Source organism: Copidosoma floridanum, unplaced genomic scaffold, assembly GCF_036245765.1.
Source record: "Copidosoma floridanum isolate Cflo_tuat_1 unplaced genomic scaffold, Cflo_Japanese_pri ptg000026l, whole genome shotgun sequence".
Taxonomy (NCBI): Eukaryota; Metazoa; Arthropoda; class Insecta; order Hymenoptera; family Encyrtidae; genus Copidosoma; species Copidosoma floridanum.
In genome coordinates, this window is record NW_028321903.1 from 3401121 (window position 1) to 3462068 (window position 60948).

The 60948-nt window shown below is 35.5% G+C and overlaps 1 protein-coding gene and 1 long non-coding RNA gene across 5 annotated transcripts; one reads left to right on the top strand and one right to left on the bottom strand.

The window, feature by feature from the left end:
• Positions 1–20056: 20056 nt before the first annotated feature.
• On the bottom strand, positions 20057–24003 carry LOC149373826 (uncharacterized). Its single transcript, XR_016293294.1, has 3 exons — positions 23926–24003; positions 20443–20605; positions 20057–20366 (listed from the first exon to the last, which is right to left on the bottom strand). It is a non-coding gene; the product is annotated as an uncharacterized LOC149373826 (long non-coding RNA).
• Positions 24004–29540: 5537 nt separating this feature from the next.
• LOC106641887 (inactive double-stranded RNA-specific editase B2) lies at positions 29541–59349 on the top strand. Of its 4 annotated transcripts, none has more exons than XM_014356462.2 (6): positions 29541–29771; positions 30567–30616; positions 57274–57694; positions 57953–58122; positions 58222–58762; positions 58838–59349. In XM_014356462.2, the coding sequence occupies exons 1-6, from the start codon at positions 29732–29734 to the stop codon at positions 58948–58950; spliced, it is 1335 nt and encodes a 444-aa protein (XP_014211948.2). In that variant the 5' UTR covers positions 29541–29731; the 3' UTR covers positions 58951–59349. The 4 variants fall into 4 exon arrangements, with proteins under 4 accessions (XP_014211948.2, XP_023246715.2, XP_089451707.1 ...); XM_023390947.2 differs by having other exon boundaries at positions 57298–57694; XM_089595581.1 differs by having other exon boundaries at positions 57331–57694.
• Positions 59350–60948: the final 1599 nt, after the last annotated feature.

Consider the following 60948-nt stretch of genomic DNA (forward strand, 5'->3'; position numbering starts at 1 on the left):
GACGAGGGGCTTGTTTGAAATGCCCGTTTTTTGATGTTGGTGGCTTCATAGTCGAAAGAAAACTGAGTGCGGAGCTTTAGTGCTAACTATTTTATCTGTTAATTCAACTCATATGATCGAATGCGCTCGTAGCATATTTTGGTACGTACACGTACTGATACTCGTCGTCAGGAAATATACTTGCACGGAATCTTAACTCGTCCACAGTATTTTGCTTGCAATCGATCATAAGATAACCATGACCTTTAACCGTTGCATCTTGATAGGCCTCTTGCACAAATTTCGGATCTTCAGGATGTATCTGTCTCGCTAAATGTTGTATTTGCGCGCGATCGTGAGGGTTTTTAAATATGACAATATACGACGCGTTTAGACTTATGTCTCACGAATGAGTTGACTTGTAAAAAATGTTTTGTGTTATAAACATTACACTACTATTTTTGTGGTGACTCCCTTTTGTAAAAAGATCTACCACAACAAGATTCGACGACTCATGCATCAGATCGACGATGATTAAAAGTTTTTTTAGATGAGGATCGTTTGAATAATCCGAAGGTTTTGGTAACCCCTCGTGAAATTCAATTTGCTGCCCATTTCTTAAAAAAATTTTCACTTTTATAACCACCCTGCCACTCTGTATAATAAAATAAAATGCGGTCAAACGTAACGTTTGCCATTTGCTCTATATTATTTTAATATCTTTTAACGAAAACTGTTTTTCCACACCCAGTTGGACCGCAAATCATGCTTGTCCATGAGTGTTGCCATTGGGTATCCATTATGACAATATTTTTTATACTGATTATATTTTGAAAAGCTTGTACGTTAAATACCAGACGATGGTGATTGTTACGGTACGGTGACGTCACTAATATTTACGCGTATACAGGGCGTTCTGATTTTGAGCCCGGAAAACTATATCACGAGATAAAGCTCATAAAAAGCTCTTGAAAAGCTCTTTACAAAATTTGGATTCGATGGATAATTAACGAGATATTGTTGATTTAATAATCGATCAATTACTCCAATCACAGAGCAGTTAGCCTCAGGAGGCGGGGTTTAAGCATTGTAGAGGGGTGACTACGCATAAACTCTTTAACAGGGATGGTGGTAATAGGTATGCCAGGAGACAAGGTTACCGACTGCAGAGATTTGAACAGTTACCGTACCAGCGCAAAATTCCAATAGCAAGGCCAAAGTATCTTAACCGGAGATCTGATTTTTAAAGAATGATTACGCACGTCCTAGCTTATACAGTGCATATTTTTTTCTTAGTAAATTTCACAGAATAAATATTCAATTGAATTTTATTTGAACATGCATCGCCTGATAAAAAAAACCATAATGTGAAAGGGTCTCATGCGTGAGGCTCGAATACTCAGTAAAACTCTTGATCTTTTAACGTTAAACTACTTGGAAATGAAATTTTAATTTTTTAAATACTGTAAAAGAAGCTCATTTCACGCATTTACTTGGTCAAATTTTTTTATTTCATCAAACTTTTTAATCTGATTTACGAAAATGAAAAAATTAAAAATAACAAATAAAATTACGATTAAACGCGTCAAGTGCGTTTATGCGGTAAACCTCTCTAACGTGTAAGATTTCACTAAAAAAGGATCAGCATTTCATCGATACAAAGCTCTATCAATCCAAAAATTAAAAGTATTTTAAAAAAGCAAGAAAATCTCACACGTTGAGCGCGATGGCTCAGCGCGGATGATTATGCTTGTTTTTCAATCAGCGTTTCGATAGGTCTTGAACCTCTTGGTCACTGTAGTACCACATGACGAATGAATGGAAAAAAAATTAAAAATACCGTTCATCGAGCTTGTTTATTCATCGCAAAGCTCTTACGTTGATCGCATTATTATCTAAGATGACAACGTAATTATTCTAAATCCCTCCAAAGTCCACAACAGTAAAAGTTAAAGTAGGCGGTAAGGTTTAGCATAGTAAGCGTGTTTGATAGGCAGAAGCCCCAATTTTTATTTTTTTGTACCTTTTTTTTTTAATCTTTAAAGCAACATCTACTAAATTTTGATACTGCTTTAAGATAAAAATAAAATTTTTAGAAAAGAGAAGCGCATCCCATGCATTTACTTGGTCTAACTTATTTATCTCCTCAAACAATATAGTTTTATTAACTTCAATCAATAAAAATTAACCAATAAAAACAAGATTAATCGCTTCAAGTGCGTTTATGCGGCACACCTCTTTATCGTGTAACATTTTACTAAAAAAGGATCAGTATTTCATTCATACAAAGCTCTATCAATCTAAAAATTAAAAGTATTTTAAAAAAGCAAGAAAATCTCACGCGTTGAGCGCGATGGCTCAGCGCGGATGATTATGCTTGTTTTTCAATCAGCGTTTCGATAGGTCTTGAACCTCTTGGTCACTGTAGTACCACATGACGAATGAATGGAAAAAAAATTAAAAATACCGTGCATCGAGCTTGTTTATTCATCGCAAAGCTCTTACGTTGATCTCATTATTATCTAAGATGACAACGTAATTATTCTAAATTCCTCCAACGTCCTCAGCATTAAAAAATAAAGTAGGCGGTAAGGTTCAGTACGGTAAGCGTGTTAGATAAGCAAAAACCTTCATTTTTTTTTTTTTACTTTGAAAAAAAAAAGATTTTTTATTATCTAAAAAAGAGGAGGTTTTAAATCAATTATTACATCAAATTTGTTATTAGGAAGTTAGTTACGGTTGTATTTTGTAGAATTGAATGAAGACCATGGTTTAGCTACATTGGTAAGACGAAAACTCTGGATTTCTATATCTCATGTTCGAATCCGTCGGATATCAATTTTTTTTATTCGGTACACGAAGTGCCTGCATTCGAATTATCCTCTAAGCGGGTGTTCATGTTCGTGCAGGTCAGACTGACTTGCTTACAAAAAATAATTTTCTTAAGAATCCGCTAGATTTATTAGGATATTGTTTTTTGTAAAAAAACGATCGTCCTCTTATTTATAATTCCGCGCGAAAAGGTTGCCGTGGTCTGTTGTGTTTGTTTGTGAGTGTCGTGATGAATCGTAACGCTGATTGAAAAACAAGCATAATCATCCGCGCTGAGCCATCGCGTTCAACGCGTGAGATTTTCTTGCTTTTACAAAATACTTATAATTTTTGGATTGATAGAGCTTTGTATGGATTAAATGCTGATCCTTTTTTAGTAAAATGTTACACGATAAAGAGGTGTGCCGCATAAACGCACTTGACGCGATTAACCTTGTTTTTATTGGTTAAGTTTTATTGATTGAAGTTAATAAAACTATAGCGTTTGAGGAGATAAATAAATAAGACCAAGTAAATGCATGAGATGCGCTTCTCTTTTCTAAAAATTTTATTTTTATCTTAAAGCAGTATTAAAATTCAGTAAATGTTGCTTTAAAGATTAAAAAAAAAAAGGTGAATAAAAATAAAAATTAGGGCTTCTGCCTATCTAACACGCTTACCATGCTAAACCTTACCGCCTACTTTAACTTTTACTGTTGTGGACGTTGGAGGGATTTAGAATAATTACATTGTCATCTAAGATAATAATGCGATCAACGTAAGAGCTTTGCGATGAATAAACAAGCTCGATGCACGGTATTTTTAATTTTTTTTTCATTCATCCGTTATGTGGTACTACAGTGACCAAGAGGTTCAAGACCTATCGAAACGCTGATTGAAAAACAAGCATAATCATCCGCGCTGAGCCATCGCGCTCAACGCGTGAGATTGTCTTGCTTTTTTAAAATCCTTTTAATTTTTGGATTGATAGAGCTTTGTATGGATCAAATGCTGATCCTTTTTCAGTTAAATCTTACACGTTAGAGAGGTTTGCCGCATAAACGCACTTGACGCGTTTAATTGTAATTTTATTTATTATTTTTTATTTTTTTACTTTCGTAAATCAGACTAAAAAGTTTGATGAAATAAAAAAAATTGACCAAGTAAATGCGTGAAATGAGCTTCTTTTACAGTATTTAAAAAATTAAAATTTCATTTCCAAGTAGTTTAACGTTAAAAGATCAAGAGTTTTACTGAGTATTCGAGCCTCACGCATGAGACCCTTTCACATTATGGTTTTTTTTATCAGGCAATGCATGTTCAAATAAATTTCAATTGAATATTTATTCTGTGAAATTTACTGAGAAAAAAATATGCACTGTATAAGCTAGGACGTGCGTAATCATTCTTTAAAAATCAGATCTCCGGTTAAGATACTTTGGCCTTGCTATTGGAATTTTGCGCTGGTACGGTAACTGATCAAATCTCTCCAGTCGGTAACCTTGTCTCCTGGCATACCTATTACCATCTTCCCTGTTAAAGAGTTTATGCGTAGTCGCCCCTCCACAATGCTTAGGCCCCGCCTTCTGAGGCTAACTGCTCTGTGATTGGAGGAATTGATCGATTATTAAATCAACAATATCTCGTTAATTATCCATGGAATCCAAATTTTGTAAAGAGCTTTTCGAGAGCTTTTTATGAGCTTTATCTCGTGATATAGTTTTCCGGGCTCAAATTTAGAACGCCCTGTATATGTATACTCACATCTATGGATGTACATCTACACATGGGTTTGTTCGATGTATGTGCATCAGCTGATTTGTCTCTACGTAAACATCATATGCCACTCACTCCTTTTCTTAACTACTCCCTAGGGTAAATGGAACGAGCATACAGCAAAAACCAATATTTATCTTGGTTACTAACGGGGCGTATGATTGACTAATATATTTTTATTACTAGTATCTCATTTGAATTTTCAAAGATGCAAGTCCTGAATGGCTCAGTTGGTTAATGATTTTATTGGTATGAAACGTTGATTCAATTAGAGTTTTTCAGGACTTGCATATTAAATTTTTTTTTTAATTATTTATATTTGTTACTATTTCTAAAAATCAAAAATATTTGTTAAACGATTTTATTTTGCAATGAATTTTTCAAAAACGTACAGTAAACATAATTGTTTCATTTTTTTTATTATCACTGATGCTATCCACAACGTCTTGACATCCGGGGAATGACGGTAGCGGGCTTTGGCGTTTAAGATTCTGGAAGGTGTTATAATATGCATCACTTTCTTGCGATGATGCTTTTTTTAGGGATCAAGTCTTGATGATCCATTCTTTTAACATGCACGCTCTATACAATGCACAAAATGACTGTTTGTCTTCGAAATGTTTTGGCGCATACGTTAGACAAATTGACAAACAAATTTTCTTATTTTTCTTGCATTTTGAATGAGGTATGAATTTGCGAAAGGTCATAAACCTCGCGTGCTAGTATTTAACTTATGAATTTGGCTCCACCATTACCATACATGTAGATTCTCTTAAGATTTTTGGTAAGTGTAATAAGACAACATTTCAAATAATTTATTTAATTTATTGTGAAATCTCCGTCATGCCACTCTATACCGTGAACTTCTAGCGTGTGCTGATTATTATACTTTCTTACATCGTAAGGTAAATTGTTAAATGGGTAAGGTGGTTTAATTAACCAATGACCTATGACATTTGCTTGTATCGATACCACTGCCACTTTCGGTATAAAATTTCAGTCAAAGTCCTAAAAACCTTGGATATCTATAGCAAAATCCATGATGGTGAATCACTACACTCTTTTGTTATATTTATTTTCTGGACAAGATTTTTGATTACTGGAGAATCGATCGGTCGTTAATTTTTTCATCGATAAAAATGGCGATTTTTTTTTCTCTTTGTCCTCCCTGTTAAGGAGTGGGGTCTTCTCTTCTATAGTACCCTATTCCTTCTTACTACTTGTCAGCTTCATGAAATGCTAAGTAAAAAATAGGTTGTAAAATGCATTTATAATATCTTTTTTACAGAATGTATATCTTCCTCACATGTTTGAGAAAACCATCAATAATATAAATATAAGATTAACAGTGTTAGAATAATGTGGAGGAAAACTTTTTTTGTAACAGTTTTATCTCTCTTCTTTATCTTAACAAGCCCCTTTTCAGAAATATCATAAAAAATGATTATGTTATGAGTAAAAAAGATAAACAAAGCAAGTGACTCACCTTTTTAAAAACTATAACCATCGTTGTTTTTTCTTTTTCTTCTACAGCGTTGGTATATAGTATATATTTAGTATCAAAGTTTATAAGAAAATATAAAAGTAGGAAAAAATAAAAGGTTTTACATTCATGTTGGAGAAAAACTTTATTTATCAAAAAATTTTTTTTAATTATCATTACAATGTGTTTTTTGTCTTAATCTTTTACAAGTGCATACCAACAGACGCACACCAGGTATTCTGACAATTATCATCCTGTATTGCTATCACACAAATATCTGTTATTATATTTGTGTTAATTATAAATAAAATTTCCGTCACAGTAATATTCTCAAATTCTTGAATATTATCGTTATATTCCACTGAACCATGATAATTTATATTATACTTGAACTTTTAAAATAATCTATAAATTTTACATGGAACATTATATTTGAAAGTTGTTTCATCATGTACATTTTTTCATACAATTGACGGTAGGCGGGTATCTGCTTTTTATTTTTCAATTCTATTAATGTATGAAACAATTAATGCCACGATAAGCCTTGCAACGTCTGGCGAAAACTTGGAAAGCGTACACATTCGGAAAATTTACAAACTTTTTCAAAACATGAACATTTTGATGAAGAACAGTAGTATGTTTTAATCGTGCTCAAGAAATATATAACAAATAAATTAAGGTATCGAATTAGTTTAATCAAGTAATTGTCAAATATATATATAAATTTTTTAGAAATTATTTTCCAATAATCTTAGTCTACGTCTATGTTTATAGCTACATCAATCCATCAGTTATAGTACGCTCTTTATATCAAATGACCGTCTCGACATTTATAGATTACGCCGTCATCATGCTGCTCTTCATCCAATCGTCGAATTTTGTGAAAATGAATTTTTATAATACGATTTGTATCGATTAAATGCAAGAGTTCCGATGTTCTAATATTTAAAAAAATATGTGCATCTAACAGCTTATTATACGGTACAACGTTTAACTAATCGTTGAGTTAAAAATTGTCAACGGGTTTTTGAAGTCTCCATATGACGTTTGACTCGTTAAAATACCCCAACACTCTTACATATTCGAAAGACATCTCAATAAAATCAAGCTTAAATAGATTTTTATACATTTCGTGATACGCTTTAACTTCTCCATCTGCTTTCAGTTTAACAAGCACATATGAAAGGGAGTGCCATGCAAATCCTTTTAAAGAGGATTTATAGGGTGGATAATACTTGCACGTTGGCACACGACAACAGTACCGATAGCAATCACAATTTCCGTCAGCACAGACTTTTTTGATTGCACGTACTGTATCTATAACAAAAATAATTTATTTATTTTTATTTATTTTTGTAACCGAAAAGATATGGTAAAGTTTCCGAGAAAAATCGTCGCTTTTTTAAAACTATTGCACACGTTTTTTCTTCATTACGTGTTACCACATCATGTAGGTTGGTCTTTCTAATCATCGTATTTTTAATTTTTATTGTGTTATCTAATTCTACATTATTTTCATTTCATTGTTCGACCATAGTTGCAATAGAATCGAAGTTTTTTTTAATGAATTTTCGTAATTTTATTTAATACCCTTAACTTTGCATACATCATGGAAGACCCCAGTAGCTGTACGCACGCGGTATGCATAAAATTTAGGACCTCCTGAAACAAAGGTCTCTATATATGATCCTTCACCATACACCTCTAATCCATCTGTTAACTGTCCTAATAATGTACCGGTAGGTGGTTGATATTCACTGGAATTTTTTTCATTATTACATGTAAATATTACTGAATCTGAGTAATAATACAAAACTCTTCTATCGAGTTTTTCCAAGTATGAGTACAGTTGTGAACGTGCTTGAGCTGTCGTATATGCAGCTACAGCAACGTTTGTACACGGTGAAGAAAGCGCCACTTCTTCTTTATATCGCCACGTTACATACATAACGCTATCGTTCGCTGGTAGACAATTTTCTATGTACTTTTCACCATCGCATAACACCTTCAGTAATTTTTTATAATCATTGACTAAACTAGTTTGAGGTAAATTTCCCCTTTGACCGAATTTTCCCCAAAACGAATTTAAACATAGTTTTGCCACAGAACGCAGACCCGGATTTTTTTTAATGTTTCTGATATCTAAGTTAATACCTTCTTTATACTCGTAATTATTAATGTATTCTGATTTATCTTCTTCCGTCTTAACTGTACTGGGCCACCCACTCGCTTCTTGTTTAATTTTTAAAAAAAGTGTCTATGTACTCTGTGAATAAACCACTACTTTGAGAAATAGGATCGTACTAAGCTACTTCATATTGCCAAATGACATCAATTTTTAATAATTTATATTCTAGTTCTAAAGCTTTCTTAATTTCGACGGATACCCATGCCATGTACCTAATAAAGCCCTATTTGACACTAATTCGTGAACACATTCATCCTGAGAGGATGTTACCACACACATGCGACACAATCCAAAAAGTAAACGACTACTCATTTTTGTTGAAAGTACAGGATGAAATAAATTTCGTGGCGGTAAAATTGTGCATTTTACTAAGCCCTCAACTTTTTCTTTAAAATTTTCAAAGTTTTTTCCTGATAATATTAAACAGTCATTACCGGTATAAATTTTTGGATGTCTAAGTAGAAATGTACCTGTCTTACAAATGTAAGGATATAGTGAGCAAACGTCCAAATATTTTATCCTTTCATTATTTTTAACTGTATAATGTGTAACAATATTACTCGTAGGGCCACCGTAAAAGGCATCTCGAGGGTTTTAAGTACAGATTTTCGCAATTGGATGATTTTTTATATAGTCTAAATACTCGCTATTATTTTTTGTGAAATCGTCAAAATCGTGCTCCCATATCTCAATCATTTCGTAGCCGTACTCTTTCATTTTAAAACTTATTTTCATAGTATTTTCATATCGTTCTGTGAATGTTTCATTTTTATTTAATTTTTGATACCGATCGTTGGGAAAACAACGAATACAACCATGAAAATAACACCCATGAAACTGAAACAGGGTTCTTTTCGAATTTGTTGTTTCTATTTGAGGTTTTAAATAACCATCAACGAGAGGACCTTCTATTGAACGATATTCTCGCGATCTACCATCATGGATGATTTCTACATTCCTTACTTTTTCTTCCCACAAAAGCCAGTGGATGCATTTTTTAGAAAATCCTCCTGCGTATCTATACGCAGTTGCAGGAATAATCCCGATTGTATCTTTCTTTAAAAAGTTTTTCCGGTATAGTACGGAACACGCACTTGCTATTGTCATGCTTTCAACAAACGGATTTACTTTCCCGACTTGCATTAAAATTTTTCGAAAAGCTGTGCAAGCTTCACGTAATATTTTAACATCTTGGACACAATACTTAACAAGCTCTTTTTTAAAGTCAAATTGTGTTTTTACGTCTGAAGTTACTTTATCGTACCATTCTAAAAAATTTGCACGATCGCGGGTACTCATAGAATCTAGCGCGTAGAAACGAGAATCTGGATATGGACCTTTATAATTTTTATCACTCATGACAAATAAATGTGGAAAATACCCTCATTTAATATTTCTTGCGAGGTTAAACTATTTGGGTATATCAGCCAATTTCATAGTTAAGTAATTTAAACTATCTATGAATTTAGTTTTTCCTAACGACATACGAATAATATTGCGTCCATTAAGAATAACTTCGGGGTTAACTTTTTTGTTATCTACAATATATTTTAAGATAAATTGACCATCAAAAGCCTTAGAGTTGTACGCTATGCAGATAAATGAAGTAAAAGTTTTACTTTCGAATCTCACCCCAAAATCAACATATTTTTTAAGCACTCCTCACCCTCGAAAATGAGTTGTTTAACACCACAGAAGGGACAACTCTCATGGGGATTTTCTTCAATCTCGTCTATACATGCATCGCATCGTATTTGCACCACGCAAAGGATTGGTATGTGTACACACGTATTAGCAGTATCATGTAATTCTATATCTTGACGCGTTTCAAAGTCATAAAAAATGAAACAATTTTTGTAGTATTTAAATTATGTTTTAACGTAATAGGTTGTATACTACAAAGCGTGTTAATTTTATGAACGCTTTTACACTCTTTGCAATATTTTTTCCCGCAATCATGCTTACCTTTAGCTAAATTTATAAGCTTGTCGCATAAATTACAAATTTTAACTACATCGCATATGCTACTTGTCGCTCTTTTGTGATTTTTTGTACGCACTAATGACCCTTTTATCTTATGATTATTATAACATTGACTTCCGTAAAATTCTCTCCTACAATCAGTACAAGATTTTTTTTTTAAAGTATCTGGTGTTATTAGAATTTGGTGACCTGTTGCATGCAAGGCAAACCGATTTACAAACATGCTCACCTACGCGCTTGTAATTTTTATTGCACGTTGCACCAAAAAAAATTGATCTTACGGTTAATAAATTTTTAATTAAATTATAATGCCCCACGTCATCATAGTACATGATGCTTATAAATGATGTGCAATATACTGCTCCGTCATTAGCACCGTCGTATATAGAAGCTGTATCATCATCAAAAAACTCATATTCAAATATCCGAATACATATGTTATGTTGTTCAAAATATCGGTGAAATTTAGAAAATTAGATTATCTGCATTGTTTGTCACCAAAATGCCTTTTTTACTTAAATCATTCAATACATCTTCCAGCGCACCCCACCCTTCAGGGAGTTTGACACATGTAACTTCAACTACTAAGGTTTTCACGATGTCAATGATTCGCTTGCTCTGTTCGATTTTTCACACAAACCCCAGATATCGTCGTAATTTATTTGATTAATAAGTTTATAGTAAATACCTGCCGATCCTTCGGTTAACGCGTCTGAGTGCAAAAGTCTATCCCCACAAGATAGTTACTAGAAGAGTAATTCTTTTTAATAACAGTTATAAGTTCACGAAAGGCATTCTTAACCCACTCAAATGCGTTTACCGTTTCAGTAGGGTTAGTCATTTTAAATTTTATAACGCGACAGATTGTTTTAAATAATTTTATAAATTTTTTTTTATCGCTTACTAAAATTATTTATTTTGTACCTCTTGACGTGTCTGGTTCCTCCTCGGTCTGTACGGCGACGCTCGCAACGCCTCTTCCATCTTGATGACTGCAATGAAAAGGGGGGATGCTCCTGAGGTTAATCGATAGGTGCACTCTTAATTCTATTGACTCTGTCTGTAAGATAAAAAATGGTTTTAATTGAAATGTGATACATCGTCTTTTGAGAAATATAAATATAAATAAAAAATTTATTAGTTACCTGTATTGGTGTCATGTATATCATAGTTACACCCGATGGACCTGGTGTCGGTTCGGCTATCTCTTCCAGCGAGCAGTCAGGCTGGTTTTCTACGCAATATTTTAAAATAAATATAATTTGAAAGTTAAAATGAATGATAGAAAAAAGACATGTACGTAAAGATTTTAATTTACCTGAAGATATTTTTATCTTGCAAGAGAGGCCCACCCCTGACGGTCCAGGCATACCATCATCCAAGGGGTCCTCCTGCTTTCTCTTAAGTGCACCATCAACGTTTGAAAGATTTTCGGAATCTTAAAACATATGTTGGCAACTAAAACAGGATTTCATTTAATTTTACCGATCATACAAAATTTTGTAAGTATAAAAAACTTTAAAATGATACAATACAATACATTATTCACCAAGTTTATGGTACGCCTTATATGTTTCCTGTAACATCTTGATGTTCCTAGCGTTAGACGGTAGACACTACCACCGCTTGGATGGCTATGGGACTACGAATTAGATACAGTGGGTACAACGCGACCGCGTGCACCCCCGCCATGTAAATGGTAAAAAGCTCCTGTAATACTCCTATTATTTCGTTAACGAAGTATGTAAGTAGCACGTCACTAAGCCACTTGTCAGTGTACACCTTACGCGCATCTTCCGACACGATGCACAGTGGTCCAGAAAGCCCAAAAAGCGGTCAAAATTCTTGCTTCCCCTGGATTTTCACTCTATCCTCCTAATTTTGGTCCCATTTAGTTCGTTAGATGATAGGCTTCAAGAATCCGTTTTCCTCAGAGGTTGGAAAATTTGATATATATATATATATATGTTGAATTTCAGTAGTCCGATTACTCAGGGTACATAAAAACGTGGTAAAAATGAATGAATTTGCACCAAATTTTGTATTCAGGAGTTGTGTGGGTCGCTGATCACGAATACGGCGTTCAATTAGCCAAATTCAAGATGGAAAATCCAAGACGGCGGCCAAAATTATCAAAAATCAACCGATTTGTGTCAAGTTTGGTTAACAAGATGACTATGGATCGCTGATTATAAATCCGGGGTCCAATGAGCCAAATTCGAAACGTTGGATCCAAGATGGCGGCGAATATCATAAAAAATCAACCAATTTGTACAAATTGCAGAAAGATTCAATTCACTTTATTCCAGAAAGCCCAAAAACGGCTAAAATTCCTACGTTTAATGAATTCTCCCTCCATTCACCTAATTTTGGGCTTACTTTGTTCCTTAGATAATAGGTTACAAGGATCCAACTCTCAGGGTCAAAGAAATCGGTTCAGTACATGCGAATGAGGTGTATGTGTGGCGCCTTCGACCATCGTCAAGGCACACACAGGCGGTCGACGCAAGCAGCAGCTGAAGCCACGCGAGGTCTTCGCGCTGTCCACGCCGAGCGGCGCTGCCGCCGCCTTCTCTAGCCACCAAGCAGCTACCTAGTGTGGCGCGAGCCCAGTCCGAGCTTGACCCTCGCATGAGCCGCATTCGCGCACGCTCACGCTCGCAGCCTCCGCTGCCGTCACAGCTCTCGACACTTCGCCGTACCATTTCACCTGTTATTATTTGTATGCTAATAAAGCGCCATTTTTACCATACACGTGAGTGAGCATCATTAAGCGCCTTCCCTCGCCTTCAACTTCCTCGAGCGCCGGGACACGCTCAGCTGATCCCAACAGTGGTGACCCCGCCTGAAAAAGTTTCGAGGTGAGCTAAACAATCGCGTTTTTTTTCTTCGCCATCTTTTCTTTTTTCGGCGAGCAAGGCGACTCATCTCGCTCACGCCTTGCAGTGCGCGTGCTTTGTCCGGCCCGCCGCCATTTTTTTCTTTAGCAAAAGCCCGCGCGCTCGCTTGCGTTCGTGGAACACGGCCATCGTCAACTCGGGCGACGCTACGAGCCACGCGCTAACGTGCCCGCACTCTCTCTTTCTCGCTCTCGTGGACCGTTTTAAAAAAAAAAAGACAATTACAAAGGCAGAGTGAGAGGTTGTGTGACAGTGCTGTGTAGTGCAGTTTTTTTTTACACTCGTCTCGCCGTCGGCACTTGCCATGGTCAACAACGACAATGGTGTAATTCCCCCCGGCGACAATCCTACTGGAGGCGCGAGCCCCACGAGTGATGACACTAACCCCGTGATGTCGGTCGCACCTCTTCGCCTCCCGCCTTTCTGGAAGGCCAACCCGACCGCGTGGTTTATCCGAATCGAGGCGGCCTTCAACAACCACAGGATCCGCGCGGACTCAAGCAAATTCGACTACGTCGTCGCTGCCTTGGATGACGCCACGGTGCAGGAAATCGCCGACGTCCTCATGGCACCTCCAGCTGAGGGCAAGTACGATTTCCTTAAGGCCGAAATTCTGAAGCGCGTGACAGACACGGCCGATCAGCGTCTCCGCAAGCTGCTCACGCAGCTCGAGCTAGGCGACCAGAAGCCGTCACAGCTCCTGCGTCGCATGAAAGCTCTCGCGGGCACCGCGGTCACCGACGATGCCATCAGGATCCGATGGTTCGACCTCCTGCCGCCGTCCGTGGCACGCTCCCTCCGGGTCGTCAAATCAACCCCGCTGGAGGAGCTGGCGTCTCTGGCTGACGAGCTAATCCAAGACTACCCGCACGTCGCCGCGGTTCACCTTCAAGCGACCAAGCTTCAGACGGCTGGTCAGTCTTCTGCGCCGACCGTGGAGTCCCTGGCCAAGGAGATGGCGTCGCTGCGTCAGTCCATCGCGCAGCTCCTCAACATCGCTAAGCGACAACCGGAAGGCCAGCAACGTGGCCGTTCAACCACGCAGTCGCAAGGCGGCCCCCGAAGCAGGTCAAACACGCCAAACCGAGACCCCAACGACCCGTGGTGCTGGTACCATCGCACCCTGGGGAACAACGCTAGCAACTGCAGGCCACCCTGCAACTTCACCCCGTCGAACCAGGGAAACGAGTAGTGCCGCCTTCGTATCAGGCGGCGGAAGTCGGCGCTACTCCCCCTGCAGAAAATCGCCTCCATGTGTCCGACAAAACTTCAACAATAAGGTTTCTCGTCGACTCCGGATCAGTCGTTTCTCTGCTCCCAGCTTCCCTGTTCAAGAAGCCACCAGCTGCTAACGCCTCGGTGATCTCCACGTATGGCACACACCGTGCCGAGGTCAACCTAGGCCTGCGCCGAGCCTTCGTCTGGTCCTTCATCGTCGCCGACGTCCAGACGGCCATTCTGGGAGCGGACTTCCTCACGCACTTCAGCCTGCTGATCGACCTCAAAGGAAAGCAGCTCCTCGACGCCACGACCGGGCTTTCCAACAAGGGTTTTGTGGCCCTCACAACCGGCCACAGCGTCTCCGTCGTCCAGCAGGTCGAGATTCCGACAGGACTCCTCTGTCAACGCTACCAAGACCTCGTGCGGGAGTTCAACGACCTAACGCTGGTTGACGGATCGGCAGCAGACCTGCCCGATCTCCCAGTGCTTCACCGCATTCACATGAACGGCCCCCCGGTCTTCGAGCGCCCTCGGAGACTCATCGGCCCTCGTCTCGACGCCGCCAAGGACGAGTTCAGCCGTCTCATGGCCCAGGGCATCATCCGGCCCTCTTCCAGCCAGTGGGCAAGCCCGATCCACCTGGTTCCGAAGCCCGACGGTTCCTGGCGCGTCACCGGCGATTACAGGCGACTGAACAGCTGCACGACGCCCGACCGCTACCCACTCCCGATCGTCGAGGACCTTCTCCAGGAGCTGCAGGGATCGGTATTCTCAGTAATTGACTTAAAAAAAGCCTTTTACCAGATCTCCATCGCCGAAGAAGACATCCCGAAGACCGCAGTGACGACTCCCTTTGGACTCTTCGAGTTCACTCGTTCTTCTCTTGGTCAACGCAACGCCGCCCAGTCTCTCCAGAGGACGATGGACCATCTTCTCCGGGACCTGCCCTTTGCTAGGGCCTACCTAGACGATATCATTGTCGCCTCCAAGGACAACGAGTCACACCTGGTGCACCTCCGTCGCCTCTTCGAGTCCCTGCGCTCCGCTGGGCTCCGCATCAACCCAGACAAGTGTGTCTTGGGGCAGACCGAGGTCACCTATCTCGGCTGGACGGTATCCAGCCATGGCTTCAAACCTCCGCCACTCAAGGTCGAGGCCATCAAAGAGTTTCCGCGCCCGCAGACCTCCACCGAGCTGCGTCGGTACATGGGACTCTTCAACTATTACCGCCGCTGTGTCCCTGGGGCAGCCAACATCTTAGCGCCACTTAACGACCTTCTCCAGGGCCTGCCGCCCAGGAAAAAGAAGGTTGAGTTGACCTGGACGCTGGATGCAGAAGCTGCGTTTGCTCGCAGTAAGCAAGCCATCGCTGATGCCACGACAACGACGTTCCTGCGACCCGACGCTCCGCTGGCCCTTCGCACGGACGCTTCCGACACGGCAATCGGAGCGGTCCTCGAGCAGCAGGACTCCAAGGGCACATGGGCTCCCCTTGCTTTCTTTTCTAGAAAGCTCGACAACACCGAGAAACGCTACAGCACCTACGATCGAGAGCTTGTAGCCATCTGCGCAGCCCTGAAAAACCTGCAGCGAATCCTCGAAGGCAGGTCCTTTACGATCTTCACCGACCATAAGCCCTTGGTCTTCGCAGCGACGCAGCGCTCGGACAAGGCCTCGCCCAGGCAAGCCCGTCAGCTGGATTTCATACTCCAGTTCAACACGAGTCTAGTCCACGTGAAGGGCGATGATAACGTGGTGGCCGACGCTCTCTCACGCGTCGCCACCATCTCCATGCCTGCCCAACTCAGCGCGAAGATCATCGCCGAAGCTCAGGCCGAGGACCAGGAAGCCGAACATGTCTCTACTCCCTCGAGTCTCAACCTGCAGACCCTCTCGATCGACGACTGCTCCGTCCTCTGCGACACGTCCATGGGAGTCGTCCGGCCTTATCTCCCACGGGCTCTTCGACGCACAGCATTCGAGCTTCTCCATGGTCTCGCTCACCCGAGCGTAAAGGCCACGACCCGTCTTGTCGCTTCCAAGTATGTCTGGCCAGGCATGCGTAAGGAAGTTAGCCGTTGGGCGCGCACATGCGAGCCCTGCCAGCGGTCCAAGATCCACCGGCACAACAGGTCCGCCCTAGGCTCCTTTGAGGTCCCCGAGGAGCGCTTCCAGCATCTCCACATCGACATCATCAAGCTGCCTCCGTGTCAGGGTTATACCTACTGCCTGACCATCATCGACCGGTTCACCCGATGGCCAGAAGCCATCCCCCTGCCCGACCAACAGGCATCAACCATCGCCAAGGCTCTCGTCGACAGGTGGGTTAGCCTCTACGGCACGCCACTCACGATAACAACGGACCAAGGCGCCCAGTTCGAGTCCGCCCTGTTCTCGGAGCTCACAAAGCTCCTCGGCGCCAAAAGGGTGCACACCACGCCATACCACCCTCAGTCCAACGGCATGGTGGAACGGACCCACCGCACCATCAAGGCCGCCCTCATGTGCGACCCCGGGACCCCATGGCCTGACCGACTACCGTTGGTCCTTCTGGGGCTCCGAACCGCCTACAAGGAGGACCTGCAAGCCTCTCCGGCCGAGATGCTCTACGGCACTACGCTCAGAGTGCCCGGGGACTTCTTCGCTACGGAGAACCAGCCCGTCGCAAGCCCTGCCACCTTCGTAGAAGGTCTCCGCCGACTCGCCCAGTCCATCAAGGCTGCGCCGGCTTCGAGACACGCAGCTGAGAACACCCCGTTCTTCTTCAAGGACTTGCGGACGTGCTCCCACGTTTTTAAGAGGGTTGACGCCATCCGCAAGCCCCTCCAGCCTCCGTACACGGGCCCTCACCGGGTCATTCGCCGGGTCGATGACAAGACCTACGTCATTAATATGTCAACGGCTCTCATCGCACGGTCTCCACGGACGCCCTAAAGCCGGCCTACGTCGAGGCCACTGACTCTTCCTCCTTAGAGAGCCAGTCGACCAACCCTCCCAACGCGCCTCCTGCGGACTCCTCGCCGACACCAAAGCCCCCCGCGGCGACTCCTGGGACAGCCCCCAAAGACGCCCCCCCTAAGAAGCAGGTATCATTCGGCCCGTTACCCACGGACCTCTCTGGGGAGGGAGTGGTTGTGGCGCCTTCGACCATCGTCAAGGCACACACAGGCGGTCGACGCAAGCAGCAGCTGAAGCCACGCGAGGTCTTCGCGCTGTCCACGCCGAGCGGCGCTGCCGCCGCCTTCTCTAGCCACCAAGCAGCTACCTAGTGTGGCGCGAGCCCAGTCCGAGCTTGACCCTCGCATGAGCCGCATTCGCGCACGCTCACGCTCGCAGCCTCCGCTGCCGTCACAGCTCTCGACACTTCGCCGTACCATTTCACCTGTTATTATTTGTATGCTAATAAAGCGCTATTTTTACCATACACGTGAGTGAGCATCATTAAGCGCCTTCCCTCGCCTTCAACTTCCTCGAGCGCCGGGACACGCTCAGCTGATCCCAACATATGTACATATATATACATAAATATGGTGAATTCGGAAAATCTACTGGCTTTCTATCGATAAAGACAGAATGTAATTTGAGTACATCCATATCTTGGCTTTTTTCTGTTGAATCTTACTTATAAAAGCACTTCTTATTTTTTTGGCTGTCAAAAACCTGAAAAAACATTGTATTCCGGTATTTGGAGCATTCCTCTCCATTTATCAGACAGAAAATAAAATTTAATAAAATCTATAGTCTATTTGATTATAAGAAAAACGTACCAGACTAAAGTAGATATCTTATATTTCCTTTCGTTAAATCGATGAATAATTTTTGTTTAGTATCTTACAGATCGCCCTTCCTCTCCCTTTAGAACGTTTTAATTGTTTTTTGGACGGATGAATTTGAAAAACTTTTTAGATCTTGTTTCTATAGCCTTTAACATTAAAAGCACGATACATCTAATTGAATGACAAATTTATACTTTTCCATATATTGATGCAAACCTTTATATGCACATACATTTGGCATTACACAGTAACTGTAATGGGCAACAAGTTATTTTTAACTGTACGGGAATTGCTATTGAGATGAGGTTCATTGATGTAATACAAAATTTTGCTATTTTTAAAAATGTAAATCGATAAATTAATTCTATCTAGCTCAGATTTTAGAACTTCTGATTTTTGATAATTTTGGCCGCCGTCTTGGATTTGCCATCTTGAATTTGGCTAACTTGACCCCAAATTCGTGATGAGCGACCTGAAAAAACCCTGAGTACCAAATTTGATACAAATTGGTTGATTTTTGATAATTTGCGCCACCATCTTGGATCCGCCATCTTAAATTTGGCTAATTGAACGCCGTATTCGTGATCAGCGACCCACACAACTCCTGAATACAAAATTTGGTGCAAATTCATTAATTTTTACCACGTTTTTATGTACCCTGAGTAATCGGACTACTGAAATTCAACACATATATATATCAAATTTTCCAACCTCTAAAGAAAACGGATTGTTGAAGCCTATCATCTAACGAACTAAATGGGACCAAAATTAGGAGGATAGAGTGAAAATCCAGGGGAAGCAAGAATTGTGACCGCTTTTTGGGCTTTCTGGACCACTGTCCCAGCAGGCGTTATTTATTCTAAATGAATTCATTTTGAATTCAGAATATTTTAATGAATTTTACAAGTTGTCATAATATGAGCCAAATGAATTCTTAATGAATTTATAATCTCATCAGGTTATGTCATGTGTCTTGAGATTGCAAAGAATTCTTAAAGAATTCTTTTAAAAAAACTTTTTATTACTTTTGTGGGGAGAGCTGCTGAAAGACCATTAAAAAGAATTCATTCAAAGTTCATTAGGAATACATTGATCATTCTTCAGTACATGTAATGAATTCATTTACTGTCCCTAAGGAATTCATTTTAAAAAATTTTGGTACATACTTTTTATCAATTCGCTATACAGTAACAACAAAAAAAATAATTTTTGCATCATATTTATTTTCTAATATTTTTTCAACATGTAACAAATGTTAGAATCACAATGTTTAGAATACAATTATATGGTATGTCTACGAATAATAGTGTAACTTTAAACAAATCATAAATTTATCAAATAGCACTAATCGTTTCACTTATTAAATATGTTGTAAACATAAATCACATAAATTAGTTACAGCATTGACGGATGTTTAAACTACAAACTACTCATCAATAAGCAAATAATCACTACTTTCTTATAATGTAGAGTATACAAACCTCTGATAAACGGTTGTTTGTTCGCTTGTACCTAATTCAGTGTGAGATCTAGCAAATCATTGCATACAAAAAAAAATTTTTCTAAATGATTATGAAACACATGTTAGTAACAACGCAATCTCTTAAATCAATTAACCCAGTAATAATTTTTAGGATGCTTAGGTACGTCTCAAGAAAATACGATGGTCTAGGCTCTGACAATAATGACTACAAAAAAGTTGCATCGTATTTTACATATTGATATTAATTACTCTTAGCATCGACTGACTATTTAAAATAGACTAGCTCTGATCTTTTGTATTCAAACAAGCAGTGACTGACAATAAGTAATGAATTTATTATCGAAATGTTAAATTTTAAAACTATTTTAATGTACTTCAATTAACATTTTTTAAGTACTTCTTGATTAAGTAAAAAATAATAATAAATATTATATAGTTTTTCATAATTATACTCAGTTAAATGTGAGGTTTCAAAAATCTGTATAATAATTTAAAGAACAGATTTGAAATATATGTAAAAAAAGTTTGAAATATGTGTAAGAAACGGGCTTCGTTTTAGGACGATAGTAAAACTTTCAAGTAACTACAATGAATATACTTTTAGAAAGCATGTTCTCAACTTAAAATAACAGGTTCAGAGCCAGCTCTGCGGCAGTAGTCTTCTTAGCTTTTTGTTTAAGCCTGTCAGAGGTATGTTGAAGCCAAGTCTTCACATGATGACTACATTTTTTTTTTGTATACTCTTTTGATGATGTTAGGATTCCATCTGAAATTCAATGATTTTATTAGTCACAATACAACTTATAGGAAGAATGTACAATAATTATTATAATTAAAATTACCAAGGAAATGTTTACAAACACTTGTTGTTTTAAATTTATTTTTTGTGCTACGCTGCCCTGACCAAGAGTACAAATTAGCCACGTCATCGCTCATTACTTCTCGAAGAGCACACCGAGTAGCGTCTCCGTCGTTTTCACCACCTACTGACTTAATGAATTTTACCTGCAAATCATATTAAGTATTTATATCGTTTTCCTGAAACAAATAGCAAATTTTTGGACTTCTCATGCAATCTGTTGTTTTATTTGACAAATGACACCTATACAAAAATAAGGATGTGAAAAACTATTTGTCTATGAGTGTCAGACCAGTTAGAATAGTGTATCAGAGATTAGAAGAGAGATTGCTGACTGCAAAGCTACGGCGCGAGTTCACTTTTGGCCACTGTTTCGAGCGCCCCGTCGCGGCCAAGCGGTCGAACCAGGCACACATATTTTTTTTTTATTTGAGAAGCGTGGAGGGGGTATACCGAGTGTGTGCCTACGGATTCCCGTGGAAATGGGCATGTAGGCACATACTTTGGAGACGCGTGGAAGGGGTATACTGAATATGTGCCTACGGAGAGAGGAGTGGTGTGTGGTGCATGGAAATGCCGACTACAGCTATATAACTATATATACCCGCGTAAATCATAGCGAAAGAAAGCGACGAGTCTTTCTCGCTATATACTTACCAACTTCTTAAATAAGGTCTTAGAAATTAAGGGGAAATAGAGAAGAAAAAAAGATTTCACATCTAATATTTGTAAAATAAAAAAACCTGTTTAAATTTACAATTCTCTATAACATATGAAAGTATAAGAGAGGCTAGCCATATTATTTTTCGAAAATTAAATCATACAAATAAAAGTTTACGCAATTGGAAGCTCAGACTTTCAAGGCATTTATTTTTTAGTTCTTCTTATATACTTTGGATTTTCGTTTAGTACTGCGTATCAAAGTACGTTGAAAAAATATTTAGCTTGAAATATTTTTTGAGGTTGATAGTATGGCTATAAGCACCTTAAATATAAATTATTATTTTTACTTATCATAATCGCTATGAACTGTAGGCCAAGCTCCGGAGGGTATCAATGAACATATGTGACTTTAGGTTATATAAGGTCCGAAGCTTGAATAGCTGAGATGGCTAGGGCTTATGCCTTCGACGGCATATTTTGGCGATTTGGGGTTCAATTCTGATTGCCTTTGGATTTTTTTTTTTTTTAATACTATTCAGTATTCTATTTAAATTTCTTATTGCAACTTTCATTTTAATTTATGAATATTGTCAACACTTTTTTTTCGGACACGTTGAAAAAACTTTATTTTTAATACTGTGTCACGTACATAGAATCCTACGCAACAACTGACTATTAAATAATTTATTTCGTTAATAGTTATAGCTGGCAAGGCTAATTCATAATTTTAAAGGTAATAATTTGAATGATAGTTACATTGATAACTAACTAAATACTTGGTAGATTATATAAATCTTTATGTGCGTATTCGTATGCTTGCATGTGTTTGATCTCAGACTTTTTGACCGATGTCAATGATTCAGGACTCAGAAGGATTACTTTTTCATATTGTTACGATGGCTTGGGAAAAACAATCGTCATAGCTTTTTAAGGTTGTCATACCTCTTGACGATTTCTTGATTTTTTAAAGCAGATTGTTGTATTATTCAGGTGAAAAAAATATTCTTATACATATTTTAGTTTTACTTTGGGAAAATTCAAACAATTACATTTTTTTTCATCTCTCCATACGTTATACAGTTTCATTTTGAACAATAAAACAATTTTTTTTCTTTCGATTCATGCATTAAGATTAGTATTTCAATAAGATTAATAGAACAATTCCCTAATTTGTAATTTTAATTACATTCTTAAGAAGATCTTATTTCATACAGTACGAAAAAACCACATTTTCTATTTTCGCACACTCCATAAGAGTTTTTTTTATAGGATAATTTTACTTTGATGTGATAAATATTATGATTTCATTGACAGGTTTTACACATCTGAGCTTGTAATTTATATATGTACATTTTAATACTTACTGTAGCTAAAAAAAATAAATGTAGTTTGGTTTGTTCTTAAATATCTTGTACGATTGTTTTATTACAAAAAACTTTAGATTGCAATAAATGACTAAAACTTTTAATTTGCTACTCAACATAATTTAATATTGTTAAACAAATTTCTACCTGCAGAGAAAATACCGAAATATTTAACGATAGTAATAATTTTATAATACCAAACAAATGATTTTTAAGGTTATGAATAAAATTTAAATGGTTTCAAACTTCCCAAAAATTATAAACATCCAGTTTACAAGAGAAAATAGCCAAAGGCCCAAAAAATTTACTTTCGTTTTTATAATTTCCTCAAAGGAGGAGGATTCTATGTACGTGACACAGTATTAAAAATAAAGTTTTTTCAACGTGTCCGAAAAAAAAGTGTTGACAATATTCATAAATTAAAATGAAAGTTGCAATAAGAAATTTAAATAGAATACTGAATAGTATTAAAAAAAAAAAAAATCCAAAGGCAATCAGAATTGAACCCCAAATCGCCAAAATATGCCGTCGAAGGCATAAGCCCTAGCCATCTCAGCTATTCAAGCTTCGGACCTTATATAACCTAAAGTCACATATGTTCATTGATACCCTCCGGAGCTTGGCCTACAGTTCATAGCGATTATGATAAGTAAAAATAATAATTTATATTTAAGGTGCTTATAGCCATACTATCAACCTCAAAAAATATTTCAAGCTAAATATTTTTTCAACGTACTTTGATACGCAGTACTAAACGAAAATCCAAAGTATATAAGAAGAACTAAAAAATAAATGCCTTGAAAGTCTGAGCTTCCAATTGCGTAAACTTTTATTTGTATGATTTAATTTTCGAAAAATAATATGGCTAGCCTCTCTTATACTTTCATATGTTATAGAGAATTGTAAATTTAAACAGGTTTTTTTATTTTACAAATATTAGATGTGAAATCTTTTTTTCTTCTCTATTTCCCCTTAATTTCTAAGACCTTATTTAAGAAGTTGGTAAGTATATAGCGAGAAAGACTCGTCGCTTTCTTTCGCTATGATTTACGCGGGTATATATAGTTATATAGCTGTAGTCGGCATTTCCATGCACCACACACCACTCCTCTCTCCGTAGGCACATATTCAGTATACCCCTTCCACGCGTCTCCAAAGTATGTGCCTACATGCCCATTTCCACGGGAATCCGTAGGCACACACTCGGTATACCCCCTCCACGCTTCTCAAATAAAAAAAAAATATGTGTGCCTGGTTCGACCGCTTGGCCGCGACGGGGCGCTCGAAACAGTGGCCAAAAGTGAACTCGCGCCATAGCATTGCAGTCAGCAATCTTTCTACTAATCTCTGAGTGTATTACTCACCTAAAGAGATATAATGTAGCATGCATGAGAAGCAAATTACTGCATGTCGATACAATAAAATAAATATGCAATTACCTTTCAACAGTGATGACTATGTTTACAGAGCTAAGGTATAAAATTCTGTGCAACTCAAATATCTCTGACCTTAAAGATATTCTTTTACTTATGAAGTAAAGTAAAGTAGACGTTAAAATAAAAAGTATTTTCGTAGAGACTAAGGCAATGACGTTGAGCCGAATCGGACAATAAGCCGAATAGCCAGAGTGTGGCAAATACTCGGTGCCAAGGGGGGAGTCACGAAAAATGTAGGTACAATTCCTTGTCATGAGTCAGCTTCTAAGTGAGTCAGTTCTTAAGGAATCGGACCGACCGACCACAGAAAAAATAACCCAGTTTGTGTAGTAATACCACATACATAAACTGCGTTCACTTTCACTAACAGATACTTTACAACATAATATCTCCAATAGGTGGCGCATCAGTCTCGATGCTTTGATGGCATTCCACTACAAACTGCTAATAACGACGTCCCGGTGATCGGAACCTATAGTTTTCAAAATTTGCCTAGTTATTTGACACTAATATACTAGGATGCCGATGACGATCTCTTGTGGATCAGCACCGGGAGTTGATATATATATATATATATAAACATTTGAATAGAATTACAAACAAGTCTAGGTATACGAGGGTCCCGATGACAATGTCCTGGTGATCGACAACTGGAGTTTTTAATTATAAACAGTTGAATATACTTATAAACGAGTCCAGGTATACAAGGGTACCGATGACGATGTCCTGGTGATAGGCACCTGGAGGTTTTATTTATAAAAATTTAATTAGACCCTAACGAGAGTCTAGGTATATAGGGGTGCCGGTGACGATGTCCTGGTGATCGGCACCGAGAGTTTTTAGTTATAAACTCTTAAATACAGCCAGAAACGAGTCTAGGTATACGAGGGTGCCGATAACGATGTTCTGGTGATAGGCACCTGGAGGTTTTATTTATAAAAATTTAATTAGACCCTAACGAGAGTCTAGGTATATGGGGGTGCCGGTGACGATGTCCTGGTGATCGGCACCAAGAGTTTTTAGTTATAAACTCTTAAATACAGCCAGAAACGAGTCTAGGTATACGAGGGTGCTGATAACGATGTCCTAGTGATAGGCACCTGGAGGTTTTATTTATAAAAATTTAATTAAACTCTAACGAGAGTCTAGGTATATGGGGGTGCCGATGATGATGTCCTGGTGATCGGCACCAAGAGCTTTTAGTTATAAATATTTAAATATACTCATAAACAAGTATACCTACCGACCGACTACTTAAAAAAACGCACCCAATGTACATACATACATATATTAGCCCGTTTCCCGCAAAATTCAAACTCTTTTTATTAATTACAATAAAATACGAGTAATAATTATTACCATATCGTAGTTGTAGATAAATGAAAGTTGTGTCAGGATTAACCTCGTAATAAAGTGACATCAATTTATTTTGACGTTCAGGTTATTATTTGTAATTAAATGAATTAATTATTTGAATTTCGCTAGGAACGAATTAAGATATCAGGCTGATATATATATATATATATATATATATGTGTGCGATAATTTCAGGCAGTCGATAAAGAAGATTTTTTACATGAAGACTAATGAATTCTTTAAGAACTTTTTTTGGGCCCATCTCACATGACATAACTTGATGAATTTATGAATTCTTGACGTGTACTTAACGACGTAAAATTATATTTAAAAAGAATTCATTAGGAACTCTTTTGAATACATATGATCACATACTAAATACATATTGAATTCATTCTAATGAATCCTTTAAGAACTAAAAAAAAAAGAATTAAATTACAATTCATATTGTGTTTCCGTGCCTGCTGGGTACTGGTCGCTTACTTAATTTACTATGAATAAAGTTATGATGCAAGCGCCTATCCCCACACAATCAGGGGAGCTTACTGGTTGCTTTAATTATTTATGATTAATAAAATAATAACGCAAGCACCTATATGTACAAAACCAGAGGCACTTACTGGTCGCTTACTCAAATTACTATAAATAAAATAATAACGCAAGCACCTATCCCCACACAACCACGGGCACTTACTGGTCGCTTACTTAAATTACTATAAATGAAATAATAACGCAAGCACCTATCCCCACACAACCAGGGGCACTTACTGGTCGCTTACTTAAATTTCTACAAATGAAATAATAATGCAAGCGCCTATCCCCACACAACCAGGGGTGGTTACTGGTCACTACAATTATTTAAAATCAATTGAATAATGCAAGCCTCTCTGGTCATGTGGGGATTAGCGTTCACATTGTTTTATTTATTGTAAATAATTAAAGCAACTAGTAGGCGCCCGGAGTCATGCGGGAATAGGCGCTTGCATCACAATTTTATTCATAGTAAATTAAGTAAGCGACCAGTAAGCCGACCCGGTTGTGTGGGGATAGGTGCTTGCGTTATTATTTTATTAATCATAATTAATTAATGCAACCTGTAGGCGCCCCAGGTCATGTGGAAATTAGCGCTTGCATCATAATGTTATTCATAGTAAATTAAGTAAGCGACTAGTAAGTGCCCCTGGTTGTGTGGGGATAGGCGCTTGCATTATTATTTTATTAATCATAAATCATTAAAGTAACCAGTAAGTGCCCCTGGTTGTGCGGGGATAGGTGCTTGCGTTATTATTTTATTTATAGTAATTTTAATAAGCGACCAGTATTCTCCCCCGGTAGTGTGGGGATATGCGCTTGCGGTATTATTTCATTAATCACAAATACTTAAAGCAACCAGTAAGTGCCTTGGGTCGTGTGGGGACTGGCGCTTGCTTTGTTAATGAATAAATTTTATTATTGATCCAAACTTATGAGGCTGCTTATTTGCTCATTGGGTTTTTGGGGTCAAATAGCTTGGGATTATTTTATTTAGTTATTGTGCATGTAATTGTGTCGAGTTATCTGGGTATTTGCGTCTTGCTTGCACCACATTGCCAATTTGAATTTCCCACAAGTTTGCCAGTCACATTTGGGGAGAACCACCGGCCTCCTCCCCCCTCTTATCCTGCTTTTGCATTTTTCTCACTAGGATCTGTAGCTATATAAGGGTCCTAGTGATAAAAATGCAAAATCATATCCTCCTCACCCAACACTGTATACATACTACCGTAGCACCAGAGATCTCTCCGTGCACCTATAGGCAACTCACATAGGCCCCAGCTAGCTAGCTTGGGAGCCCTGCTAACTTTCCGATCGGGCTATAGGCATAGTACGGAAGCTCCTATCCGCCATCTATAGGCAAGCTGCTTGCTTTTCTCAAAATAGGCAATGCAACTACTTGCGTTGCCCAAAAAGCATAATCAAAACAAAGCGTCATAACCTGTTTTCGGATCTTTCAGCAAATATTTTTAGTGTTTATTAATTTTGAAAGTACATACACAAATTTTAGTAAACGGGTAACTATTATGATCATCCATTTATAATTGAAAAAGTAAGCCTGTGGTTCTAACTACGCAAGTAGTTGCATTGCCTATTTTGAGAAATGAAAGCAAGCAGCTTGCTTTATAGATGGCGGATAGGAGCTTCCGTACTAGGCAATGCAACTACTTGCGTAGTTAGAACCACAGGCTTACTTTTTCAGTGATAAATGGATGATCATAATAGTTACCCGTTTACTAAAATTTGTGTATGTACTTTCAAAATTAATAAACACTAAAAATATTTGCTGAAAGATCCGAAAACAGGTTATGACGCTTTGTTTTGATTATGCTTTTTGGGCAACGCAAGTAGTTGCATTGCCTATTATGAGGAAAGCAAGCAGCTTGCCTATAGATGGCGGATAGGAGCTTCCGTAGCATAGAGATATTATAGATATCTATAATATCTCTATGGCTATAGGGCCTTTGCAGATGATAGTCAGCTAGCGCAAGTAGTGCTAGTGAGCTTTGAGCGAGTGAGGAGATAATGTCCGCCATTTGAGGCTCATGGGGAAAGTTGTGAGCTTGAAAACACAGCATTATGCATATACATACGTCACGATGTACATACCCACCTGAAAAAAAATGTCGGAATTCTATGTAGAATTACTTCTGCAATACTTTTAGGAAAGCCATATGGCATTACACATGGTTTTACATATGGCATTACATAAAAGGTTTTAGCTTGTTGATGCCATATGTAATGCCATATGGAAAAACACATGGAATGACTAATAGGAAAAAGAAAAAATTTTCATCATCTAAAAATAACTGCAAAATACCATAATAAGTTATTTGCAGTCTGCAATTTGTCGTACCATCGGATGATAACTCTAAAACAAGGGGGTTCAGCTGATTTTACTTCTATATAAAAAAATTTAGTTTTTTAATTTTTTTTTCTATTCCTGAAATATAACTTGAATCCCCTTGTTTTGGAGTTATCATCCTGATGGGTACACTAATTGTTCACAGTAAATGACGCTTTACAGTATTCTGCAGTTATTTCTAGATGACAAAATTTTTTTCCTTCCTCCAATTTGTAATTCTATGTGTTTTTTTAAATGGAATTACATATGGCATTACCAAGCTAAAACCCCTTATGTAATGCCATACGTAAAACCGTATGTAATGCCACATGGCTTTCCTGAAGGTATTACAGAAGTGATCACACATCGAATTCCGTCTTTGTTTTTCAGGTGGGTACATCTGTATGGATGTATACATACATACAAGGATACAAGTATTTGACTAAACTCCCTAGGAGTCTTAAATGGTGGCTGACTAATCAGCGGCGGTCCCAGCGGTGTCTTCTCACTCCTTCGAAGCTCACTACTAGTGTAGTGCTAGAAGCTAGAATGCCAAGAGCTGTGGGCTGAGGGCTGAGGGGCTGTGCCGAGGCCTTAGAGCTAAAAGGTAGTCAAAAATCTAAACCGGCCGCTACTTTCACTAAATTTGGGGAATATAATGATTCGTAAGGGTCCAAAATATTTTTGTCATGTTCCATTCAAGTAAGGAGTTATGTGGCAATTATAGTTGTGATATTTAGTTTATATAAGCCAGCCGCATCTATAAACAATCCCAGAAATTATCTAACTGTCAGTGGAAAGTGCATAGTGCGACAAGATTACAATTTATTTTCTACCTGAAAATCAACTTCTAAAAATATAGATATTCTATATAATTGTATCCTGCATAATGTTAAATCTAATTTCTTATTTACGATCTTAGATAAATATTATAGATAAGATCAGTGTTAGATGAGCGTTATATGATTGGTCATATTATTCAGCCTCTTTTAAATTCGAAAATGTCATAACTTTGATTTTCGATACAAATTATTGTAAAAAAACTAACTGGCAAAGTTTTGGATTAGTTTAACATTTTTACAGGAGGTCTATTATCTGAAGATCGATTTTTTGGGTAGAAGATAAATTATAACAGTGCCGCAAATGGTTCTCTGAGGCAATAACTTATTATTTTCTATCCATTGGTTAAAATTGCGGCTAGTTTATAAAATAGGTTATACTGCACTTCTATAATTACCACGTAACTTCTTACCAGAATAAAACATGACAAAAATAATCAGGATATTTACAAATTTTCAGGTTACTTGATTCTGGTGAGAGAGGCGGCTGGTTTAAATTTTTGACCACTTTTGGGCTAAAAATCTTGGTCTACAGTAGTACAGTTTTAGACTGCAGCCGTGTAATGAGTCACAAGCCTCCGCCATTTCTGGGTGTTCTTTGGCTCCAATTGCATACTTGTTGAAACAATTTTACCTTATCTGAGGGTTAAAAAATTTAAAAACACTGAAGCCTATTAATTCTCTGACGTAGAACGAGGGAAGCATCGTTCAGTTTTAAACTGTTCTGGCTACAACAATGTCCACCCGAAGTAGACAAAATCAAAATTTCATTGGCGGTAAGTCGTTACTAGTAATCGCTGTAGAAGTTGATAGAACCACATCATTTGCCGCAACTTTGGTTTATTTGTTGTGTTCGTTTAGTTTATGTGTTAAGACATCAATTGCCACAATAGTTTTTTGCTATAACTTATCACAAAGTGAGGGTCGTACGTGATGCGTCGAAATTTGCGTTTTGAAACTGCAGTCTCTCCGAAATCAATACTTGCGCTGCGGCAAAATGGCGTCGCGTCCCCTTTCTGCTTTCGTCATAAGACTTCGGCCATACTTTAACACTTAATACTTACACATCGTTAAAGGTGCACAACATTCCCTTCCTCACCCAAGTTCAGCTGCAAAGATGGGTGCCTTGTAAACAATTATTAGTCGAGGCTTTATGTTACTTTGGAAGTATTCGAAGTTCTTGATTTGTTCTCTATGTTGTTAAGTAATGTTAGCTTGCGGTTTACCTTGTGTGTTGCTTAATTCATCAAATACGTCTCGTGCTTTGATTATATTCTGGTAAGAAGTACTAAACTATTTAATTACTTTAAAATGTTAGGTGTAAGTACTCAAGGAGTATCATATTCAAGAACGGACTGTACAGTGACACACTTGTATTGTACTCTGGCACCTTTGATGCTTAAGTTTGCTCCTGAACACAATGTTTTACCTGTATATCATATAAAACATTAATCTTATTACAATTATCAATATCTAACATAATTTTCTATCAGAACTTCTAATAAACCAATGTAAAACTTTTTTTCGTTAATGCTTTAAGTATGAAATAATTTTTTTGTGTAATTATGCAGGTACTCCTCAACGCAATCAGTTTGGTGGTCAACAATATCAGGGACCAAATGTAAGTTTTTTTTAGTGATAGTGTAATAATTCCCATTATTTTCGATACAATAATTAGTTAATGTCGTTTGAATAATTTGTATTTATTAGGTTTTCAATAAATTATTTATAAATAACTGGTATTGTTGCTAAGGGTGTGTTGAGTTGTCCGGAATCAATATTAAAATGTAACTTCATTCTATAATTTAAAATTAAACATATTATACTTGTATGTATACTACATTTTACACTGTACAGACTTTCTCTTGAGTAATTTGCTAGTGAAGAGGTGAAGTTTTACATTTCGTAGAAGAAACCTAAAAAATGAAATGTATACTATTCTTATCAGCAGAATTGTACATAACTTATCTACTAAGCCAAAGTGTAAAATAGTTCATATCTCATATCTTTTAGGCTCTACCATCCAATGCAAGAAAGTTTAACTGATGGCAATGCCCTATTAATTAAATTAAATTAATTGTCCAACACTATACATAAGGACGATGTATCATAATTTTTACTCGTTCAAAACTATCAATAGCATGATAAATTAATTCTTTCTGAATCCAACACACTTTCCCTTGACAATATGGTGTAATAAACTAAGAGTTGAGCCTTAGGTATGTTAGAAAAAAAATTACTGCCGCCACTCACGGAAGTTGAGAATTGTCATAATTTGAGGAGATCTAAAGTATTTTCGTGATCTCTTCTCTTGAACGATATTACTGCTGAAACCTAGTCTAATGGATAGAGAATAACCAGTGGACAGTAAGTGCTTGGGTACCCAAGTATGAAGTTATATTTCTATGACAGACAATATATTAATGAAAATATACCTTCTATCAAACGATATTTCAAGTAACCCACTTTGATGTGTTGAAGGTAATGCAATTACCATTTCAATTACGATATTCCGTAATTATCTGTAGTTTTAACAAATGTTAATTGTTCGGTTGTATATTAAAATTAAAAAACGAAACAGAAAAATATTCGTAAATGTAAATTAAATCGAACAACACAATTAAATTGCTCTTAGCGCGTCTAACATACCTAATAACACTAAAAAAAAACTAAACAATATATCTGCCGTCCCGGGGGAGAATGTCGTTTACTGACATTTTGCTAAAAAATGGGTTTTTTTTTATATCAATCAAGTTGTACAGTGATATCCCATCTAACTGTGTTTGTAAAAATCATGGACGATTTTTCAATTATTTGTAATAATATATTGAATGTTACTAAAGTCAGAAAAAATTTGTTCTGACACCGAAAAAAGAGTGTAAGTGACATAAAATTAAGAATTCGCATCGGCAAGAAAGCGTTAGTGTACCTAATGCCTTTTAAGGTGGATCTTTCATGAAATGATTATGAACAGAATGGTATGAAATCTTGAGGGATCATTTATTGAGTTACAATACACTGTCCCTCAAAATTTCAGAGTAGGATGACGAACATAAACGCAAGAAAATGAAAAGTGAAAATTTAACTCTAAACATGTGCTCTTATGGCAACTACTGATTTTTTTACTGAAAGTTGTAGTCTAGTAATTTATTCACTGAACGTAATCAAGTAAAAAACTGACAATAAAGCTTATGCAATCCCAAATATACTGCTATCTCAAAATATATGTGATCACGGACTTGACCAAAGGATATTAAAAGAAACACAGGCATACATTTTCGTTTCCTATGTTGAAAGCATAGGTAAACATCCACTGCTGGTATTTTGAGGATAAGCGCGAATTTTAGATAATCATTCCTACGAAATTTTATATCGTATATTATGATCTAAGATTTTAAATCAGAACTTAATTTGCGTCAATAAACTGTATTAACTAATAGTCGTTTAAAATTTAAGCAGTGTTAATAAATATCAACTAGACAGTCGCACCTTTGACTCGAGAGTCATGAAAGAACCACCTTAACTCTGTGAAGTCAACGAGAAAGCGCATAGATTCCAAAATAAAAAGTCGTTACGTACTTAAGGAGATTTTTGCTCTGTAAAGTAACATATGCTCGGGCTTCGCTTACCAAAAAAGACTGGAAGTGCAGAGCAAATGACGACTAGGAGTGTGATTGTACTTAATGATTTTCTTGCATTGTAAACGCACCAGCTTCTGATGGATCTTTGCAGCCAAAAAAGTCATCAATTGCACTTAACGCCTGTATTCCAAAATAAATTACGCCGAGCAACAGGCGTAACTATGATTTTTTCAAATGTCCCGTTGGAAAATCGACTTTTTTTGTGAATAATGTAGAGATAGTGCCATATTCACCCTCAAATCATCGTTTTTGCGGTTAAAATATTCCATTTTCAGCAGACTTTGAAAACAATGAGTTTTTTTCTATTTTATCAATTCTTAATAAACTGCACTTAACGACTTTCTTTCTTGGGACGGCAAATATGTTGTAAATAAAAAAATAAAGCCACGGCATGATGTGCTGCTAGGCTGGCGAGTAAACGACTGTGGGCTATCATTAAATGCTCCGATTATTTTAAAACGACTTCTTACTGCCTACGCTAATTACATCTCTATCACGCTTGCATCTACTGCCATGTACCCACACACACTCGTTACTAGTCGTGTATATAATACAAACAATATATATCTAAAAGGCTGAGAACAAAAGTCCTGTAGTACGGCTTTATATCTTCAATAGGGTAGTGTTACAATTTAGCTGAACTCTAATTAAACAACAACAATAACTGAAAAAAACTTTTTCTTCTTCTATTTTTCCACGATATGTCGTTTTAGGTTCATTCATTAATTCTTATACTTCTCATATATTTTGTAGAGGACTCAATTATTTACCAAATAAGACTTGTTCATCTGTAGATAGCGTTTTAAATTGAAAAATATTTTTTTTTTTTTCAACATTTAATACTTCAAAAATGAAAGTATGTACAGACTTCATATTCAATTTAAAAAAAAATGCAATTAAGATTATGTTGCATCAGCTCAGAAAACCAAACTTTCAGCAGGTGTTAGCCAAAAAAATTTTTTTAACAAGTAATTTTTTCTATTCAGCTGCTCGAACTGTAAGATAAAACAACTATTTTATCTTTAATGTAAAGTAACCCTTTCCTTGTCGAGTTATCTTTGTTGTTAAAGTAGAATAGTCCGATGGTTAAAGCATGAAGAAGTGATGGGAAAGGAAATTTCTGTCATCTGCAAGAAATTTTTTTAAATTGGTTACAAATATAGCCTCATTATTGGGAAAATTGTATTGCCAAACCAAGGTGTAAGCTTCAATTGTTATCAAACAAATATTAAAAATTAATCCAATTTTTTTTGCATTTCAGCTTGTAACTCTTTTCCTCTTAGCCTGATTAAAAAAAAAGATAGAAGCAAAATTTTTCGTAATAAAGATGCTCTTAACAATCGTTTTAAACAAATAAGTGTCTTTTACGATTTTTACGTAGGTACTTATAAACTACTAATACATTAAAATTGCTATTAAAAAAAATAATTTCTTGTCTTTAAGCAACATAACATCACAAACAAAATTTTGAATAATTGGAAGGACCTAAATTGATAGAAAATTTTAGTGTAAGCAATTTTGCTTTCATAATTTATTCAATCAGACCAATAAGAAAAGCCAGAATGTAAAAGAAAAATTCTATAAATTCTCACAATTTGCTTATATTAACAATTAAAGCTGATATTTTAGTTAGACAAAAAATTTTTCCCAATACTATACTATATTTGTAAACGATTAAAACGGTTTTCTTGCAGGTCGTGAAAATTTCCTTATTTATTATGTAGGTCAACCAACGGACTAAGAAAAAATAATCATACTATGATCTTTGATCACGTGCATTGAAGTGCATATGGGTTGTTCTATAAAAATAAAATATTTTGAAGACTTGATTGGACTAAGACAAAGGGGTTTGTATTCTTTGAACATTTTAGTATTACTTGTGATCTAAACATTTTCCGATTTTTTGGTCTCGCTGAAAATAGTACATTACTTACCTAGCAAGGAAAAATAAAAAAGTCTCAGATCACAGACGTTTGACACTAAATCGAAGTCGAGAGTGTCAAGAATCTTAGCCTTTCTGTGTTTCCTCTTGTGGGTTGTGTACGACCCAAGGGAGAAAACAAAAAAAGCCTTAAGATGCGTTTCATGCAGTCTTACGTTTGTGAGAGTGCTTTATTATGTTCGTCAGACACGTCATGTTATGACCGTTTGGCAAAACGTGAAATCTAAATGTTAATAGAATAAAACCTTAATACTTCATTTTAATGAAATGTAATCTATTAAAATATTTAATGCACAAATAATAAAAAAAATATTTAATTACCTTACTAGCTTTTGAAGCAAACAAAAACTCTTTTATCATTTAGAATCTTTAATTTTTATGTTACAGATAAAAAAAGCCATGCATTTTTTCATTTGCAGAAGATTTTTATGATGATGGATTTAGAACATAAATATTCATTTAAGTTTGATTTGTGTCTCTCATTCATTACCAATGAGCAGTTATTTCCATTTTTTTTTAGATAAGGACTAGGTGTGCAACATTTTTAGACATTATTTTGTTTTTGTGCTGCATGTATTGATTTTTTTAATATTACTCGATTGAAAATTTAATTTAGAAGTTTTATAGTATTTTATGTCATGAAACTTTTACATTTGACCTAAAACATTATTTGTTTTTCCTTTTTAGGTTTGTACTATACTATTGTTATTGCTAAGTCATGATAAGTGTTATGTTTAATTATAATGATAATTGTCCCTTACGTTATGCGCTTGCACCATTTAATAGATGTATGTTTTATTAGGAAGATGTGAGAAACAGAGCAGGTATTGTACGAGCATAAAAAATGACTTATTTTGTTTATTAGTTTTACATCAATACAAAATTAATAATTGTTTTTGGCAATGCAATCGTGCATTCAAGGAGTGAGTACAAACACACTATCAGCGGTAGTTGCATAGTGCCTAGACTTAGAAGTTTTTATTTTGAAAAAATTGAGTTAACGTATTCGAGATCCTGTAGCATGGCTAGTCGTGATAAAAAAAATCGTAAAAATTCTTGCAACATACTTAACGTGTGCAAAATACAGTGCTAATTAAAACACAGAAGATGAACGATATGATCGTGTAGAAGCATTTTTCGCAGAAATGTTAATTTGTCAGTCCCCTATCCTAAATACCATCTAAGTGAGTATATTTTTTGTATTCTCTCATATATGCATGAAATAGTTCGTAACATAAATTGCTGTAAGATTCTATTCCATAGAAAAAGTACAATGTCTATTTGTAGCTTCCAAGCGTCTTTAAAACTGTTGCTATCTATTTTAAGCTAACTGTCCCCGAATTATATACGATTAATAGCTGTGATTTTACAGGGTTAAGAGTTTAAAGGCTCTAATATTACAAAGTTTTGGGGTTGAAAACCCTAAGTTAAAAAGACAGTGGTTTATAATAACTAGAGCTCAATATCATCTACCACTTTTGAGAGTTCTAACTATAGCTCAGATACGAATGTGTGACATCTGTATTCTTGATTTTCGATCTCACCGTTCTAACTAAAAGCATCACGGTCACAGTAGCGTAGTTGTAGAGTTGCAACTTGATTTGCAACCCCAAACCTTTTTACTTTGTAGTACTTGCCGTACCCTCTGACGTTTTTTGTATCCCCCCTTGCCCAACTTAAAAAAGACAATTCTCTTTATTTTTCGCCCGTTTCCTCGCCCCCCTCAGCCCTTCCTCGAAACAAAGAAAGATTTCTTACACTTCTCTGTAAAATTAACTCAATTAATTGTTCAAGCCCCCCTAAATGAGGTAACTCTCCTTTGCTCTCCTAATTTTTCACTTAACAAATACAATAATTCGCTCCTTATCTTAGAAAGTTGACATAGGACACTATCTCGCGTTTTACTGTACCATATGTATTCTTAAATGACGCATTTAGAAATGAATTAAAATAAAGTTGGATTGCCTAACTAACGTTTCGAATATCTGTCAACTTCAATCACGATGAGACGTACGGAACCTTAAAAAAATAACATATTAATTTCTGCTTTCTGCAATCTCTTATTTTCCTGGATTGGTTAATAAAAGCCTTATTTTAATACTCTTCAATTGCCTAATGTTAAACTAAACCATGGATTGACATTGCAGTATATCGTATCAAAATGCTATGTAATCTCGTAAAATAGTTGTTTAAGGTTTCTGGTGTAACATTAATCACAAAACACGATTATTTGCAGTGCTAGAAAATCTTTTTTTGTTCATAATTTTTGAATTCGCATTTGCTCTTTTGCATTATGATAAAAAAATTGTATGGTTTCGAATGTACTCTCAGCCCACTTAAAAAGAGACTAATGTTAAAATCGCATCATTAGGTTTAGCTTGTAGACTACTAAAGTGCCGGAAAATGATGTTCGTGAAAATTATTAGATATTTTTATAGCTTAGTATGTTTATAAAGATTTCGTAACTTGGTAAAGATTTTCTCCTACTACAGCTCGTCGCTAGACGGACTCTCGAGAGCCATCAGTGGGGACGCCAAGGCTCTAAGTTTAGCACTCCAGAAGCAAAACTGCTAGTTGTATCGTGCCGTACACGCTTGGCACTCGACAGTCCGTATGGTGTTCAACTGCGGTAGTACAGATTTTGGGCCGAGAGCTGTGAATGTTCGGCCTTTCATATGCTCGTGTAGTTTAAACGTGCGTTAGTACAAAATTCGGATTACGCCAAGTCAAAATCAGTACTACATTAGTTCGGAGACATTTGAACTCCTGCAGTCGTAATACGTACGAGCTGCAGGGGGCTAAAATCTTTTTCCGTGTACCTACAGCAGTTCAAGAGGTAAAAAGAAAGATTATTTCGTACTTTTCATCTGATTTTCTATTAGTTAAAGAAAATAACCTTATGTTTTCATGAATGCAATGAACTCTTCATGAAAAAATAGGTAAATAGCAATTTCAGTTTTCAAGATTTATCATGTATCTCCGAAGTTATAGTGACGATTCCCATAAAACCCATAAAAAGGTTCACCATAGTATTTTTTGTCGTGAATAAATTCGGCCTAATGTATTTCTAAAATACCTAAATTTCAGAGATTTTCGTCATTATACTAAAAAATTTCCTTTCCACGTTAATTATTTGCTGCTTATTCTTAAAATGCTGTTAAGTAACATCACTCACGTAAATAGGCTTTTTTATTTTTCTTTTCTTTTTTTGAAGTAATACTTCTGTAGGCGCGGTAGGCGCTAAAGTAAATCAACGATTTCAGAATTCTGACCTTGAGAACATATATGACGAAAGTCGATTTTTAATTTTTACTCTTGCCCTTATGTTATGTTATGTGGTTTGAATTGTAAATTATATTGGTTAATGTATTATTCGTATAATGAGCTAATTTTTTTTTCCATGATTTTCTTCAAAATTTAGGAAAAAAAATTTTTAGCCGCTTACCTGTAAATTAATAAATACTTGTTTATTCATCATTATTTTGTTAATTTTATAGAAAACAATTAATTTTTCCTACAATTTTTTTTATAAAATTTAAGAAAATTTTTCAAGGTGTTTTACATTTTTTTTATATTCTATGAAAACATTTTTATTGCGTTTTATTCTTTCACAATTTTTTTATTCGTGTCTAATGTGAGTTTTTGACTTAATGACGTTAATCACAAATCTTACTCACACATAAGTTCTTACGCATACTTGATCCCTTCTTTCCTGTTTCATTAAAAAAAGCAGCTTGTTAATCTATTTGAAAATATAATAGGTTTCTCCAAAAGTAATCTTTCATACAAAAAATTAGGAGATTTCTATGGATCATATAAAAGCAGTTTTACGTGATTCTTCCATAATGCTACACGTACAAGTGAGATTTTTAAAAGTAAATATAAAAAAAGGTACAGTAAACAGATCTGCAATTTTTTGTAAGTATTTTTGATGCTATATTGATTATTCGTTCGATGTTTGAATGATATCTAGTGAGAGGTCCGAAATAACGACAGTTCACTTCAATTTTGCAGTAAAACTATGAATGTTCATTTCAGCGACGTGCATTTCGACGATAACGATAGCTCAGTGCAGCGACTGTTCAGTATTTTGACAGCCAATCATAAGGCAGTTTACTTTGACTTTCTTCTTATACTGCTTCGTGATTGGCTGTCAAAATAATGAACAGTCGTTTCACTGAGCTATCGCTGTCGTCGAAATACACGTCGCTGGAATGAACATTCATAGTTTTACTACAATATTAAAGTGAACTGTCGTTATTTCGGACCCCCTCCCCCTCCCAAGTAATAAAAGCCCTGAAGTGGCATTGACTGGAGTATAATAATATCTGATGAAAGATAAAGCGGCACTACAGAATGCATTTTCTTAGCTTTTAAGATACAAATATATTGTGGCTATTAAATATAAACTAGGAATGAGTGCGTGAGTCTATGTGACAGATGTGGGCGTGACGTTAGAGAAGTAATTAGCGTAGGTGGCGTGAAGTTGTTTTGGAAGATTTGATAAAGACGCACAGCATCGTGCTGTCTCGCCTGGTATCACATCATGCTATGACTTGGATTTGAACTTTTCTTACCAACATAATATATTATTTATAAATGTTTGTTTATTGAATATAAAAGTATTCATTGAAGTCACATCCAATTAACGTAGATACACTTACTCCAACGAAAATTGCACAACCTTCGTATAAGATATCGTTTCATAAAATGTATACTTATATTCATACATTGTCTACTATAAAATGTCGTAGAAGTATAACTTCATACTTGGGTACCCAAGCACCCACTGTCTACTGTTTTTTTTTTACTAGCTACACAGCAGGTGTACACGGTAAACAACAGAATTATCATGATAATTACTGTTACAATAGAAAAAAAACTTTCGTAATCAAATACCTCATTACTTATGCTGCACAAAACAACAAGATAGACTGTACACTGTTGGTTGTTGTAATGGAAAGTTTGTGCTGCATCTTGTGCAAGGAAAGCAAAATCTTTACCACACATACCTAAGACTTCATCCATTTTTTAATTACCTTTATTTTTAAAACTTTATTGTAAAGTATCCGAATCTCAGAACAATATAAACATTCGCGTTAGAAAAGTACAGAAAGCCTCTGATAAAACAGTTTTGATAGGTTTTATTGATGTTTGTGCCCTTGTTTTTCCATCATAAGACCTTAAGACGATTTAAAGTTGCTTGTTAAATCACTCCTAAAGTATTAACGGGCTCCTCTTGGTTTGACATAAATCTTAGTCCAACAATGTCTCCAACTCAGTGTCTTCAAACTTTACTGGTCTCCCTTCACGTTCTTTGTAACCGGTGTTAAAACGCTACTTTTGAAACGTTGAAATCAATACTTGAATTTTTTTTTTATACGCACGTTCCACATAGTAATCGATGCCCTTCAGCTGCATTTTTCTTTAAGTTAAAGCAAAAAATCAGCGCTTCCCAAGAGTATTGTATGGTTGACACTTGCGTTAACATATTTAATACTATTTTTGTAACTGTATAATTATGTAGAACAACTTATTTCAATTCAAACTTCAGACATAAAAAAATTTGCAATTTGTAACATTGAAAAATAAAATTTTTGGTGCCAAAACGTCAAAATTTACAAAAACTAATTTTTTCTTATTTGTTATCATCATTCACATGAAATAAAATGTTTTTACTGATGCGAAATGTGTTGACATGACACAAACCGACCGTAAAGTTTGTAGTAACACTTCCAAGTTTCATTTTAAAAAATTCAGTATGAAAAAACTTACAATTATTTTAAAATTTTACAAATAGCTATTTGTTGTGCAACTTAATATTTATATTTTTTCACGGTTATATTCAAATTAACATAAAAGTTTTTTTATACGTCAATCAAACGTTTTTTAGTATGAAAAATTATTTTCCGCTCTTTCTTGCTATTAACGTGTTATTAACAATAAATAATGGATTTGCAAAAGTGTCTATTTTATGGGAATTTTATGACTAAGAGATTGGTGGTCAAAAAATTTCTCTCAATAGATGCAATAAGCAAAAAACTAAATAAAAAATTAGCATTTTTTTTATAGATTGTTGAATGAATGAATCCGACTCTTGATTTGGACTAAACTATTTTTTCCGTATTCCTGAAAAAATTATGTGTAAAAATAACTAATTTCTTCTCTACTAGAAAAAATAAGATAAAAGCGTATTTTTTTATCTTCTAGCAATCGACTATGTTTGTAATCGTATCCCTAGTGAGATCAGCAGAATCTTGCGATCGATTAAAAATGAACTTAAAATAAATTGATCCCAAGATTTTGTTAAACTTATCAATGACTAGCGGCCCCCCGTCTCGGCTTCGCCCGAGACTTACTAAATGGAACACCGTGTGTGTTGATATGTAATGTGAAACGTTTTCAATTAAAAATTTTACATCTGTTCCTGACATTTCTCAGACCAAAAATCTTAATATTAAAAACATATTTGTTCGCAATCTATACAGTTTATTTAGTCAAATAATAAGCTGTAAAAAGTAAAAAAATATAACTACGCTGAAAACTATTGTGCATTCCTTGACGCCTAGAATTGTATTCATTAGATGTATTTGAAGTTTTCCTTCCGATTCGACTTCTTGCGACTTTTGGCATAGTTAAGACTTTTGTGAGCCCTAAAGACTATTTTTTTCAACTTTACAAGGTTGTAATATATTTGTTGGCAAGGTAGTTCGACGTCTGAATGACTGACTTGGTTCAATAGTAGCCGGCTTTACATGGTCTCTTAGTCGACGAATCGTTTTCGGAAATTGTAGTAAAAATGTATTCGTTGGCAAGGTAGTTTAAATTTAGGTGGCCCTTAAAACAACCGATGAGATTGATGGTTAAGTAGGGAACTTAAATACTTATATTGGCCCTGAAAAGGGCCAGTGGTAAAACTTCCAGCTATTCCTTATCATTATTCTTGATGATAGAGAGCTGTTTGCGGGTAGATTGAGTCTTACTCTCAAAGTCTCCGTGTACGGAGACCGTGTTGGAGGGAGGTACGCCGCTTACCAAAGAATATCTTGTCTTCAGGTCGTTCTACGGATAACCAATCGCTCATCGTTAGTTGGGAGAGTGGGCCTGGAGAATACCTTCCTTGTAAGGTGTCCCTTCGGGATGACCACTGAGAAGGAAGCTGTTGTGGCTGCCCGTACTCTTCAGGGCTGTCTTTCCAGGCTTGCATTAAAAGTAGAAAATTCTCTGACGGTACCAGGCCAAATGGTTGAACGGCTACAGAGCTCTGAAGTTTTGGAGCAGGTTGTGCTCTAGCTAGACCTGTCTCTTGGCATTCCGCTGGAGACGTTGACGTTCCAAACGCCTATTTTTCCATGGCACTTGGTTATCTGGGCCTTCCGGGGTAAGAACCGATTTATCCTGCTTACCTATAAAAAAAGAGTGTCATCGGTAGCTGAGATGCCCAGCTGCACGACTGCTGCCTCTGGGCTTGGTGTACTGCCGATGAACTTCTGCGACAGTCGGCAATTCGATGGGGAATGTTATAACCACTTTTCACTATCTTCGATTGCGGGTGGCTTTAATGTTACCTCGATGCCACTTAGCGGATCCTACTGAACTAAAGCGCAAAGCTAGCTTATTTTAACCAAACTTTGAGCTTGTTTATCGCGATTGTTATTAACTTTTTCAAGAAAAAAGAAAAAACTATGCGAAAACCATCTCAGAATCATCAAGTATCAGTATGCAAAATTTCAGCATAATCGGTTCAGTAGTTTTCGCGGTTAGCGATTACAACGGTTTTAGTGACTTTACTTTATATATTAGTAAGATGACAGTAAAACATTATGCTTAGGCAATGCTAAACATCATACAAACAAAACGTTATGTATCGATAATTAGGAATTAAAAAAATATGTGGTTATTTCATAAAATCGGCGCTCTTAGCGGCCATCGGCAAAAAAGGAAGGAACATATATTTTTCTCGCTTAAGCAGGTCGAAACTCGTATACATTTTTCTTTAATAGTTACTTGTTTAGGGCATTCTACGTAAACCCCTACCAGCCCTACAAAATAAAAAAAAATTGGATGAATCAACTCGATGATTCAATCCAATAAAATAATGTTTATGTAAGAGTGCGTTGATGGCGTCGTCTGCATGCTTCTGCACCTAAGTTGCACTAAACTCTCACCATAGGCACTTGTATCGTTTCGGCTATCCCCTCTAACCGCCTGCACCCAACGAATAACTTACGTATATTTTTTGTTTCTTTTAACTTTTTAATGACTTCTTTTTTTGTAGATGATTTACTTTTTTGTTTCTTAAAAAAGTTTCTGTCTAACATACATTTCATTTTTGCTCTTTCCATTTTATTTTGTTTTTTTTTTTTTTTTTTTTTTTTTTTTCGAACACTAAAATTAAATCATCCACCACGTAAGCGGACGCGGTTTCACTTTTTTCACTGTATTTCCGGTTTAAACGCAAGGATTAGTAAATTTTTTTTTTATTTGTATTGACCAACCATTATCTATAAAAATTTAACAAGTGGTTGTATCTGAATATTAAGTTTTACAAGTACCTCATATTTAAAGAAAAAAGGATTTTACTTGTATACTAAGTTTTCATATATGTTTTTTGAAGTAGCTGATATTGTATGCCATTAGTACTTCTTAACGAATCAAAAATTTCATCTAAAATTAATATAATGAGCAAAAAATCCAATTAAAAATCTTTTACTAAGAAAAAATGTACCTAACAAGCAAACCATTTTTTGGATGAAAAAAATGTTCGTGGAAAATATGTGGTTTACCGGTTGCTGTTGGAAAATAAGTCTCAAAGATGAAAGCTTCCTGGCTAATTTATCAGTCTTTAAATAATGTTGATCCTGACAGGCTAGATATCTGCGACTGGAGCTGCAGCAGGTCATGTACTCTGTTCAGCAAGATCACTCTCTTGTTGAATGCCAACCTAAGTGGACATCGGTGTTGACGATTTGCCTATTATGATGAATTTAACTATCGATGTGTGTTGGCAAGTAAGAGTTAAACTTTTGATATCTCTTGTTGATTGTGCTGGCTCTATTAGGCGTTGATATTTGCATCATCAAAAAGTAAGTCTATAACTGTACCTGCTGTTTCACGCAAACATTCATCGACTACTTTATGCTAGAATTTTTTTCTTAAGTACTAATTCTTGTCAAAAAGTTATTGCTAATAAACTCTGAGCCAATTTTATCTGTTATTTTGATTCATTAATTATTTTCGATAAGAGGCGTTTCACAAGTACCTTCAACGTCTTCGTAAAAAGCAGAATCCTTAACGACATTGATATCATCTAAACTGTAATTTTTCGCTAACCTATTTTTTCGAAAGATTTAATATTCATACGGTAAGGTAATATATAAAAATATATAATTTCAAGTTTGTTGTAATTAAAATACTGCAAAAGTATATATTTACGAACATTATAAGATTTATCACTGCGTTGACAATAAACTATTATGTTTGCACCGGCAAAATTAATAAAATCAAAAGTAAAAACTGAGGGCTTAAGCAAATAATTAAAGTTCTATTAAACTGTAACAAAAGGATACCAGTTATTACCAAGTACATAAAAGTAAAGAAGCTTGGGTATACATGTATAAAATATGACGACAACGATAAAAAAAATGAACGAGGTGATTCTCTTCTAAGTATTTAGTCACTTATTGATCAATCAAGATATTATCATAAATTAAAATTTATCATAGGTTGAGCTTGTGAGGAGCTTGATGCATGGATGTGGTACCTTCGAGAGTAGCACAACTATGGCCTTTTCCCTGATGTCGCCTTAACACATAAGCTAATAGATTAGATAAGAGGTGAAATAAAACCGAAGACGACCCGGTAAAGTAGGCCTAGGACAACCCAATTTAGAACTGTATTAAGTAGACACCTCAATATGCGACACCGCTGATAAAAACAAACGCACATGAGCTTCAGACATTCCAGAGACGACTTACTCAATCTCTGTCTCACTTCATAGAGGGTAAACTTTAAATCCAAAAGATTAAATTCAAGCAGTAGAAAGATTAAATTATTTGATATTTACTTTGAAAATATAATTAAATTTATATTTCAAAAAGACAAAGCGATATAATTCTGTCTTTTTAACAAACAAAATTTTATAGTTAACACTTTACAGAACAAATATCAATGTAGTCTTTGATAAAAATTAGATCAGATGATTTATAAGTTCAAAATGACAAAAATAACAAATTTAATCATTCTAACCAACAAAACTATGTTTTATATATTTAACAAGAGAATAAAAGTAAATTTAGTCTTTTAAAGGAATACATTTTATACACATTTTGTCTCCTTACACAAAGACTCCGAGGGTAAGAGTCAAGCTATCCGCAGCTGGCTCTTCATCATCAAGAATAATAATAAGAAATAACTGGAAATTTTACCACTGGCCCTTTTCAGGGCCAATACACGTATTTACGTTCCCTACTTAACCATATATCTCATCGGTTCTTTTAATGGCCACCTAAGTTTAAACTACCTTGCCAACAAATACATTTTTACTACCATTTCTGGCAACGGTTCGTCGACTGAAATACTATATATAGCCGGCCACTATTAAACCAAGTCAGTCATTCACTGGCAGATGTCACGAGCGGAGTTGTTCGTTACAAGGCTGGGAACTTCAGTGACGACCCTATATTACCCTCTCGACTCTAAGCATTCAACCAGGAATCACCGATCCTCTCCAAAGTCTGCGCTGGGTGAACCTAATAACTAGGAAGGAATAAAAAAAACTTGAGCCAACGGGAGTCTCCAATGGGCAAGAACCCGAACCAATCTCTCCACCTTAGATTATCAAAACAACTGAGTCTGCAAAAAAAAGTGCTTTAGACATCAACGTCTTCGACGTTGTACCAGAAGACGTTGGGAAAGATCTCTACAACTAGCTCCAAAGCTTCGGACTTTGTAATTTTTCTCCCGATCAGTCTGGGGCTTAAACAGCAGGCTAGATAAGATAACCCTGAGGTATCCAGACGGTCACAATGGCTGTAAACTTCAGGCAAGAAAGAGTTTACTTAAGAAGCTCACCGGTCTTTTTTAGGGCAATCGGACGTCGAACTATCTTGCCAACAAATATATTAGAACTTAACAAAGTTGACAGAAAACAGCCTTTAGGGGTCACAAAAGTCGTAAACATGCCAATAGTCGCAAGAGGGTTAAATACCCTCACAGTAATCTCTTAAATCTTTAAAAATCTAAAATCAGATTTTTAAATAAGTAGAAAATTTATTTGTATTTTTGTGGCAACAAACAATGTAGCGATTAAGCTCCAGGACTTTGTTGCTCTGGTAATAAAGTTGTGAGATAAGAGAAAAAAATTTTTTTTTAATACATATTTTTTCGAATTTTAAAATCTTAACAGCTTAAAAAAATAGCCCTTTTCTTAAATTATAGATTTTTAAATAGGTAGAATATGTATTTATATTTTAGTGGTGATTGAAAATGTAGAGAATAATCTCCAGGACTTTGATACTGTAGTAATAAAGTTGTGAGATGAGAGAAGAAAATTTTTTTCCATTATTTTTTTTTGTGAGTTTTCAATTTTTAGAGTTTTAAAAAAATAGCTCTGTTCATAGATTATACAGGAGAAACTGCAAATCAACGGCCTTTTATGGCATAAGGAATGCACGATACTTTTCAGCGTAGTTATATTTTTTTACTTTTTACGGCTTATTATTTAACCAAATTAACTGTATAGATCGCGAACAAATATGTTTTTAATATGAAGATTTTTGGTCTAAGAAGTGTCAGGAATAAATGTAAAATTTCTAACTGAAAACGTTTCACATTACATATCAACACACACGGTGTTCAATTTAGTAAGTCTCGGGCGAAGCCGAGGGGGACCGCTAGTCAATTATAAAGGACACTTGCGATATTCAGTAACTTTTGATGCCATGTTGCGTTGGGCCTGTTAGCGGGAAACACTAACATAACTCCAAAAAATTAGACTTCACAACACATTTAAATAATCTTAATTAGTTTCGGTGGGATAAAAAATACTTTTGAACAAACAGAGATTGGTAGAGAAGAATAGTAATAGTATTTTAGTAACATTTTTCAGGAAGTTTTAAGTAGGTACTCTATGGCTAAGGTACCTCTTTAAACTGAAAAGTTGCTGGGATTCTTTTATATAACTAATATTACTGCAGCTTTTTTGAAAACAGTATTTTTCGTTCGGGACCAATCAGACATTCAACAGGAAAAATTATTCAAACAAAATTTTTCGAAGTCATCTCGTTTTAAAAATGTGCCACTGTATCTCAAAAGGCATATTGCCAAACCAAAATGTGGTCAGTTATTGTTTAAACAAAGTTTTTTTAAACAAAATTCGTAAAAGTGATTTTTTGAGTCTAAAAAAAATATTTTAATATTCTTTAGCATATTTGAAACAAAAAACTCAGTGGGATGTATATACCTGATTCCCACAGTTTTCGAGTAAGAAATTTCCAATTTTTAAACAAATGTGTTTTTTCCAATTTTATATTGTCAGAGTTAACAGATTTTGTACTAACGATATTATTAACGATTTAATATTTTAGAAAGACGTAATTCGTAAAATTTGTCTTTTTAAAAGTGTCAATCAGAAAGTTTAGACGTTTACTAAACGAAAATTAAAAATCCATCTGTATAAAAGACGAGATCAAGTAATTTGCATTTTTAAAAAGAATGAAGTCATCAGTTGAGAATTCAATACATTCAAAGCTACCGATTTATTCTTTCTAAAAGACTAGATTCACAAATTTAATTTTTTTAAAAGAAGAAAATGCATTATTTCTTCTTTGAAAAGTAGAAAAATAGAGTTGTACTCTCTTAAAAATTATATATATCACATTTTATTTTTTCGACACTGAAAATTTTGTCTTTCTACCACCCAAATTTAGTCTTTGGTTAATTGACCATCACGAATACAACATCTATTCCTTAACCTACCCTTAAAGCTGAACAAATAAGAACAGACGCTACTAACTGTAAACGCGCTTAAAACTACATTCTTACAACTCAGGACGCACTCATATTTACTCTACACACAACGTAAAAAAGTTGTAGATACTGACTAACAAGAATACACAGAATCTTACGGACCGTGATCTGTTACAAGCGTTCATTGAAACAATAATGTATATTACACAACTGACGTAACTTCTTTGGGTGTTAGGTATACTTCTAAGCTGAAGAATACCCATTTAACAGTGTAATTAGTTATAAAAAATTTGTTTTTACCTTACATACTTGTATTTCATGTGTGTTCATTGCAGTTTGCCTCGAATATCAGTTTATTTCGTAGAGTACTTGAAATTAGCGCTTTAAAAAGTAATATTTATTATGTTTAGTCATACATTACATCAATCTATTTCATACGAGAAATTGACTTTTTTGGTGATGAAATTATAAAACAAAACTCTTTTTACTATTAATACGCTACTTTGGACAGCAAGAACTTATTTTATTTATTAATGATACATTATTGTTAAAATAAACACTCGTAATATATCATTGTATAAGATGCTGTGTATTCTTGTTAGTTAGGGTCTACACCTTTTCCCCTGCGTGTGTTGTTTCAAATTGCTGCACGAAGCAAATAAGTCAGTAGTCAACGCAAATGGTAGCAGCAGATATTCAGTAACTTTAATCAGTAGCACATACCACTATCAATGAATAGCCAGCAAGGAAAAACATGGCCGTGCTCTACGGTATTGTCCAGGAAAAGCCACAAGCCATAGGGCATGCAACCAGCCACCCGAGCGAAGGACTACAGAAAACAGAAGTAGTCTTATAACACATCTACCACTAGACAATCTACACAAAACACTAGCAGAACTTTAGCGGCGCAACAGCGAGTCCAGGTCACCAGACTCTCCAGTTCACAGCAAACAAAAATGTATACGACAAGCACTTCAGCAAACCCAGCTGCCAACAGAAGTACTAGAAAAAGCATCAACATACACCTATAGAGAGATTAGGATACTGCAGCTTCAATAAAACAGTCAACTTCCATTCCCAGGAGTAGAAAAAATGGGTCGCGGGACCCATAGAAGAGGTGATGGGGTTTTTATAAAGTTTTTATAACCTGTTATTGCCTAACTAGATGTCTACTATACATCACATTTTTTCTCATACATACAGATATACTCGCTGATTTCTTGTCTCATATATATATATATATATATATATATATATATATATATATAAAATGTATTATCATATTAATTGTTAAGGTAATTGAATAGACTAAAATTTTGTTGCTAAAAAATAAATTTTTTTTTTTTTAATTAGTTAATTAATATTTACAAAAAGTATTTACATGATTTGTCATTACTTTATCTAAAAAATAAAGTAACGACAATTAAAGTCTATTCTTAATATAACACTTTAATGCACTCAAATTTTAAATAAAAACACTTTTATTTTATAAACCACTTCTATAATTAATCTCTCACTTGTTTTCACTCTGTCTCGTAATTCTATACTAAAACCCTTCTGTTGTTGTCACTCTTAAGATCTGTAGATCATTCTCTCTATTACTCTCTCTAGCGAGAGACAATCAAAGGTCGTGCGAGATATATCGAGCGTGCCAAATTCAAACAAAGAGAGTATACTTTCTTTACATATATAATATAAACATATGAAAATGAGCTAAATTTTGAAGCAGACTAAACTTTTAGTAGTCTAATCTCGTTGTAAACTTGGAATTTATTTGCTAAAGTTTCTAAAGTCAATGAAAATAATCAAAGTGTTTTTAATATTGATATCAAACCTCTATCCATCGATTACATAATTAATCATTTTATTTTTTTAATTGATAGCTGTTTTTTTTAATTTGCAAAAATTCTGGAAATTGTACCTACGTAGGTATATACAGTTGCTACATATATACGTAGACAAAATAGGATGCCTAGGTAGAACCAAGCTCTTTCCCCATAACATCACACCACCATATAATGCAATGGATTTGCCATACTAGGACGAATGTATGCTAGCTAGAGTGCTTCAATAGAAAATTTCCGATTAGATTTTTTTCGATATTTTACTGACTCATATGTTATTTTGAAAATGTATACCTTACCCATTTCATTTTTGAGATTCTTGTCTAATTTCACTTTAAAATTTTTGCGCCGTTTGGTGACGCTAAGAGACACAAAGAGAGAAAGAGCGTGCGCGCGCCTGTAATCTGTATACTACTCTCACTGTCTCGAGACGCTTGTGGTGATGGGAGGATGAACAGCAAAGAAGAGAGCAAGAAAAAGTGTGACACTTTCTCCTATTTTCGTTGAGTGTGGGCCCTACATAAGAAGCTTCACTTAAAAAATCACCAGTTAACAAGGCTTAAACCTTCCTTGCTTCCGGGTTAAGCTTATCTCAAAACAGAAACCCCAGATGGGAGTATCATTTAGTAAGAATCACTAGCTGGAATGTGAGTTAGATGGAGAGCGCGTAGTCAACAGTAGTGCCCTGTGTGCTTCACTGAAAAAAATCGTCTGCTGCTGATATTTATACAGAAACATACTCTACAGGAGACCTTCTCCTCATATTGTCTCTATAATTTCAAACTCATCTTACAGACGCTTGATCTATGTACTTGACATGTTTATCGCCATTTATTGTTCGTTTTGTAGTGAAACTTTTTTTTTTTTTTTTAATTTCGATACTATTTTTTTTTGTAAAGGGAGACAATTTTGTCAAAATCATTAACTTTATTTCGTACTAGCACTCTTTTTAGAATAAAGTCGATACTCCTTTCATACTACTATAATTGATTAATTTACTAACAAGAATCATGATGTTGAAGAATCTATAGATTTCAGTTTTACCCACGGTGATAAAAGTACTGATAATCTGAAGGCTCACTTCGTCTATTATACATGTAAAAATTATGTGGAGCTTACACTAACCCTGACTAGATAAAGCATTAACAATAGAAACTATGTATAGATACACTTACTACGTAATATTCTTTTTTATCTCTGCCATGAGTGCTATGCTACAAATAACTTCTTTTTTGTTACATAGTATGCATATTTATACATATTTCTCTTAAGTTATGCGTGACTTGATGATAATTAGGCCAAGTGATACATAATTTTCACAGAAATTCTATTATTCCAGACCATCAATACTTCTATCACCCTGGTTTTATCCAAAAAACTTGTAATATTTTAACATAATGATTTTAGTAAGAGTAAAACACAATTTACACTTCCATCGCATTATAATACTATGGATAATCAGTAAATCGTTTAAAGAATTTGACGAAAACGATTTTATTAGCTAATAATGCATATAAAAATTGGTGCATTCGAATACAATATAGTCCAGGTCCAGCCCTATGTGTGCGTGGCCGATCGAGGTCCACGGATCCACCCTTTTCATTGTATGCATTTTGACCCCCTGAACACGATATCAAGGGTGGATCACTTGAATCATTGCCGTTTAATTGTTAGTAACAAATTAAAAAATCCGATTTTTTGCTTCAAAAAAACTTGAGTAACATTCTTTGGCACATTTCGAACAAAAAACCAATCAAGATGCTTATACCTAAACCCCGTAGATTATGAGAAAAAAATTCCTCAAGATCTAAAAAATGCATTTTTTGCGATTTTTAACCCCAAGTTCTTTAGCTGCGGGTGCATTATTTTTAACTTACCTAGACTCAAATTTTACCTTAAAGCATGTACTTTTGAATGAAAAAAAAATGTATAAACGTCAGTTGCTTATCAATTGCGGTATCACTGATCTACGAATGATCGTTTTTGTACCTTCTAGCTGTCTACGGATTGGGTCTACATGCTATATGCGCAGATTATATATAGATGTACATTAGCGATACCGCAAGATTTATAAACGTCAGTTGTTAAGCAACTTACATTAATAAATCTTTTTTTATTCATAAGTACATACTTTGTAGTAAAATTTGAGTCTAGGGGAATTTAAAAAAATGCAATAGCAGTTGAGTAACAGGTAGTCGAAAATCGTAAAAAATGCATTTTTTCGATTTTAAGGAATCTTTTACTCAAAATCTACGGGGTTTAGGTATGTACATCTGCCGTCCCAGGGAAGAAAAGCGTATGTGCCATAAAAATAACATTGCACTTACGCTTTTTTTCCGGGGACGGCGGACATCATAATTGGTTTTTTGTTCGAAATGTGCCAAAGAATGTTACCAAATTTTTTTTGAAGCAAAAAACCGGAACTTTTAATTTGTTACTAAAATTTGTTAATAATAATTAAACGGCAATGATTCAAGTGATCCACCCTTGCTTATCGTGGTCAGGGGGTCAAAAAGCATAGAATAAAAAAATGTGGACCCGTGGACCTCGATCGGCCACGCGCGCATACGGCTGGACCTGGACTAATGAAACAAAGTAATTTTTTTTGACTCTGTTCGAGGACAAATTCTAAATATCCTACAAAAATGTGTAATATATAAGTTGCACGCACAAAAACATGATTTTTATACATATGTCAACTAAATACGGAAGGCAGTAATCTTTGGCTAGCAGGCAGTTCAACGGGAGATCAGAAAATTCCATAGAAATTTTCTTTAATATCAGTGGAACTGGAGAAACTCCAGGAATTTACTCAAGATTTTAAAAAAGTTTTAGGTCTTTTTATTTAGAAATAAATAAACGGGATACGAGTACAGACCTTAAATACATTCTGTGGTAGTCATAATACTGTTGCTTACGCATTTGACTAGAAAATTAATTTGGCTTGATTGTATTTATTGCGTTAAACAGAAAAAATTATCAGCATAAATTTTTTTAAATTAAAACACTTGCACGCTTCTCATTTATTGAGGAGATTCAATAATTTTTCTAACTACCTCACCCGAAAATTCGAGTTTCGGTGGCAGTGTATAAGGACGAATGCCAATGTTCGTTCCCTATCAACGTAACATCTATTCGGACCGTGCAACAGTTTGAAAGAGTGCTACCACTGGCGACAGTTGGATTCACTTGACCGGAAATAATGCATGGAAGTAAGTGATAATTTCTCATTAACTAAGGGGTCGTGCCCCCTGCGCGGTCCGCATGCCAACCCCCAAAATTTAATCAAACATTTATTTTCTGTATTTTTAAAGAAAAATACAATAACTATATCTTTGTAGGAACACGTAATATTGTAATATTTATCAACTTACAAATTAAAATGACTTCACTGATTTTTCAAAATCTCATTTTGAAACCTACCCACGCTTGATCAGTCTCAGCCAATCACATGACGAATAGATAGAATTTATCACGTAACCCATCATTTTTTAAAGATAGGATAATTTAATCTTACAAATTTATCGAGTTAGAAGACGTTTATACAAGTAATTATTAATTTTCCATTGCCTGTGATAACCTTATCCATTTTTCTGAAAACACACATCACAAAAAATTTGCAACCTCAAAGCGTATAGACAAAAATAATAAATTAGATACTGGAAAATTCATTATTACTTGTATAAACGTCTTCTAACTCGATAGATTTGTAAGATTAAATTAATAGAGAGAAATTGTCACTTACTTCCGTGCATTATTTCCGGTCCAGTGACTCCGACTATCACCAGTGGTGGCGCTCTTTCAAACTGTTACACGGTCCAAATATCGCGTAGAGAGTTCAGGAGAAAAAACTTTCTGCTCCCTACTTCTGCTTTCTTGAGAGAGAGATAGAGAGGTAGTGAGCAGCAATGCAAAAGTGAATAAGTATTAAGTAGGTACTTACCTACGCTGCGTTTATTTATTTTTTTTCGAGCTGTGAGAAAAATTTTACATAGAGCGCGTGTTATAAGACTTTTGCAGCAACCGATGCCCAGGAGTCTAATAAATAATTATATAAGCTTGAAAATGTTTGAATGCTGCTGATATACAAAAATATTTATCAAATAATAAAATTTATCAGACGTCATTTAGTACCTAATAAAATCTAGAGGTTTTTAATAAAAATAAGTTGTTCTGACCGACTTCTTTTGCTCTTTGAGCCTGTTAACATCCGCTAACCAACAACCCTCGTTCTGCTCAGGTCGTAAATGTTAGCTGATAATTGTTGTTTGATGGCTAATGAACCACGAACTTTCGGCCGAAGTAGTAAGAAAAATAGTATACATCACACGGGACGTCACTCGATTATCCGCTCCTGGCGGTGAAGTTACCCCCCAAGGCAAAGCCTTGTAATGTAATGTACTATTGTCAAAATGAAGAGAGGCGTAAAACTTTCAACAATAAAAATCAAAGTGTTGAAAACTGTTAAAGTTTTTTAAATATTTTGAACCGCAAATTTTTTTACCTATAAAAATAATCTAAATTCACTGCTGTCCTTTAGAGCTTGTATTAAGATTTGAAATTTAAGTAATATAATTTTTGTTTAAGGTATTCAGAACTCAGTTTCCTGATACTCTGAATAGTTATTCTTGAAAATTTCACTGCTTCATCTGCATTTTCAGAAAATCACTTAATTTCTTGTATTTATTAGTAGTATTACTTAATATTACTTTAAATTAGTATACATATTTATGTTTTTGAGTTATTGTTTCTTAAAACGATTGTTGAGGAACCCTAAATTATAACAGTACTGTCATTCCAAATTCTGCTGATTCGAATAAACGCCAATTGAGATTTATTCATATTAAAACTTGAGTATAACTTTCGAAATGCATTACTATAACGTTATGAGACGCAACTCTTCCAAAGTAGCAAATAACATTTTTTTTTATTAATGTTTTGAAAGTATTTGTACATAAATGTGTGCAACATATGCATTTGTCAATTGGAACTTTCTGAATTTTAATTGATTTTTACTATGATCAAGTTTTGCTTACGTAATAACAAACGACCTGTCTGAGGCTAGATTGGCCAGTACTAAAATTTTACGAAATTAAGAACTTAAGATTGGTACTTTTTAAATGAAAACTTATGATAATTTCAATTTACAATTGTATGCTAAAAGTGTAAAAAGGGGTCGTTTTTGCATGTACTAATTAGTTGTTCCTATCTCCCACTCCTGCTCTGCAGGCAATAGTAGCTATACAACAATACCGAGGATGTGCATTCCACCAAGGGCAAGTTTGCCTGTTGCCCACATAGCAAAAAGCCGCGAGGCTTTCTCTAGGTAACTCTTACTGAACTTGGTCTTACCAAGTTAAAAAAATGTAAATGCTCTCAGACTGCAGAAATGAGAGAGTATACAAAAATTATCCGCTAAAAGACAGGTGATCGGCTTCTCTATCCCCATAAATCTCTCTTACTGTAGTTACAACCATGATGTAAAAATACAAGGGTGTGCTGAATAGACGCATATTATCCCTATCAGAATTAACCAATCGGATTTAAAGCCAAACAAACGCTATGTTGGTAAATGCATTTTACTAACAAATTTAAAGTTGAAGTCATGACACATTCACGATTAATCACTTGAGATTGTTAGAACATGCCTGTGTGCAATGCAAAAAGTAGCACGTATAATCGTGACGATGCCAAAAAGTTAAAAATTAAAATTTTTTCATTGATGTGATCGAGCAATGGCTTTAAAATGGTTGGAGGCATGTAAGAAAGATGTTAACTTCCAAAACGGTATGTTGGCTCATGTGTAGTACATGATTAAAAAAGAAGGTTTTTATAATACAGAAAAAATAACTTTTAGTAAACAATAGAAGCTAGAATATGTTCACTACACTTAAGGGAAGTTACTTTAAAAACAAACCAGAGTATTTGCTTAGCTGTAAAAATTACTCACCTAAGACACAGACTCAAAAGAAAAGGATTGTGTTTCAAGAAAATGGGCACCAGGTATCTCTGCACAGGCATATCTTGATTTGGGAATTGAAAACATAACGATTATTTATACAAAAGCAGTATGTGTGTATAAGAAAAATTCTTTAGAAATATTAATGTAGAGGACTAGGTTTAATGTTATTCATAAACCATAATTATCCCATGAACATGTATTTAAAATTTGTTGAATATTTGTATCTACATTAGTGAGCACTTTTTTGTTTGGATTTTGACATAAAATGATGAATTTTTACTTCCGATTATTTCGCTTAATCAGCTTTTAGTATAAATTGAACATTTAAAGAGTTTCATGAAACAATGTATACATGAAGAGTCTGAAATTTTTTTATAAGTTTTTTAATCGAACTACTAAGGCCATTCCTCAGAAGTATACTATCCTAAAAAAAAACACTTATCGAACAAACACCTTTACAAGGTTCAGACGAATAAATCTTAACTTTATATGAAAATTAACTCTAAATTGTACTAAGAAAGTAAAGTGAGTACAAATGAAGTAAATTTGTTCATAAATAACAATAAATTATCACTACACTAATAACATTTTTTATGTCCGTTTCATTTTTTTTGTAAATGGTTGTTGAATACGTATTAATATTTTGAGTTATTTTTTTAATAATACTCACTTTTTCATGTATTTTTTTTTTTTACAATTAATCTTCTATCATCCATCAATTTTTTTTTTACTTTAATTAATTTTTAATTATTTTTACTCTAAAAAGATTTGTTTGTTAATAGTGTTCATCTTTGAATATCGAGCCTAAATCATCTAACATGTCTCGAAGTTGATCTAACAATCTAATTAGTTGCTAGCTATTCAGCACAAACTTGTATTTTTACATCATGGTTACAACAATGTGTATGTGTATGTTACGTGTACCATGTAATTGTGTCAACTGTGTATGTTAATAAATAATATACACTCTACAATTGTAATATTCACATCAGCGTAACAAGCTGACTGTGAGACGACCTACACATATACTACTTGTATTGCTGTCAATGCTGTCTGCTAGAGTGGTACATTCGTACCAAGAGAGGTGGTCATAGTGGCGCAGTGTTAGAGTTGCAGTTCCGTCAATCTCTGAAGGTAAGCAGCATTTGGTGCGGTTAGTACGTCGATGGATGACTGTTTGAGTCTCGCTATTTCGCCTGTGCTGTTGATTTTCGAGAGTCGATTAACTGTTTTTCTTACGCTTCGTCAACGTGATAGGTGTGATTAAGTTTTGGTATTTATATGTGTTTAAACGTATAAACATTTGATCATGACTTAGGTTTGCACCGATAGCTGAATAACACTTAGCTAGTGTAAAAAAAGCCATATCTGAGCTTAAGGGCGATGATAAATATAATAAAAGATTCGTACCAAGATGCACTTTAGAGAAGAGCCGCCTTACAGTAGATTTGTAGAATTACTAGACCGCCCAAAATTCGCAAGAACCCATGGGATGGTTAAATAAATTAACTAACAGTAAATTTTATGAACTGTGTAATTCTGGTTATATAACTCACCTTAGATGGCGCTATTTTAAATTGCATCTCAGTGCGAATATTATGTGCTGAAATACTCTCAGTGCTTATGTACACTCGATACACAAGCACATTGTAGTGCCAGTAAGAAAGAATAGTGAGAGCCGACAAGCCGATTGCTATGCTGTCTTCTGACCGACGATTTTTTGATACTGATGCCCCAACGTTATGTCGCACTACGGTTATGGTACTTGGTACTTAAAAATGGCCGCAGTTAGAAGGAAATTAGCTGGTAATGAACTGTAAGGACAGCATGAGAGTAATGTAGGCGTGATGCTGGGCCTTGGTGGGACAGCACAACCGTCGAGGTTCCTTGTGTAGCAGAATCCCTCCCTATGTTTTATAGTACAACAACCACGGAAATTATCAGGGTGGCCATAACCAGCAGAATGCCTTCAAGCAGCAGGGTGTTGGCACTCCCTACAAGCAGCAGCAGCAGCAGCAGCCTCAACAGCTACAGACTCCTCAAAGAAATACTCAACTAGCCAAACAACAGCAGCCACCTAATCCACAGCAACTACAGCCTCAACAGCAGCAACAGCAGATGCCTCAAGCTCAACGTTTGAAGCCCATTTTAAAGAGCAGTGCCACTACTAATACTCAGCAAAGTCAAAACCAAGCTTTCAATCAGCTAAGTCCTGCTCAGCAACAACATAAACCACTACCATCATCAGTAAATAATGGAACGAATTTAAATGAAGCTCCCGAGAGTATGGACAGCAGCGACGTTCAGGATGTGCCCAAGTGGAAGCGCAAAGGTCCAGGTGGTAATCCGTTACATTACATACACATTTTATAAAATCATTTGAAATTGATACAATCATCTGTTTCATGATGACAATTCACTGCGCCAGTTTGAAAATTATTCGTTTTGTTTAACTACTTTAATCGAAATACTTTTAAGTTTTAACTCTGTTTTACTTTGTGTAAACATAATAGTTTCTAAACTTGAAAAAAAAGTTAAGGAGATTTCTCCCTTTATTCTGTATCATACTATACATAAATTCATTTTGATGATTTTGCAGTTAAGGTGAACAAGAAACTCAAGCGTTTGCGTTTAAATCAACGATTGAGAAAAACGCTGCAGCCAAAGAACGCCATCATGGTACTGAATGAAATGAAGACTGGTGTCCATTTTACATTCCCAGAGCAGCAGTCATCCTTACCCAGCTCTCTCTTTCTTGTGCATGCTGAGGTAATAATACTTGAATATTTTAAGTACAAAAATCGTACACATTATTATATACTGCATCTTAACATTGGTGACTCTGTACTTTAACACTACAATTTTCAGATCGATGGAAAAACTTATGTTGGCCAAGGTGTTTCAAAACCGTTAGCTCGCCAGAATGCTGCTGAGAATGCTCTGAAAAGTTTGCTCTTAGAAAAAATGACTGCTGCTGCAATGAAAGCTAGCGTTGATGCTGAAAATGAAGGTAATACCAATAGTTCCCAAGTAAGTGGAGAAGAAAACGAAAACAAAGAAGGGGGTGAGGGTAACAACGCAGAAATACATTCCGAAGATCCGAATGAAATACCATGGAGTTCATTGGCCAGTTTTGCTCTTTATAAGTTATTTCTCGAGTGGCAGAATCAAGGCACGGTTGTTCCAGTGCCACGGCCGGGTCTTTCTCCTGGTAAAGTAAAAAAAGATATCACCAAACCCATTACACCTAAAGAACTACCGCCAAATCCTATCTCTATTCATCCCGTAATGTTGTTGAACCAAATGAAACCTGGCCTTATTTATACTGAAGTAAATCGTGTTGGTAATCCACCAAACATCACTTTTACCCTTGGAGTTGAAATTGATGGTCAGGAGTATACAGGAACTGGTAAGTTATATCCATTCTTAAAATATTTGTTTCATTTTGTGCTATTCTTATAATTATTTTTTGTTTTATCTTTAGCTAAAAATAAGAAAGACGCCAAAAAGTTTGCAGCAAAAGCTGCCTTACATGCTCTGTACAGCCTAGTTTATCCAGAAGAAGCTCAGTCCAGCGAGGATATTAGTATGGGTTGAAAAAACTAAAGCTGTACAACTACTGAAATGTTTTTTAACTAATAATTTTAGATATTAACAAATCAGCAACTTAAGGTTAAAGATAAAGAAATTTTGGAGAATCGGTATTTGTATGGTACTTGCATATAACCCCATAAAAATCTTAAAAAATTTCTAGAATTCAAACTTTCAAAACAATTATTTAATCCTGAAAATTTCTATAATAGTTTTTTTGTAAAATCATGTACTAAACTAAATTCAGAGATGAACATACCAAACAGGAATCATTTTTAAACTAGACTACATTATGGTAGACGTTAATATATTCAAATAAATACTAAAGTTTGACATTGATGTAATTTTAATTTGACGTAAAAAGCTGATCATTGTATACGATTGGAAATAAACTATTATTAACTATTTCATATTTTTAATTTGTATAGCCCACTTTCATCTACGGGCATAGTTGCGGACAATACTTTTTGTATGTACTTTGTTACAAAAATATATTTTTTGGTGTGGAAGATAGTCGGCGTAGAAAAATGAGGATCTTTTGCACAAACATAATAAATATTGTGTCATACCTACTAAAAAAAAAAATTTAGAATCTTAATTTAGGATTTGATATAGAGGCGTGGCTTAGCTATGAATGAGTCTCGTTCATGCTTAACCTTACTATTTTAACAATCAGGCGTTAGTAAAGAATAAAAAATGGGCTCATGTGATTGGCTGATAAAATCGCATGTATATTAGAGCGTATGCTATAAAGAGCGATTAAAGAGCGCATTCTCTTACAAAAGGAATATAGCTAATTATAAGACGCAGCCATCTTGCATAAGAGTAAGAACTCTTCCAAATGCATCTGATTAGCTGTTTTTTTGTAGTTGGACTTCTATAGACGTGTTATGTATAAGAGTGAATCAACGATTTCAGATTGGTGACCTTGAGAAAATGTGTAACGGAAGTGGATTTTACATATTACTCCATCCTTAGACTTCCTCCGCACCATACGAAACATTTTGAATTATTACTTCTTTTAACCAGTTGAAAAAAATGAACCCCCCGACCTGCAAACTATATTTACGGTATATTAATTAATTTGGTTTTATTAGAAATTACAGTAATAAATGGTTTGATTAATAAACTAATTTTTTTAGTTAAATATTTTTTTCTAAAACTTGAAAAATTAGTATATTTTAGCAAAGCAGCTTTTCTATGCATTAATAATTATTTATTTTCTTATTATTAATTTATTACTTTTACAATAAATAAATTATTGTTCATACAATTTTCTCAAATTTTTCAAAATTAAAAAAAAAATTTGTACAGTATAAATACAATTGATTTTTATTGTGTTTTTTTCTTTCACAATTTTTCAATTCGTGATTAAGTGATTTTTTTACTTAAGGACGTTCTTCTCATAGTTAGCGGGGAAAAAGTTCAGAGAAGTGAGAGGAGCGCAAATATATGCAGCAACGCTAGCAATTGTTTTTCTCATGCGAATGTACTTACATACATTTTTTCACGCATACTTGATTCCCTCTTTCTACATTTATTTGAAAACCAACTTGTGGATCTACTATTTAAAAATTTCATAGGTTTATAGAAAAATAATCTTTTATACCAAAAAATTTGGAGATTCCCACATATCATATAACTGAAATTTCACGTGATTGCATTGCGTAAACTGCGATTTTTTAAAATTAAACACATATATAAGAGAACAGTTAAACGATCTGCAATTTTTTGGGGTATTTTTCATGCTACTTCAAATATATGTTTGATGTGAATAATACTTGTCCAAAAAAAAACATGTGTAATAAACGTCTATAAGGGTCATTAACTGGCATGTAATACTACCCTATTAAAAAAAGCCGTACTGCAGGAACAAAAACTAACTTCCTCCGCCAAAGTCACAGGTTCATTGGTATACAAGTAGATTATATTTAACAAATCCGCCAAGGCATCATTACTAGTCATTAGTTGATGATGTTTCACAACACTTCAACTCTTATCTTC

Excerpts from the sequence above, each read along its gene's own strand:
- LOC106641887 (XM_014356462.2), top strand. The coding sequence starts at position 29,732 with ATGTCCACCCGAAGTAGACAAAATCAAAATTTCATTGGCG. Across the intron at positions 57,695-57,952 it reads GAAGCGCAAAGGTCCAGGTG|TTAAGGTGAACAAGAAACTC; the intron begins GTAATCCGTTAC and ends ATGATTTTGCAG. Across the intron at positions 58,763-58,837 it reads TCAGGAGTATACAGGAACTG|CTAAAAATAAGAAAGACGCC; the intron begins GTAAGTTATATC and ends TTTTATCTTTAG.